A 72,089-nucleotide genomic window follows, 5' to 3' on the forward strand; every position below is an offset into this window, starting at 1 on the left:
CCGATTGCATAAGTCAACAAAGCGACCTGGAACGTACGATCACATGCTATTACCGCTTCGCTTCGGCCATCAAAGGGTTTACTATTACAATGTGGTTACCCTGATGTATCACTGTCACGTAACGCATAATTCCAGGACAGGACAATAGATTGATCATTGTTTAGGTTAAAAAGCCAAACTTCCCATACACCAGAGTGAACGTTACTGATGAAGTGTGACGTGATTACTCGTCTCTACATATAAAGGTGACATCAACACATGTAATGTTCGGGTTAGTGGATTAGTGAAGGGAAGATAAGTTGAAACAGATCGCCGATCACATAGATTGAATAACGGTTATTTGTTACAAATTACAAACCAAGTTTATACATTTATGGATATCTTCAATGATGTGATCATTGGTATTGTGTAGACAATGCAGAAATGTTTTATATCAATATATGAGTGTCACCTTAATCCAAATTACATCTTGTATTGTTCTGTAATCAGTGTCCGCCTTTGGTAGGCAAAACGCTGTTCAAATAAAATTGAAAGAATGAATGGAACTATGAAAGATGATGTTGGGGAACAGTATGCCATCTGTAATAATGTTTCGACATAATTCCCATCAAACATCATTTCGAGCCACTAAAACATGGTATATTCATATTTGTATTGAGGTAAACATATGTGAATAAAACAAAGAGAATTAAAGCCAAACTGAAATGTATCTAGGAACTTATCCATATAGTCATAGTCCTGAAATAATTGCAAATACCTCTAGCGAATGAATCAGTTAGACCTTTCGCGGATCCATATACAATACAATTTACATCATCTCCCTATTGAGATATAAATAATTTACTCCTTATATATCTATACATTTTATCGATTTATTTTTCTTTTTGAAATAGAAAGTAACTCCGCACATATGATGAAAAGATATGGAGATGAAGGATGGCATTGCCTACAAACCTCGACCTCCTAACTGGATGAAACTTAAAATATATCATGAATATATTATTGCGCTATCATTTTCTGTTTGGAATAATTGTATCCATTGTCGAAGAACGAGATCGAACTTCAATGCTCCTGAAGCTTTGTCTATGAATTGCCATTCTATGGAACAAACACCTTTTCAAAATCTACGGTTAGCAGAAGGCCAGGTAATTCATCATATCATGTATTAGTGTAATAATTTCAACGATGAGACGATTTGTTAAGAATGAGTTTCATTTATAATATCTGGTAATACACATTTAATTCTATCTGCAATCACCTTAGATGCTATTTTGTAAATAACATTTAGCAAAGGGGAGGGGACCAGATTGTTACAAATCCACCATCTTGTCCTTCCTTCGGGATACCTGTTATGATGCCTTGTCGTTGACATAATACCGGTTTCATATGCGCACGTAATTGTTAACATATTGCCTTACTCCTAGATATGATACCTTAAGTTGTTTCAGTTCTTATTGTGTCTTGTTCCTTCTTTTTTTGCATTCGAATTCGATTTTTCGTCATTATCTAAATTTTGGTAGACCAATTACATTTAATGTATTTCACATTCCAATGTCTGTTCTTTTTGTCTTGATTTTTCTTACGTTTGGTAGAAAAAGCTGTACTTTCACTTCAAATTTTTCATCTTCAATAATTCAAAAACTGAACTGATGATGTGTCTGTAGGTCACTAGATATATTAATGTCACTAGATATATAATATTGCTGACTGTGTTGTGTAAAGTGTTTTTAACGAATATAAATGTGTGTACTCACACATAGTAATATAAGGCGGAGTTAAATTTCCAGTTACTTTTGCATCGCTCTGTTGTGTGCAATGACAGTTCTAAGGATATGAATAAATGGTCAGATTTATAACTTATTCCTAAAGTGGTTGTTTTATCAGGAGATCGAAACCCTTCTGAAACGAGAAACTAACCCTGTCTACTTTGTATAAGGATTGCTTTGGTCTACACGTACTGTAAATGTCAGGATTTAATACTCGCCAAGGGTCGACACGTCGTATTTTTACTTTTAAGTCAGCTATTTTTATTATTTGATATTAGATTATTTCCGAGTTTATAACTTTTCGTAACTGCAATTTTGGAACAACATTCCCGTCTACTCCCCAAATAAAAAACCCAGTTAATCTATCAATATATATCAAAGGACAGAGTCAGTGGTTCGTAATGTGACATTTCTAGTTGTAAAAAACATGTATCGTACTGTGAAAACAAAGGATACACATTTGATGCAACGGAAAGTACAGGAAAGTAAATTCACCTTTTCCAAGCTACTTTTGGTTTGGATACAAAGGAATAAATAACAGTTTGCACATAACAGAACAAAACACTTCACTCTCAGCAATAATTAATCAATATCTCAAACATCAACATCAATGAAATGGAGGGAGTGGACCTTATTCATGTTCATGGTTGTATTGAGCTTACAAATGGGGCATAACATATAGAGAAATAACTTCTTTGGAGTACTAAGTAAGGATAAAAATTGTAATAAAGAAGTTGTTCATCCAAAAATTCTTATCCTTACATATAGAGAAATAGCAGTGTTTTTGCTAATAGTAAACATTCTCCACCCTGTAGGGTGAGTGATTTATCTGCACAGCCCAGCACAGTGACTATTTCCTGTTCCGGCAAATGAAATCTGTCCTACGTGGAAGACGCTTCAAGGATGACGAGGATATAAAGGCTGCCCAAGAGGCGTGGTTAGAGGGTCAAACTGCGGATTTCTATAAAAGTGGTATTAAAAGCTTGAAGAACAAATAGAATAAGTGTATTGATAAATAAAAGTGCAAAAAATATTCTGCGACTTGGTCTTATTTTGAAGTTGCAAAACTTATTGAGCGCCCCTCGTAACTGGTGATTTTAATTAGTGAGACTAGATATGAAGCACATACTCTGCATATAGGGATATCAGGAATTGAACCCGATCAATGTTATATGTGCCACCAGGCATCCCTTTCGTAACATGTTGTGCTTATCATACCCTTTGGTTAACATTAAGACAGATCCGATATGAAAAATAGATCGACTGATGTTTAAGATTCAGTGGCTGTTATACAATATATGTGTCTTTCTGTAAAAAGTATATAGGTAGCATCTCTAAAGGTAGCATCTACAATATTTGACAGTAAAATAGAAACCATATTGTTATACGGTTCGGAAATTTTGGGTTACACCTTTCGTGCAAATATTGAAAAAAATCAGAGTTTTTACTTTAAACGATATTTTTGTGTTTATCAAAAAGTATCAACTAATACTGTACTAGGCGAACCCTACTTATGGGTTGATTCTGTTAGTCGTTATATAAAGTATTGGCGCAGGCTGTTGTATATGGATAATTGTCCATACCCAAACGCATGTTATGACATGTTGAAATCACAGGATGAAAACGGCAGCCACAACTGGGTAACGCATGTTCGTTTGCTGCTGTTAGAAACCGGATTTACGTATGTTTGGATCGAACAGTAATGTGGCAGCATATCAAATTTTATACAATGTTTTAAGCAAAGATGTAAAGACATTGAGATTCAGAATTGACATCCTAAAATTTTTCTTCTTCATTTCTAAACATATTTATTCTACATATAAATCTCTACTCGAACCAGAGAACTATATTATACAGTTATATTATGTAAATTCCGATGTTTGAGCCATAAGCTGGGTAATCAACACTTATACTGATTTACCTCAGTGCAAGAAGTGTAATCATGATATAACTGAAGATGAATACCATTTCCTTTTAGTTTGTTCATTTATTATGGAAAACAGAAAACTCTACATCCCAATCTGCTATTACCAGTATCCATCACGAGACAAAATTTAGTCAACTAGTAGTTCTTCTTCCTATTCAATATGGTTGATTCACATAAAACATGCATGTATTGAAAAAAAATGTTTCTGTTTGTTGTTTGTTGGGGCAGTTCAAAACAGGAACTTCTATTTTCCGGTCTAGGGAATTCTCAATACCTTTTCTCTTACCTAATGTACTGAGGAAGTGGCATCGCTTGCTTTATCTTAACCACTCCTGGTCATTAGAAACATTTTAAGGACATCATACAACTATTGATGTTTCGTTTACATGTCCGAGTTTCTTATCCTTCTGTTGATTCTCGTATCTGATCATGAACTGTGAGCGGAAACACACGGTATGGTTTGTTTGGAGTATTTCAATAGTGTGAATGCTGAGCTGTTGTTTCACAGGGACATTATTTGGCACCATCGAGATCTGACTCAAAGATTTACTGATCATAACTTAAACAGCACAAGCCGCCTCTAATTCTTGTATGGAATAGGTCACGATCGTATCTGCTGTTACTCTTTGATATTTGTGTTTGTTTTATTTATTATCCATATCAGCAAGTATTCATACATGCACGCAGGAAGTACGTTAAATTATGTAAATCCAAAGATGTTTTAAAAAAACTAATACGAATCAGTTTCATACATGTATATTCTAATAAAACAAATATACCTCTATTCGGGGTTCTACGACAACTGTGCTCTAATGAGTTTAGTATGTACGAGGGTGCTGTGGATTTAGCTATTTTGGGGAATAAAACAAGTACAGAAACTAAATTGTTTTATATACAAGGCTTTATCGCGTAAAAGACACGTACTGTCAGCTATAGTATTCAGCTTAGCTCAGCTAAAATCTTGACATGTGGCAATTCTACCAGAAAACGATAAGTTTTGGTAAAGTGTAAGATCTTTCGTGCCATGATCGTCAGTATTATGAATACATAGGGATTGGTTATCCGTATAATCAACCAACAGACTAGTAGAGTCAAACCTGAAGTCAAATAACGTTTTTATGCAATCACATCCCATAGCCACCGAGACTAACAAACATATTAAAGTAACCAGCATTGCATGTGTATGGTATCAACACATTTAGAAATAACATCACCTACTTCAACATAACATCCATTAAACAAATCTATGTCCGGGATAGCATTTACATATAATCTTGCATCCTCGTAGCTTGCTTGATTTCTTGATGAGCCATGTTTTTTTGTTTTTCGTCATGTCTTCACGGTGTAAAAGGCATCTAACTGCTTCAAATGATCGCTATTATCATCACTGTCAAGACCTGCCATTGTTTCTTGTTTTTAACTGTTGCCACCCGTGAAAGAAGGTAACACAGCTTGTTACAACACGACTTGTTTATTCATGATCTAGACTCAAACTGTGTCACTACAATATCCATTACATCCTCACAACCTAACCAGATATCAAAGCAACATGTACCGAACCTTCGACCACTTACCAATACTAACCAGTTACTTAGCAACATAAGAATTTTCCAAATTCACTGACACTGTTTACATTCATTATCATTTCCGGTTTCTACAGTTATCTCCCTTTGACCATAAGTGCTTGAAGCTAACGCTAGGCTGTTCTCCAATTGCATGCTGATTAACCTGCCACTTGTCCCTTGCAACGCAATATATCAGCCTGGGTCTACCATTTAGATTTTGAAGTGTCAAGTGTCAACAATGGTCACAAGAAGTATTGAGCTATCAGTATCAGAAATTAACCAGAAATATGTATATAAGTGTTCCTGTATCATTATTACATATGCTACCAACGTATTCTAATTCCAGCCCGCTAAATGCATACATGCAATTTGTAAGAAAACAATGCATTGAAGTTCATACTCAAACGAAAATCTTTCTTCACTCATTAATTTGGTTGCTCGGGTAGCCCTGTGCAGCCAATCAATGTATCAAAGTGACAGACTGTGGCTACAACTCAACTGCAATGTGGACTTCTGACACCATACCTGTGTATTTCTTTTAAACTTTTTCATACATGTATATGTTTGTCATTATGTGAAAACACACAATGATGGGGGTAAATTGATACAACTTGTGCCCAGAGCTGATTAGTTCTATCCGACTCAGTCGTGATGGATGCGATCGCAAGGGAATCAAGTCATAGTTCAGCAAAATACAAACTCTTGGAACAGAGGTCTCACCCTTGAGTCTGTAGAGTCAGAAAGTGCCTCTCCGACCAATATACAAAGGACTGTCACTGAATGTTGAGGTGTTTTCACTGGTTACAAAATCGAGGTTGGATTGCACTTGTCTGTCGACCTGAAACAAGAGTCAAGATGATTTGGAGGATATGCAACTAGTTTACAATGACAAGGTGTCTGAAGCACGGAATACAGGTCTCAACATTCACTGACTGCAACGACCAATAGCTGAAGATAGCCACGAAGAGAGAGTGTGGAACCTGCTGGTAAATAACACTGAAATGTGTTGTGTGTGACTTAACAGCATCTGAAATGAAGTTGTACAAAGACATCAAGACAGGCAAACACGGAAAAAAGCCAGTAGACCTAACATTGGACATGCCTTGGGGTCTTCAAGACACATCTATTGGAAATACCTGAGCCAGGTTACTGATGGCAAATATGGTATACGACATGACATACGATCCCAATACAGGACCAACACTTCTTACAATGTGGCTAAGGTTCTTTAGTGAACTGAAAACACAGAATATGCCTGAAAAGGGAGAATTCGTGAAGCAAATTAATTGGAAGAAGGGTACTGAGGCATGTGAGATGAATATTGTCATGGGTGGCTGAGGTAACTCAATGACAATAGCAAGTAGAAAGAAGACTGGGCAAAGTGCATCACAAGCAATTGGCATCACCTGCAAAACAGTAACTGATACGAAGTTCAGCATCAGTGTGTCATTCCAGAATAACCTCTGTTGGACTGGTGCCTGACTGAAAAGGAAAAGGAATGGGTGTGAAATGTCCCGGGTGGCACCAAACATATTGGCCATCGCTCCATTCTTTGAGATCAATATGGGACAGCACATTGGAAATCAGCTTGCATTACAAAGTATGCTGAATATACTACTGCTGATGGTAAATTCTAAGTCTGCATATGGAATGGACAAGGCCCTAAACGTGTTAGACCCTATGAGGAAGGTGCAAAGGCCAGCTGATCCAACACACTTGACTGAAGGACAGATTCGGAAAAGCTACAGAGCTGATATCAACTCAGATATGTTCCCAATAACTACTCGTACACAGACAGTAGAGGAAATACAGGTGATTAGTCACGATGTAAAAGCATGGTGCAGCTTGATACTGAAAGAACTGATGAAGGATATTGCTGCCGACATTGACTTACTTCGTAGTATCTTACACTGATCATGAATTTTCGAAAAAACCTTTAGTTGTTACAGCGGCGACTGCTCCAGATATTGTGTGTGGTGGTGTAACCAACAGCTAGTGGCAGCAGTCCGTGTTCCTTGGCTGTAACAGAATTACTCGACATGTTATAACGGATGACAATGATACACACTTACTGAATTACATTCTAGAGTTGTAGCTGAGTGTGGACGTTTTCAAAGAAATGAAACTGTACACATGCACACAGAAATGACTTGCCTTAACCCGGTCACTGATTATGAGTATTTGTTTGCCAAAGAATGTGACCTTTTGAAGGAACTTGTTTGGTAGGGCTTATTCGTAAGTTCAACAAGTGCCCAAATTGTGTTGTTGAACTATCAAGTCACTTCAGCAAATCGACGTGGAAGTTGAAATTCACAATAGATACCAGAAAAAGCAGACTGATGTGAAACGAAAACATTTGTGGATAGTGACAGAAGAGGGACTACAAAAAGGGTCAACTTGACCCTTCACCATAGTTTAGCTGCGACCCCCAAACAAACTGAACATTAATATTGTCGTTACTGCGTTTTGACTGGGCCCTACCATGGTTACCTGAACGTGTTGGCGTTCCGCCCCGATATGGTCAAAAGTTGCCATGACTCGTCTGTTCGCCTGGTCAGCCAAGGGTCATTTAAATCACGGAGTAAATCCGATAGCATGTGTCTCTTGGTTCCCTTCGCATTTATAATGCGCCAGATTCCATTCACTAGTGGATGCTCATAGCGCTACACTATTATTACCCCGGCCAATGGATCAGTGAGTACTCAATTTTCATTCTCAGCTCCCTGGGGAGTAAACAACCCAAGCTGCCTGTGAGGAGCTAGAAGGTTACCATTTGCATTTGAACCTTATAACACTATTTTAAAAAAGTGAAAAGTGAAAATGTACATGAATCTACATTAATACATGGTACACATCCATCGGCCTTCAACTTAGGTCACATCATGGGAAGCTGGTGTCAAACCATGTACATATTGTTGATAAAAAGTCGGAATAAAATACAATGTCTAATCTTTCATTTAAGCTATCACAAGTCACTCAAAAGACTTTGGCACAGACTGAACAGCCTACTCACACAGGGCAATATATTCCTTCCGGGTATATTATTTTCCTTCCGGGTCATTACTAATGGGAGGTAACTACTGTTGGAAGTCGGAAGTCGGAAGTCGAGCAACTGTCGCATCTATCGCTAGATCGGGTTGAGATTTTGTCTGATGTGGGGCAGGTGTTTAGGTTTCAGTAAGTAACATGCATCTTTATCAATGCAACCTGTTAACGAAAGTGGACGATTTAAAGAGCTGGGTTAGTGTCGCTGTAAATAAAGCGTCATGGCGACATGCGTGTTGCATGCTGTTTGTGAGTTAGGTGATTCTGTGACCAACGAAACTTTGTGTTAACTATGAGGCCTGTAAGTACATGCGCATCTAAATATAAATATTTACTTCATGTAAACTAGCATGTGTATTTTATAGAATTATTATTGATAGTATGTAAATATATTGGTGAATCAGACCATTTCCACAATACAACTAACTGTTGATCATAAATGATGGTGAAATTACATTGGGGTGAACATGCATACACAAACTTATATCAATCTCATGAAAGACGAATGGCATTACGCGGTAAAATCGGTGATCATATTGAGAGATACAGCGTCGAATACAATGTCACTGCATTTAATATGATCAGTTCTAAGATTGAATTCTAAATTTGTTCCAAGTATGTGTATTATACATAGCATACTATATAAGTTCACAAAATAAATCTGCAATAAGAAAGGAAGGTGTTTCAAGGATATCCTGCAATTGATATTTTTCACCAGCCTACCACATATGATGCCACTATTATCAGTCATTTATAATAGTCATAATAATTCAATAATGTATTAACAGCTGTAGTTATGGATATATAACATTGATGCTACATACAAGTATTTGGGCTGAAGAGCGTTTAATAATTGGGCAGGACAGGAAAATGTATATTGTCTTGATGTAATCAAAACCAGAAACTGAACTAGAGCGAGGGATATGCATGCAGTCTCACACTGGCTTTGTAAACGCACATATAAATATATTATTATAGCAAGTGATAATTGTTGATATTCATGCATGTCCAGGTAAAATGGTCAGGAAAGAAGGACACATGAAAACAGAGCATGACCTACAACAGCCTCAAAATTCATTTAACAGAGCACAAGCAACAGGTAAAACTTGAACATGTATCCTCATGTAACTGAAGGAAACGTTTTCGATACTTGGCACTGTTACCATAGCTCTGTGTTGATTTACAGTAAACAAGCACAATGACTTAAAGTAAACCCCTTACAAAAACCTATACTCGGTTAAATCATAGGATCTGCAGCCCTGGTAGAACCTTGTTTAAGATTAATTTCTTGTGCAATAGCCGGCCCACAATGTAAATGCATATATCATCCATTCATACCATGATTAATAAAGGGTAAGTATCTGTGTTGGTGTTCAAATTATTTCTTGATATTCCGATTGGTTTTAGGCCACTATAAATTCATTATTTTGCTCTTAGATACAAAGGTTAGTAGCTCGCGGACGAGACAGTATGCCCCAGTTTATGGATGTATCTAATACTTACAATAGAAGGAACAGCTTTCTTTCCGTGAGCAGAAACAACATTGGATAAACGTTGTTGTGTGACCGCGAATTCTGTCCTGCCAAATATATTTCCTGATGAGGAGTACATGAGATGTATTAGAATTCGTTAGGTATGTTTGAACGTAAAATCCTAATTGGGAAGATATTATCTCTGTTTGGATATAACGTAAGTGTATGTGTGGGATAGGGTTGAGGGTTAGGGAAATAAACCTGTTTTGTCCAGTGTTGTTGGCATGTCGTATGTAGCATGGCAATACCCTTTGCTACAATTATATATAACCCTAGGAGGTAAATGCATGGGTAAAAATAATGATTGTCTCACGAAAACCGCCACTAAAGTATCTTTTCATGTCGCCATCTTTGTATCTTGTGACCCTGTCTGTATATTATCACTGTTGTAAGTGTATTTATTCTCTTTGTGCTATCGTCAGGACGTATATGGCAAATGTTAAACCCATTTTAACATAGGAGGGATACCCTAGTGGTTAAAGCGTTGTTTATCAGGCAGAAGACCCGATTCCAGTTCCATACATGGGTACACCGTGTGAAGTCAATATCCAACTAAGACATTGAAAAAGTGGCCTTAAACCACATTCCTTGTTCACGTAAACAAAATGATCATTACATCTGTATGTACATGGCTGTTACATATATTCATACAGATGAGGAAACAGGGATGGATGCAGCACAGGGCCCTGAAACAGTTGGTTTTGTGAGTGACAATTTGTTATTACATGTATGGCATTACTAAGTAAAAATTCATTTTGTGAAAGTTATAGAATTAAAGTGTGATTGTCGATTCGAATTCATATTTCTTTCAAAGTGTCTATGTCGATGAACACAGCCTTCGAATGGAGACATGTTAAAAGAATCATGTTATCAAAGCTGAGTGGTATACCTAATTGTTAACAGTAAAATACCATTCTCAGTGTCTCCGAGCACTGCATGTGCCCTTTTGTGACACCAATTAAATGCAATATCTTAAATGTAAATGTGAATATTCCACATTGAAATATATTATACACATGAACTATCATGAATGCTATATTGCCTTTCAAAAGAGTTTCTGTCAATGAACATGTTATTGTAAGTTGAATGGTATAATTGGCTATATATCTTATGTACATACCACGCTTTCTCAGTGTCCTCTAATTAGCACTGAGTGCTATAAACGAGTGTCAGCACGACCCCAGAGACGTATATTTTCATTCTGTTTTCACCTTCAGGTGGAAACTGATCAAGCTCAGAGTAGAGCAGGTAAACAAGCTTACAATGAAAACCATGTAACGTGAAGCAATAATTAAAACAAACTACATCATGGACTATTCATTATGCATATAAGTAACCTTTTATCGTCATTTGAATGGAACTTAGAATAGTTTCCCCGCTGTCAGCTATACTAAGATCTTCTCAATTCTTCCCAGATGACAGTGCACTTGGTTATTCCACCGACACCTCAGCAAGTTCTCAAGAGCCCAACATGGAACATGTGTACCAACCTACGACTGAGGACTACACTCGTTGCATGGCGCTGACTATAATTTCCATAGCTGCTTATATGTATATGTGTGTGAGGAGGAGGGTCGAAATACCCTGGCAATATCCGAATGGCAATAATGACAATGAGGTTGAAAACTTTCCAATTAACTACGATATTGCATCACAAGAAGAGACCGGTTATTGGTCCCTTGACGAAGATTTCAATCCCTTCGAAGAAGAGTAGTCGAAATATACAAACTGCACACTTGATGGAGCAATACACGTGGGCATACATGTATGTCTCTCATCCTTTGAGTTTGCAGATTTGAATATTGCAAGTCAACTACCTCCTAATGTATCTACCTCCGATAATCTATTTTGTTTAGATTTCTATAGCATTGAAATGAGTAATTCAATAAATAAATCTAAACGTTCTCTGATTGGAATTCCTCATGTAAAGTTGATGTGAAAATTCTGTCAAACGTCTGATGTGTTAGTTTTCCTTTCCATTGTGAGGGGAGGTGAAATTGGTTTAACGTCGCGTCCAAGATTATTGCACTTATATAGCGACGTGCATGCACGTGTGTGTTAGCGACGTGCATGCACGTGTGTGTTAGCGACGTGCATGCGCGTGTGTGTGTGTGGCTGCTTGTACTAGTCCGGACTGATGCAGATTTATAGTGCCAGCTCACTGAGATACCATGCCGCAGTTTAACATGAATACCCCACTCAGACACAGTATACTGACTCCGAGCCGATCAGTCCTTGCTTTAGCCCCTTGATGCCGAGCGCAAGACAGGATAACATCAAGTACCATTTTTTAACGTCTTTTGGCATGACGCGGCCGGAGATCGAACCCCGGACCTTCCGCTCTCCGGGCGGAAGCTCTACCCCACGGGGGCGGCCCTTTCCATTGTCATTGATATGTATACAATAATAACTATATAACAAAACAAATACTGAGGCATCATCATAACGTATATTCATGAATATTAAAATGTTATATATCGATGAAATGTAAGAAGCATTTTTTCTAACTCAGATATCTATATCAAAGAGATGGGAAATTCATTCACGTCTTATTGCCTCGGAGATATTAGTATCTTATAGTCACAGGGGAAGGGGCGAAATCACAACAAAAAACATTTCACAGGGCTGGACTGCAACACTTTTTAGTGACTTCGAATTACACGTGTAATACGCCCTTGAGGGGAATGAACTATCAGGACAGTGTGCCTGAGAGTACTAAATAGTATATCAGCGTGATGTCAGCATTTATTAACTGTTACATAGTTTTTGGTGATGGAAATGATATATGATCATTTAGCAAAATAAGAAGTGATACGATTAATTACTTATTTACTATTTAAAGGCAACTGACAAATTCATGAAATTACAGCAATATGTGACAGTTGTATAGTTTCTAGAATCTTCCCTGTTCTTAGTTCCTTGATAACTCGAATTCGATTATCTCGATATAGCCCCTAATATGATTTATCACGTAATACTCTATGTATCTGCGGAGCGGACACTAGCGTCCTTTTCGAACAGGATAATGGAACTAGCCCAAGGCCCGGTCAGTAAGAGGTAATACAAATATTACGACCCTCGGTCTTGGGATGACACCGGGCATGATATGAGAATAACAAGGTGATATGGGTGTCACGGAGTTGTGCTCCAGACACCAGGGTGTCATTAAACATCAATAAAGTAATACTGAAAACAGCTAATGTTATCAATAGACGACAATATAAATTTACACAAACCAATTTACACTGGCAATGAACACTGATTACACAAGCTGATTAGCTAAGCACCAGTATAGCAGTAATAAAATGAGTGTAGATGAACCAACTACTGGGTCTTTTCTCTTATCCTGTCCGATTGTCTCAAACTACGGATAACTCGACAAATATTCAATGGTCCCCGTATTGATAAAACGCGCTGTTTATGATAGTCGCAAACTGGCATGTGTATGATATGTTTGTATGTTTAACGCCACAGCCACGACGATGGCCCAGCCTTACGGTAGACGCGCATGTGCTTGTCCCTCCGCATGTTCTGTATATCCCGACCCGATTTGTCTGTGTGCGTGGTATCATGTATCTTACAACGAGCTGAACTCGACTGAAGCACGAGTAACTTATCAATGAATTACAATCAGGAACGTAGTCCGTCATTATTTGACCTAGGTCATCACCATGGAATAGCCAATCACGCACCTGGAATTCGATCTCACACATATGTTTAATACAAGTCACTGAAATGGGTTTCTCTCCCACAGGTGTATTAGAAACAATATTACAGTCCCCAGGGGTACGGACTAACGAGGTTTCACTTGTGTACAGATTCGGTCACTTCTTTCTCAGTTAAAATAAGGGATGAATAAAATACAGAATACATTAAGTAGCGTGAAATGCAGCAAATACTTAAACATGTATACAAATCATATGCATTTAACATTCACTAACATATAGAACAGTGTATCATGAGCATGGGTTTATATTGGATATATACCGACCTGTTCCGACCATCTCACTCTGCTACGTATCACCAGTAACCCAGTGTCTTAAAACCATCATGGCGGTAACATCCTCAATTGACGCAACAACCCACGCAAATGAATATGCTTTCCAGGCCGATAAATATGCAGGTCGATCTATTTCCGTGACGCTGGTCCCATATGCCTCGGGTCATATTATATATGTTATCAGGAAACCTTAATGCACGCGGCGTTATCTGATTGGTTTTCTGACATAACTTCCCTGTAAACGGGAAAACACGGTTGGAAAAATGCTACAGTTAGAAATGAAAAACGAAGACATGAAAATTGAACCGAGGTGAGCGGGAAAATACAGGCGAGCGCGCCTGCACGTTTGCTGTTTCATTCATCTTCGGCCTTCGGTTTCAAAGGTTTGTTTGGACAATGGATATGCATGAAAGTCGCTAAATGGCACGTGCATGACGATACACATGAGCGGAAAGGGAATTCCCTCGTCTGTAATATTGGGATTCCCTGACATTCCACAGTAATAAAAGTAGTGCGCCTCGGTTACTTACTTACTTACGTTTGGAGATTTAACGTGCGCTTTCCGACTGGAGCGTATTTCGCACACGGGCCCGGTCGGGCCATTTAGCGTGGTTTTGAAGGGAAAATAAAGGTGTTGCAACCAGAGGGGGGTTTTAGTGGTTGCTTATATAAGTTTTGGAGATTTTGAAATTTGGAATGCATGCCTAGGGGTGTGGTAGTGTACTAAGGGAGTGTGTTGGTGTGTGTTTGTTTGTTTATGTGGTGTGGTTGAGTGTTTTTAGATGCGGATCATTAGATTGGTTTTAGTTAAGTATACGCCTAGTGCTTTAAATTTTTCTATATTGTTATGTGGATTTAGGATTGATTCTAGGGTTATGGCTTTATCTACTTTTAGATTTGTTTGGAGTGTTGCTCGGTGGGTTTGGTAGTGCGTGCAGTGTAAGAGTGCATGTTCTATTGTTTCCAGGTGTGGGCAGTGTGGGCATTTTCCGGTTGCGTGTTTTTTGATTTTTAGGAGTTGACTGTTTAGTTTAGTGTGACCTGTTTGGAGTTTGGTGATTATTCTATCAATTTTCTTGGATGGATGGAGGATTTTAGGTTTGGTTAGAGGTTTTTTGAGGATTTTGATTATCTGTGTGTTTGTTTTTAGGTATGTCTTATGCCATTTTTGGGTGATTTTACGTTTGTTAATGCTTTTGATCTCTGCTTTAGATATTGGTAGATTAAGGCTTATTTCAGGAATTTTGAGGGATTTTTTGGCGGCTTGATCGGCGTTTTCGTTTCCATATATTCCTACGTGGGCTGGGATCCAGATAAATGCTATTTGTTTGCCTGCCTCTGTTAAGTTATTTGCGCTTTTGAGTATTTGGTTAATGAGTTTAGGGCGGTTTTTGGTGTTTTTATTTTGGAGGGCCTGTAGTCCACTTAGTGAGTCTGTGAGTATTAGGATTTTTTTATGTTTTTTAGCATGTTGGTTATGGAGGGCGGATGCTATGCCCATTAACTCTGCAGTGAAGATGGATTGGTTGTTTGGGAGTCGATAAGATTGAGTGTTCCTATTTGGTTGTGCTATGTGGACTCCGAAACCAGTGCGATTTGTGATCGGATCGGAAGATCCGTCTGTGTAGATGTGGCACCAATTTGGCCAGTTTTCGTGTATGTAAGCTAGTGTGGTGGATTTAGCTATGTTTGGATCGGTTTGTTTGTTTATTGAGTTTGCCAGAGATGTGTCTATTTTGGGGATTTTTAGTTTTGGGGTAAATATATTTGATGGTTTGCAGTTTTGTTGGAGGTTATCTATTTGGTTTTCGTTTAGGTAGTTGAAAATTCGTTGAGATATTGGAGTAAGTAAAGGGTGCTTCCTAGTTAGAGCCTGGTTACGAGGGCGGATATTTTCGTTTATGAGGTTTTGGATGAGAGGGTTTGATTGGGACGAGGCCCAGAAATTAAGGGTTAAGTGTTGCCTACGTAGGTTTAGTGGCATTTCTCCTGTTAAGGCCTGAAGTGAAGTGAGAGAGGTGCCATGTTGGGAACGTGTGACTATTTTAAGAGCTTGGTATTGGATTGAGTCTAGTTTTTTGGTTAGGTTATTGCTAAGCGTATCATAGATCGCACATCCGTAATCTAATTTTGACCTAATTAGTGATGTGTAGAGAGAGAGTAGAGTATCTTTGGAGGCCCCCCAGTTGGAGCCGGTGAGGCATCTTAGTGCGTTTAGATCTTTGCTGCATTTAGTTGTTAAGTTTTTAACGTGGGCCTCCCATGTTAGGTGTTGATCGAAGATTAGCCCTAGGAATTTGGTTTGTTTTTGGAACTTAATTGGTTTATTGTTTAATTTAAGATTTGGGGTGGTGTGTTTCATTTTTCGGTGTTTGAAGACTATTCCTGTAGTTTTTTCGGAGTTTAGGGAGAAGCCCCACTTGTCTGCCCATTGCTGTATTTTATTTAGGGATTTTTGGAGTAGATTTTGGGAAGTTGACATACTTTTTGTGCGGATCCAGAGGGCTCCGTCATCTGCGAATTTGGATGTTTTAATTTTAGGGGATAGGCCCTCGAAGAGGTCATTGATCATTATGTTAAAGAGTGTTGGGCTAAGAATGCTGCCCTGGGGAGTGCCGTTTTCTAGGGGACACTGGTCCGATAGAACCTGGTCTATACCCACTGTGATTTTTCGGTTATTTAGGAAGTCCTGGATGTAGTTAACGATTTGTCCTTTTAGTCCTATTTTTTTAAGTTTTTGAATTAGCCCGTTGTGCCAAACCATGTCGAATGCTTTTGAGAAGTCCAAGAAGATGCCTGTAGTATATTGTTTGTTGAGTTGTCCTGTTTTGATCTCCTGTTCTAACCGGGCGAGATTGTCTAGAGTTGAGCGGCCAGGAGTGAACCCGCTTTGGTCTGTATTTATGGTGTTGTTTAGAGTTAGGTAGTGTTGTAATCTATTTTTGGTCATAGATTCCATTACTTTACATAAGTTTGAGGTCAGAGATATTGGCCTGTAAGAGTTAGCTTGGTTTGTAGGTTTGTCGGGTTTAGGGATAGGGATAACTAGAGCCTGTTTCCAAGAGGTTGGTACCTGGCCGTTTAGGTAGATTAGATTATAGAGTTTGAGTAGTGACTGTAGTAGCTTGGGAGGGAGTTTTTTGATTATTTGGTAGGATGTTAGGTCTAGTCCTGGGGCTGTTCCCTTTTTCCTGTTTTGGAGTACATAGTTTAGTTCTTCTATTGTGAAGGGTTGGTTTATTTCTAGGTTATCGTTTAATTCTTTGGTAGGTTTGGATTCTGTTTTGAGTTTTGTTTGGAATTTATCACTGAAGTTTTTGTTACTGCTGATGGTCGAAAAGTGTTTAGCTAGGTTATTTGCTTTTTCGCTGGGGTTGGTTGAGTTATTTATATTAGGAGTTTTTTTGTGTCTTTTTAGGCCTCTAATGGCATGAATTTTGCGCCAGACCGTCCTGGCATCTGTGCGGTTATTTAATCCCTCGCAAAAATTTTTCCAGTCCCTGGTTTTGGCTATTTTGACTAGGTTTTGGACCTCATGGTTTAGTTTGTGGGCTATAGGTATGTAGTTATGGTCGCGTTTGGCTTTATTGAAGGCTTTTTTACGTTTTTGTCTGGTTTGTTCTATTTCCTCGTTCCACCAGGGTACTGAGGGTTTGCCTGATTTGTTTGCTTTTCTAAAGGGTATTGAATTTTTAGCTGAGGTGATTATGTATTCTGTTAGGTTTTTGCAGAAGGTTTCTGGGTCATTATGTTCTATCTCGTTTAGATTGGCTTGTTTGCAGATATTTTGGAATTTATTTAGTGCGCCTCGGTGGGCTTGGCTTATCTTTATACATTCATTGGGAAATGAATGCAATAACACGTGACCAATTCAACTAATCAGAATGTTGGAATTTCAATGAATTTAATTTCAATGAATTTAATTCAATTTAATTATATGAATATGAATATGAACACATCAGCAATGTTAGTAGTTATAATTCAACACTTTATTACTGATAACTTAAAGATCTAGTTAAGTAAAAAGTTATTACGACAGTCACTTACATGTGTTTGCTTCTAATATGATCATTGACTAAGTGTGTGAGCGCGGTTTGACGCCGCTTTTTGCAAGATTACAGATGTATAACGGCGGGGCACAAACATTACATTCTACGGCCACGTGCAGCAGCGTGTGCAGCGTGCGTACATTACCAGCACGGAAAGAAAGACGTAACATCTAAAGTGCCATTCACCATATTCACTCCTAAATACACCTGCTCGAAGTTACCTGACTCGATTCTTACCCGGATTGTAACCACGTGATCAAAACACAATGATTATGTTTATCGCACGGCAAATGGACATTTCTTGAAAATTCTTGCATTTTTTGTCATTTTGCCATTTACCGGCGGAATGGCTTGTTTTCACTATTTAAGAATTAGCACACATGCAGCTATCTTCATTAATTAATCATCGCGATATTTCGTGATTCTGTTTCAAGTGGCGAGGGCTATAGGACCGATTCACTCGAAGGATGATGTTTTATTCATGACGGGTTAATAACCTCATTCGAATACCCTGTAATCAGAGTAAGCTGGACTATTTATATTTGTCGTGTGAATTTTTATACGCAGCAATTTCTACTTTTTTCAGTGTGTTATTATTTTGACATTAGCTTTTAGTATCAGTTCAAAGATATAATATACAATAACCCTGATACTAAACGTACCAATTGAACCATCATTCCATCAGTGACCAAACTATAAAAAAACCAACAGCAAATGTCTGAACAGCATACGTTTGAAGAGCAAATGTGTTTGACTGTGGAACCTCCATGATTGTTTCAAAAAGTTTCTTTTTTGGTTAACGAATCACTCAGCAACATTCCAGCTATTTGACGGCGGTCTGTAAATAATCAAGTATGGACCAGACAATCCAGCGATTGACATCATGAGTATCGATCTACGCAATTGGGATACGATTACATGGATCAACCTAGTCAATGAGCCTGACCACCTGATCCCGTTAGTCGCCTCTTACGACAAGCATAGGTTGCTGAAGACCAATTCTAACCCGGATCTTGGCGGGTGATTTTGTCAAGGAGTATGTAAAGTTGTAATCATGATGTTTTATATACTTTCCCAAAGTTGCAATGGTATTATACACAATCGCATATTGCCATTAATCTACAAGAGAGTTGGTGGCAAGAAACGTCGCTCCGAACAGTATTTTAGTTATATGACGGTGTGTCAACTTAATGTTGGGGGACAGACTGTATCCGTGCTCATTGGTTACGCCAACGTAGTTAACGTCTGAGACCTGCATCACTTTGGGCTTTCCTCCGATATCAGGGTGAAATACCTTGATATAACTGGCATACTGTTCAACGCAGCGTTAAACCATACTCATTTTCTCGCTATAATTACAGGCAACTTATATACCATTGTTACATTTACCAGCGAAATGACATTGCAAATGTCGGTTAAAGGGGCACTGATCTAACGCAATTCCCCGGACTGGTTGTTGCCTTTGTTATTGTTTTTTCCCCCGTGAGTACCCGGATGATACGTAACGCAACTGAGAGTGACCAGAGACTGGGCTACCGTCTGCAAGGACAGCTAAATAAACTTGGAGGCTGGAGGCAATATTTGTTTTACGCATAAACACTGATTGGTTAACTGTGATCTATAAAGATTTCGACAAAGGGTGCATGTTAATTAATTTCTTCAGCCTAAACAAACAGACAAAAAGAACGGCGGAGCTCATCGGATGTCGTCATTTGGAAATACCCCAGATGGTTAAAGTTTAATACTAAAAAAAGTATCCATGCAGTCAAAGCCTTTTCGGATTTCTGATTGCGTCTATAATATCATGACTACTCCCTTGTTGTCATCCACGTTTTCTCGTATAACCCTACACTTGTGTATTTGTCGTCATTCACTTGATGCTCAGTTAATGAATTTATTACAGGTACAATTAGATTACCTGACAAAGGTTCCCATTTGGCATTTATTGTGTCTGGGGTAATTATTCAATCTAAATCCAGGTTTGAAGTGAGGTGAAATGTGTGTTATGTAATATGCACGTGGCAGACCAGCAAGAGGTGAATGATCAGTTGATTTACTTTTTTTGTAAATCAACGGATCGTTCCTAGTCATCAAAGGATTAACAGAAAATACGTTGATTGATTAATCACTGTTATCTTGCACAGTTGATATGTCAAAAGTGAGTGTTTACATGTCTAGGTTTACTAAAACAAAGGGAATACACTCATACCATGCCGTGAAGTGCCGATGTAAAAACAACATACTTTGTTCAAAGGGTTAACTGATAATACGTTGATTGATTGATCATTGTTATCTATCACTCAATGGATTTTTTAGGAACCGTGGACGTTATGAAAATAGTTGTCACGTGGGCTTTCTCAGCCGACACTTGAGACTTGACACCTATGAGAAACACCTGAAACAATCCATGTGATCAGTTGAGAAACGAACACGGGTTATAAGATCCCGAAACGATATATATCTTTTAAAATATTTGATTGTTACAGAGACACGTGACATCGAATAAGTTTCTTTGTACAGCTGCAGACGAGTGGGATATTGTTCCTTGGTGTGGATATTTACGGATACATTTCTCGAACAAGGAAGCTGCCTAAAATTTATACACATAAATTTGGTAGGTTGAAATTATAGTATTTGCATTTTGTTTTCCTTCTTTTGAACCGATTCGTTCTTGTTTCTCTACGTCTTGGTTGGGAAATTCTTCAATGCGCGATAGACGTTGTTTTCACAGGTCTTTTCCTTTGTAAGCGTGTATATATTACCGTCAATTTGTAAAATGTGATTCTCTCAGGCAATTTATAAAATGTGTTTTTGACTAAACAAATCTGTCCAGATTGATTAAGACGATCAAAAGGGCCTACAAACATCACAACAGATTATTATGTAGGATTAGAAGCCAAACAACATAGAAATGTACTTTTCAACGTAACATTTTCAGTCTCTTGGTGATGATATTAAACATCAAAATGTTTGGAGTTTGTTATCATAATAATACAGATGGAAATGTTTTTCAGTCACTTTGTAAAATAACTGAATATTTAGACGTTCAATAAATTTGAAAATGTTACACATTTTGACAGTAAAAAAATATACACACTATCAAAAAGGAATGCTCAGGTGAAATATTTACTTTGCGTTACAAGTCAAAATAGTGTAAATGAAAATCGCAAAATTGCCAAGCAAGTGACTTATCAAAACTTCGTCACCATTACCGATGCTACCCACAAAGATACCTACATTTCCTTATTATCTCGAAAACTGTATTTCATTTTGTTGATCAATGTGACCATACGCCCTTATTACTACCCATTAAAGTGACTAATGCGCTTACGAATGGCGCAGCAGAGGTCGCGAACTAGTCTAGATTTCTGCTATACATCCGGGTACTCACAGGGAAAAAAAACAATAACAAAGGCAACAACCAGTTAGTTAAAGTTAGATGTACACACGTTATCTGCTTGATAACAGAACAGATGAATCTAATCGTAACATTCACGGAAGAGTTGTCTCCCCTTAAAGAACGGTTTCAACTTGGAGGGTAAAGTTAAAGTTGCAAAATTAGACTTGAATATTTTTAATAATACTGGTAACTGACTGCTGCAGGCTGTGATAGAGAAATGGTTTGTCTAATCATTCAATTATGTAATAGATTGTAATCGCCACCCCGCAACGTGTCGATGATGCTTGTGTGTAGGGCTATCGATGCAGTATGGTGGAGGCTTCAGCATACATCAGACTTTTCTGTTTTTTTAAACAAAAATTTGACTTTTCTTCCGACCTTCGACTTTAACTACTTAGTGATACCACATACATGACCCATTCGAACGTTTTTGCGACTTTAGAACTTGCAAACAAGATGTGTAACTTGGCGGACATCTCCTCTTTATAGTAAAGCCTCTCTGTGCGTGAGTGATCCACCAATGATGTTTTGAGTTGTTTGTGGAATTTATGTCCCTAGTGATGAAGTCGATTGCCAGATCCTACCGTACTCGGTAACAGAGGATGAAAGGATTTGTGGTTGAATGAATGAATATATGTGGAAATGTTTTGTAAATCTGCCGATGGAATTATATCTTAATGCTCCGTTGATGGTTAAAACCAATTTCGGCATTGAATTTGAGTGTCCGGCCCTATCAACCTTTTGCAGCTAGCAATATTGGAACGACTTTTTGTGGTACTATTTGTGGATTTCAGCATGAAATTACAGTAATTTCACGCATCGGTTTTGAGGCGTAATAGTTTGATATTGACTTAGTCTTTGCTAACTTCCGCGCCGTCTGTAATTAACAATTATAATTAAGCCTGTAAATTATGCATGCTAAACCCATTTATTTGTGTTATTTCGTCAGTATAGAAAACTATATAATTTACATAAGCCTAACATAATGTGGAGATGAACAGGGCCAATGTTCAGCTGATGGTAAATGTTTATAAAAATCACTTGGAGTTATCTCCCTTGGGCCACAGAGAGTTTCGTTAAATGTTATCAATGACTGCTTGAACAAGTCAACTAGGTCTTACAACAGATTAGCGAGCTACATTTTCACTTATCCTTTTGATATAATATACGATCAAATTTTGCAATGGATATTTCGAAAATAGACCAAGCGGTACTGTAAATTTGATCATTTTAACACCCCATTCGGTGTTTGTTTCGGTTGTCTTAGATTCTCTAAACCTTTTAGATAAGTTTCAGTTACTTTTATAAAGTTTTGCACAGGTAGAAATTGTAGTTTTGAAGGTTCATGTTCACCTTCGGAGGCTCCAGAAAGCTCGAGGGTAGCTTCTATAAAAAATGTGCTTGACGCCTTTGAGCCGGCCAATGTTTCCAGACCGAATTCTTCCTCATGAAATCGGAATTCATGCCGAAACCTTTCCCAATGTGTTCTTAATGAAAATCGCTGTAGGGTCGCAAGCAGACGGCAGACACCGTAAACGGGCAAATATTTTAATTTGTGAAAAAAGCATTTTGTTCTGCGTGTAAGGTATAGCTCAAACGATCGAGTGATTATGTATCGAATGATTACGTAAAAGAGAGAATTTAAAAGAATATAATTGAGGCTTACGTTCATCAATTTTATTTGAACTGGAGGCTACGAGTCTCACGCATTTACCTGAGCGTAGTCTGCCTTATCCAGGGGCCCCCTACTTTCTCCTACTCAAGCATGGTGGGCAGACGACACACATTGATTCGCTACTTCAATTCTGTGCGAGATTACGAAGGCCCGAGAAGTCGGATGATGCCTCGTGATGAAAGACGAGTGTGAGAAACTTGAAGTCGATCTCCTGATCAGCACAGAGGGCCGAGCTAGATCAGTGGGGTGCATCCGTCCATTTAACCATTACTGGTATGCCATGGTATTTCAGGGGATAAAATACAGTTGCTCGGTGGACAAGAAATTGACTTTCGGAGCAAACAAGAGCCCTAGGATATTTTAAACATTGAGTGCAGCAGTCTGCAGTCAAGCAACTCTGATTTCGTGTGATCGTCATTGGATACATAGACAACGTTTGCACAAAGCATCAATGTCGGCCAGGATATGACAGCATCACATTGTACTTTTGTGGAAGTTAGGTTTCCGCATCAGCTAGCATACGGTAGAAGGTCAAGCACAACAACGAACCTTCCTAGGGGTAAAATTAGACACCTGAAGTCTTACGCCATCACTGCCGTTAGACAAACTAATTGATTTTAGACTATTAGTTGCAGCCTTTATCGATAGGAAAAAGCATCTCATAAGCAGCCTGCTTCTCTGGTCCTACCAAGTCGTTCCTTGTGTAAGGAGAAAAAATCATCAAGAATCTCAAGAGTTCTACCAAGCTGGGACATCAGGGTGTCACGGTACACAAATAGTTTAGGTGCAATATGACATGGCGGAGAGATCTTCTACAGGTGTAAATTTGAACACACAGACTCATAGAGAAAGCGACAGGCATTATTCATATTGGAACTAGGGTTTACACCCACCAAATCATGTACAAGGACATATCAAAAGTTAACGAACTTGTAGCTGTGGCATTGGCTATGCACATATCACATACCTCTCTTGTGAAATGATTGTGCAGTGAACAAGAGTACTTTTCAGAGTAGGTTTGCATAAACGCAGGGATTTGTTCTTGCTGCTAGCTATATGCTACGCAAAGTTTGCTTATGATAAAGATATGATATTATAAAAAAATCCAACAAATAAAGAATGAGATTTGCTAACCCCTACAGGATCTTGATGAATGGGCAGAGGCACGCAGTACTGGGCACGCGGTAGACGAGGTGCTTGAACACTTGTGTATGGATGTATCTTGACAGAATCGTTTCATATCATTATCAGAGAGCACAACAACATTTGCTACTAAGGATTGCAAGAACGGAATGCACTTATCCCCCCCTCAATGTCAAAGACGAACGAGGAATCAGGCAGATGCATAGGCATGCTTGAAACTTGGTCAACACAACGTCACGTTTCAAATGTCTTTGGTGTCAGCCAAAGTGTGATCAGCAGAGCATGGATCGATACCAGAGGTTTGGATTAGCTTCCCACCGACATGCAGGTGGTCGACATCGTTCCCCCACACAGCGGGAGGTCAGATTACAGAAAGACGTCACTTCACTTCGTGACTGCCATCACACTGAGAAAGGACCTGAGGTACGACAGTTAACGTTTCTAATTTGTGTTTTGAAGCTGACAAGACACGCCTACAAGGGTTTGGTTGAGATAAAGGTAAAATCCTCGGGCCTACGGAGTGTTTTCAACCTCAACCAAACCCTTGTAGGCGTGTTTTGTCAGCTTCAAAACACCGATTGACAAGATCTAAATACACAGAGAGTGTTAATAAACTACCGAGGTCTAAGCTGCCACGATGCCACAGTTTTAGCAGACATCGGAACACACCGCCTGTTGCGTAACTAGGTGTCTAGACTGGTCTTTGAAGGTGTGCACCAACACATCAACGCACCAACACTGCCTTACCAATCGGTGCGATTAAGTGTGTTTCCCAACAACCTTTGAAAAAATATTGTTGCACATGTTGTAACAGACGTTTTCAGACAACATAACATTGCTGTTTCTCGAGACCTCTCCACCATGTCTAGGATGTGATGCGCCTACGACAGGACCAGAACCAGACGGAAATGTTTTATGATAAGACTTTCATCAGACATGTATGACCAAATATTATGTTGCTATTTTCATAACATGCACATCACTATGACGCACAGTTACACAAGTTTTGATTGAATGATTGAATAAGTAATATCATGATAACTAAAGGTTATATGGAACTTAATGTTTTCAAGATGTAACTTGTTTTGCCTATTATGGTGTTGAAAGTCGCGATGCATATATTTATAACATCCAGAAGTATTTTCAAACATTGTGATATAAAGTTTATGTGTTATGAGTCATTCGCGTGAAGAAACTATGTGATGTTTTTTTCATGTTTCATGACATACATGAGCGATCTGTCGTTTAGCGCCAAAGTCAAAACTTTTCCAGATATATGACGGCGACCTGTAAATAATCGAGTCTGGACTAGACAAACAAGTGCATCCATGAAAGCCGATGCCTGAAGTGTGCAATGTCTCAGCCTGGGAAATGTAAATCGACGATGCTGATCATCCTTTTATTATTGTCGTGTATGACACTAAGATTCTGATCTTCTCTGGTTACTTTTTGTTATTCATATATTTGCTCTGGCAGAATATGAATAATACATTCCAGTTTTGATCAGAAAAAAACCAAACTTGCTCATTTGCCCAAATCTAGTTCGGAATCTCTTTTATTAAAATTGACAGAGTGACAAGTCTGTAAATAGGAGACACGGTATTTGTCCAAATAGTGTCAGGTACCGCTTCCAGATGTCATCGCCACCGATTTGGGACAACCACTGTCTGTATGAATATTTAATTCCAAAGACTAATTACCCTGTAGCCATGATATGTATATGCCTTGAAACACTTAATTGTCGTTATTAATAAGATGCTAACCCTAATTGTTAATCCCCATTGCGTTGTACATAGTCCCGCCAGTCGGGACCAGATGTGCAGCAGGAGGCCTCACGTGGATGCGTTGCCACGGGGTCACAGATGCACGTTTCAGGTTTCAAGAGGCAAGTATATGATCATGATGGGACTAAATATCTACTTAAAGTGTTAGTCTACACTTCAATCTGTAATGTCACTAGCCACGACCAGCCCGCACCGTGCACTCAAGTATTCATGACCCAGACACAGGACGTTTTTAAAAATTGCTCTCTGGGTTTGTTCTGCAGGAACGCCGCTTTGGGATGAGTCTTAATGGTATGTACATTGTATTGGAAATTTTGACATTCTAACTGTCGACGTTATTACAATTGCACCGACATTGTATTGGTATACATGTATATTGTCATCAGGTACATATCTTACTTCTAAATGCTCCCAATGTCCTAAAGTTTTATACTTTTTTAATTAAAGTTATTTTTGCAGCTATTTTGTTTCTAAAATATAGTGTTATGTGTTATGTTATGGTCTGCAACTCCTGTTTTTATATGGCGATCGTTAGTTGGTGTGATAATGTGGATGTAGTACTAATATTTTTTGGCCCACAATAAACAAAAGTGTGGCTGACAAACATTGCAGTTACAATTAATTGACATGTGTTGCATGAACTGGAACCTTTACCAAGGATAAAGGAAATTAAACAAGCGGCATATGTAGATTGTTTACAGCTGAAGTATCATTGCCATGTGCGATGTATACTGTGAATGTGCTGTGTCTTCAGGCAGAAGTGGAAGGCTTGTCTATGTCTTAATAAGATGTGACTAAGGGTGTGTTCGGTCATTGACTATGTCTGGCTACACATGGAAATGACTGGTTGCTGGCATCATATCTGTACGACTAATGATGATCACTGAAAACATGATTTTTTAGATGAATGTGTAGTCATATCTGGAAACTCAGATACCACAATGAAACAGATATCGCTTTCGCCTTTAAAGTTCATCGTTATGAAGCAAACGTCTTTCTGGTTATCACTGTCAATATCCAAATGTATCAACAAAGATAAAACCAACAATGGAAATAATCATAAACAATCTCTGCTATAGTGCAGAGTCCGCTGTACGATTCCGACTATATCATGCGCATGTGTACATGAATCAGTATCAAATAGTATGGCGATGATACCAAGTGTTCGCGAAAGTTACTAATATGAACAAGTTTCTCATTACTTTGGGATTATTTGACACGGTTTTATTCATACATATATGATCAAGAGTATTGTATATTGATATTAATGCATTTGTACTCACCGTAACTTAAGAAATAAGTTAAATATGACTGTCACTGACAAAGCATACAAACATAGCATAGGCACTTTCGACAAAAGCCTGATTCCCCACATACAATTCGCAGTGGAGTGGAGAGTCCTGGGTGCTTAACGATCTACTTCCGACAGGAATAGTAACAAAGTGCAGAATCCGGTTTTCCCTAAAGTTCGACTTTATTCCGGATAAAGATCAACTATAAACAAGGCTACATGTAAACTCCCTTGTTTCCAATATTGGTGAGGGTGTACTGTGAGTTACACATGTAAGTGGTAAGATGTATACCAGACGAGCTTCGATGCAATTCTGACACAGGTAAGGAATTTTATCATTGCGAATTTACAGGTAATATAGATTATTCCTTTATTGGTTTTCACGCATATTTACGCATTATTTCAATTAAGTAACACATTTGTTGTCAAGGGTAAGGTTGTGAGAGACTAAAGGTCATATATTAAACGCAGAAAAAAGACTAATGTTCGCTTTCTTACAAATAGAAGAAGAACAACAACATCTAGGTGCGAAAATTAAATAAATCGGAAAATGAATTACCTAATCAAATTCTTGATAAAGATCGAGGTATGACACTGGTAAGCTAGATGCAGTTGTTGCCTTGATGTCCAGATGTGGTGGATAAATCATGAATAAATATTATTTTGTTGAGATAAGAACGTAGACTCACACAGGTGCGGTAGAAATTGTTATTCATATATATGAAGGTCTTGAACCCACTCCCAATAATGGATGCTCAGTATCATGGTACTGAAATTGTGAAGACACATGTGAATCCTTGTCCCAGTGCCCACGAACACTGGGAGATTTGTTCATGAGAGCAAAACAAAAAGACAAGGCACATTTACAAATGTAATTCTGGTGAGATGAAAGGACTCTTAAATCATCAAGTGAGAAAAGTGCCTGTTACAGGGGTTTTATATGTTACTATGATTCCCCTGGCTGCATAGGTCTGTCAGTTTGATGTGAGAGGACAGTACGACACGAATGTAATGTAACTTTATTAATCTTTAGAACGTGTATTGAGTACGGATTTCTGGGACTCATATGTAATAAAGTAAATAACTTCTTGAATGTGACTTTTCTGATTTCTAATCAGATCCTTCGACCATTGTGGCCTTGTGTGTGCTTTTGCTGTGGTGCTCCCACTCCTGTGTCTCAGCACTTGGTGAGATTTAATTCGGTTATGTTAATATACGATTCATCCACTGTAATGTTTAAATTATTAAAATCTTGAAATATTCAATGGTGACGAGGAACTATAAGTTGAACGGACAGGCACCCATCCACCCATCCACGCAAGAAAACGCGCGCACCTACCTACGCATGCGCACACCGACATTCACGGGCACACACCCATACATCTTTGGTATATATCTATCATCCGTGTTAAAGTCTATCATCTGTTATACAGATCTCACATTTTTTTCTTGCAGCTGGAGAATGCCATTGCAATACCTCCACTGCCTGTTCCGTGTTTCCCTCCTCCCCCTGTAGCCTGCCCGGGGGTGAGGACAGATGTCAGGAGGGATGGTTTGGTCAATACTGTCAGAAACGTAACTATCAATTATCCTATAGTGTTGTGTATACATATGTATACGCGACGTTTAAAACTTTAAGTTATTTCACTCACATCACAACTATCGCAGTGTCTTAAGCTGAAGTGAGTGAGTTGCCGTTTAAAGCCGATTTAAAAACTATTCCACTTATATCACGGCGTGTCAGCTTAAAGTGTGAGGAAAGCCCGAAGTGATGCAGGAATTAGACGTTTATCACTCCGGTAAAACGCACGAGCGCAGGTCTGGTGGTGACAAACTGCGGGGCCGCCACCCGTGCCACCTTTAAGCTGAAGTACAACTCCATGCTATTGAAGGACGAATTCGATCTTACATAGGGAGAGGGGGTGGGGACCCTTCCCAGAAACACAGAATTAGATTCCTGTGTCAGACTGCTCACATGTAAGCTATGCATGTCGAAAGCGAGTACGGAAATGTATGGGGAGGTCAGATCAGGTCTGTGAATTATCGTGGTCAGTTTGTGTACATGTGGATTGTCGCTTATGCCGCCAGGTCACTGGATTGGATGGTCCAAACTCAGGTGTCTATTGCGTCATTATTATTATATCCTGGTACCTATTCACCCCTGAATCCCCAGAAATGCAATGGAGTCACTTTGTTTAAGGATAGTCAAATCCTAAACTAACAAGTCTTGTAAATTCTTTAGAAAATGTGGCGCTGAGGAAGCCTGCCAGTCAGAGCTCTGTGTGGTACGAACAAGAGGAAACTGCTCAGCCCCTGAATCTCACAGCGTCCTATGCAGTTGATGGAAAAGCTTCAACCCTTTTCATCGACAGTCCATGTTCTCACACCGACAGGGGAGACTTCCGACCGTACTGGAAAGTATTTCTGGGTGCCAGGACTAACCGGACTCTCCTGCACATGCGATTATATCTCCGTGAGATTTGTGAGTACACCTAAAGGGGGTTGCATTTTTAATGTAGTTTTGATGACATATACGTCGTGTACTTGCCACAAGCGTAACCGTGCTTCATATAAGTGAGTGAGTGAAAATAAGTTTTCGCCGCTTTTATCACTATTCCAGCAATATCACAGTGCGAGGAACACCGGAATGGGTTTCACACATTGTAACCATGTGGGGATTCGAACCCTGAACTACAAGGCTACCTCACCGGTGGTATGCCTATTAGGAATCAAAGTATTAAAATGGGGAAGATATTGAGTAAATACAAAATTATCAACAGCCAGACAACCCAAAAAAAGATTTTGACAAGTTCTAAATTTGATTCTGTTGTCATCACTCCACAGGTTTCTAAGTGCGGTGACAAACGCTGCCTTACTTGCAGCAATAAAATTGAAGGCTGTTCAGTCCAAAGGACACTAAATTTACTGTAAAACAAAATATACTGAGTCAAATTAAAAACTTCACATTTTTAAAAGTAATCCCATATATGATATACAACGGACAAATGTATCAGAGAAGGTAATTTTTAATCATTAATGTCCAAAGAAGGATATTAATTAACGGTGGTAACCATAATTTGTTCCAAGCACCTACGGTATTCGGTAATAACATCAACAGTTTAAATCATAAGTCCCAAGCACGAGAATCTGATGGCACACAAGTTCAGTAGCGTGTATGGCCACACAACGCCTCGGCATGGACCTTGTGATGCTTGTGAACACATTGTTGGGAAGACGACGCCATTGTTGCTGCAAATTCTGTGGTTGGTTCTGCAGAGTGCGCAGACTTCTGCCAAGAGCATCCCAGACGTGTTCGATGGGATTGAGGTCGGGATACCTTGACGGCCAGTCCATGACGTTGACTCCCGCATTCTAAAGGAAATTCCTTGTCAAAATTGCTGTGTGGGGTCTGGCATTGTCGTGTTGGAAGATCAAACCGGGTCCATGTGCTGCCATAAAAGGCAGAAGTTCTGGTACCAGTACCTGATCGCGGTAAGCAGCAGCGTTGAGGTTGCCACGGATGACAAGAAGCCTGGAACGTGCATTGAAAGCACCACAGAAAGCACCCCACACCATGACACTTCCACCTCGAAATCTGTCAACTTCCTGTACACAACACTGAGCGTAACGTTCATGACGGCGCCTCCACACCCTCGTCTATGTAATTGAGTCAGAATCGGCCCGCAGTATGGCCGTCGTGCTTGAAGGTGAGCAGTTCTCAGACGGTTTGCGCACTCTGTCTACCCCTAAACAGTTCATTTCTGGTTGATAGCCGTCGAAAATCGGTTACGGAGGTGACGTAAGACAATCTGACGATCCTCTGCATGTGACGTCACACGTGGTCGACCTGGCCGAGGGCGATCAGCGGAGCTGTAGACGTGTCTGTAAATCATAAACAGTCCGTCGACTACAACCCATGCGACTTCAGCTACGGACGTTCCCGTCTGCAACATGCCGATGGCACGTTCATGTTGCACATTTGAAAGGCGTGGCATGACAAATGGCCGTAAAGACTTTTGTTTTCTTGTGTTTTTCTTTTTTTGTTAATTACTGCTAACAAGTATGGCTGAAAACACGTGCTGTATTATGGCCACGTAACCAGTTGCACGTGAAAAAACACTTTTGCCACTATAGTGCTGTGCACATGATTTTGATCGATTCACCTGCACAAAAACGGGTGTTATCTGAAGACAATACGTGGCCACTACTGTTTAAATACACAATAAGGGCCCACAATGATAACTGGTCAAAATGTTAAAATGTTAGGATTGTGAAGTTTTTAATTTGGTTCAGTATATACTTGTGATACAAGTAATGTTATTTACTTGAATGTTTGTAGTGGATGCAATGAAACGTATATCGGAAAGACAGAACTCAAATTTAAAAGAAAAATGAATCTTCAGCGTTCACAAATAAAGCAGTCACACAACCGCATCGATTCCACATTTGGATACATGTGGAAGCGGCAACTTTTTCGTTTCCCGCTATATAAGCTTAATTTTGATCATGAACCTACATTTCATTCATAAATACGCGCCTAAGATATATTTAAAGGAGTAAGTTATTTGTCCATTGTCAACCTGGTATTGTGACGTCATAGTTCTCCTAAATGTTATGACGTCACGTAACTATATGAGACTCATACGTGGTACGAGTTGAAAGCGCTAGCCAATTAAAACTGTGTTCAGTCCTACTCCACTTATTTAATTAATAATATTAATACATGCATATATATATAGTGAGCGAGTGAGTGAGTGAGTGAGTATGTTTTTACGCCGCTTTTAGCAATATTCCAGCGATATCACGGCGGGGGACATAATATTTGGTGTAATATAAATGTGTTTTTGTCATAGCAAATTCGTTGACAAAACCCAGGAGACTACCTTGAAAAGAGGGATGGTGTAACTACTCAATAAACAATGTCAATATCTTGGGTGACCACCATTTGTCTTGATACATGCGAGGCAGCGGCGGCGCACTGAAGACACCAGGTGATTGCAAACATCATGGGAGATGTTGTTTTAAATGTCAACCAAAGATTGGTTCAACTGAGCTAGCGTTACTGGTTGGTTCTGGTCCTGTTGTATGTGTCGTTCCATCTCATACCGGACATGTACTAAGGGGTAGGGGTCTGGAGAAACAGTCGGCAAGGACAGTTATCCTCCCTCACAAAGTCTGTTACAACACGTGCATCATGTGAAAGGGCGTCATCCTGCTGTAAACATTATGTCACGCTCCTGCATTTGCATAAAGGGTACAGTATGACTTCGAACGATTTCGTCGCGGTAGCGTGCTCAATTCAGATTGAAATCAACAATGATGACTGGATGGGGCTGGATGTTGTGCTCCATCAACCAGTTGCGTGCGGTGCTGCCATTAATTAGTCTCAACTCAGGAATTGTCCGAAGTATTAATATGACAGTTTGGTATCGATTCCGTGGATGCACCAACTCATATGGTTGTCTTGTAGACGTGATGTCACACATGGACGACGGGCCCGTGGCATGTCATGGGTGTCGCCCTGCTTGCAGGTAACGTCCGCAAAGAGATGATAATGTGTTTCGATGAACATTATATGTCTGGCAGCATCAGTGTAAACAGCATACCGACGGCATGGTTTTCAGCACGCCGTGACACTGCATAAGTGTTATTAAGTGTTTCGGAAAAGTATTTTTATGAGCCGCTGAATGCCAAACAATCATTTGTGTGCTGGTTATATTTAAAAACACGTGTGCTCCTAACAAACACGCAATCGTCAAAATTGTGCGCCGCGTATACACATGCACGTGCAAATTGTGATCACGACCTTGAGGTCGAGGTTATGTCTTCATGAATCTGTATTGAAAGATGCATGATTTAATTTCAGAATAAATTTATATTTATTGAACTTTATATTATTAAACAGAAATACTTGTTTTCGTTAGTACACATGTTCACTACGAAGTAGAGTGTTCGTAGTACACAATTCCAATAGTGATTAAGCAATAACAGTTATGTAGGTAAAAGTGAATAATAAATTTCATAGCAAGCGCAGGTTCTCTTACAAGAGCTACTGACTGGCTTAAGTCTCCTCATTCATTGAATTCTTAATCATGTGACGATTTCGCGTTGAAGTGGAATCATACCAGTGAATGCCTTGTCATTATCCACACGTTTAACATACATTTTACTTTTTTTATGGAATGTCTATAACGTTCTGCCCAGACATCTTCAAATGCCGGATAGAGTACCGTGTAAGGTCAATGAACGACCATAAATGTATTATTATTCGTATGACCCTAACACGGAATTAAACTGTTATCCTATACTACAGGATGAATACAGAAAAACACGTAAAACGATATCTAGACGTGCCACAACACTGGAGTTCTTGGATCCCATCTATATGCATTATGCACGCTATAGAGTAATTGTTGAAACAATTTCAGATGTATACAACCGGTCGTCTAAAGCAAATGCTTCAATGTGTCACCCAAAGGTAGCTATCAAATGGCAATATGTATGTATTACTAGTGTGTGTGTATACTTAAAGTGAAAGGTACCACAGTTTTGACTCACCAGAACATCCACAAGAGCACTGTGTAATCTATAATAAGTGGGAGTACACAAATGTCTGATGATATGGACCTATTGTAGGGAAAGGCCGCAATAACGGGATGAAGATACTGGTCGACAACCAGATGTGCTACAGCTGGCCAGCAACTAAAGAACCCCCCCCAGTAGCTGATGTCACCTGTCGACAGCCGCTGGCTGGAAACACGGTCACCATACGTACACCACGGGAATATCTCACTCTATGTGAAGTGGAGATATTTGGTATGTGTAAGAAAAGCCTTATACATGAAACTGAATACCAATCCCATGACATCCTTATAGACAGTACTTTTGAAAGAAGCTCTGTGGCTCGGTATATCAAAGCTGAAATTGATTGACTGACACGTCAGTGACATATGACATTGCTTGAGATCTTCATGTTGGAATAATAATAACCTTGTATTTTTATGCAGTACTTCAGTACATTGTTGGGTTACATAATAGTATATTTCTTTAATGTAAAGAAGCAACTCAGAATACATACGTGTTTGATACATTGGAATGAGCCTCCTAACTAACGTAACAGTATTGTTTCCTGCGAAGGGATCACTCACGACGTCAGTGTGTAGAGTTGGCCATGTTCAGTTTGCAGTGACGGCTGGTTTGGGGAGGATTGTGACAAAGAGTGTCATTGTCTAGACGTGTGTGACAAGATCACAGGTTGCTGCCAGAGTGGATGTGATTCCGGATTCCTTGGAACAACCTGCCAAACACGTAAGTGTTGGGTTAGTTTTACTGTATGTGTTCAATGACGGGAACCCAATGTTTGTTTGTTGTTTTACGCTGCCGTCAGCTCTGTCACGGCGGCCATTTCATAATCATTTCAACAAATCATTGTTATCATTATAAGAAACGTCTTCAATGAACCCTGTTAATGTCAGCTATGCATATGCCTGGTTATGTACCGCATACGACAAGGAACTATCTACTTGTAAAATTCACATGACCAGGATTTGCTCACAATTCATCTGATCAGCGTTTTAAGGCGTTGTTAACTGCAGACTTTCTTTAATACAATTCTTACAATATGTTTATATAGCAGTGTGCAGATGTAAGTTTGATATTAACTTGATAACTGTTTCACATTGTTTTACATTGTATAGCATGCGACGACGGTCGCTATGGCAACCAATGTCAGCTTGAGTGTGGTCAGTGCACGTCAAGCCTTCCCTGCAACAAAGCCAGTGGGATGTGTGAAGACGGTTGCAATCCTGGATTTCAGGAGCCATTTTGTGTTGGTGAGGACAATGTGAGAATGTAACTTGTGGAGGTCACTATTACACAGATCCTTTATTTAGTGCAAAACTGTTTTGACCAGGAACACACAGATGTACACTGTGTGAATACAATGACGATATGTTTTATGAAATCGCAGTTGGTCGTCCTACACACCCTGTGGTATTTATGGAGGATCCACATTATTATCGCCAGTATACATTCAGGATAAACTAGTGTGTTTTTCTGTCTGCCCTTTGTATTGTAAAACTAATGCGAGTGTACATGCATGTCGCATTCATTTGTGTATATATGTTTTTCTCAGTTCTAGGTGGCGACATGTAAACACAGTCGTCATATATTGTTTATACCAGGAATAACTTGAGTGTCTGTCACGGACCGATGACCCATAGAATGAGAATGTAAACTTTGCGTTAACCTTGGGTAATCTTTGGATAATTATCATGTGTTTTCAGATTGCAGATACTTAGAACTAACGTCGTTACAATTTTCGTGTATCGAATCGAATTTCTGGGGATCGAATACGCAACAACACCTGCAAATCTGAACACATTGTGTTTGTCCCTCAAATATGACAAGTAACAAAATATATTTTATTGTTTAGTAAAACAAGTGTCTACAATACAATACAATACGAAGCAGACAATGGATTATTGTGTAGACAGTGATGACCAAAACGAGTGAATGAGTATTCCATTGCCATAGGACTTGTTATACCAAACATATCAATACTTCAGATCAGTGTGTGGATGGGCTGTATGGATCTAACTGCACTTCACAATGCGGACACTGCAAAGATTCCCAGTTCTGTAACAAAATTGACGGATTTTGCCCAGGGGGATGTGCCAATAATTACCAGGCACCACTGTGCCAAGGTAAGAGCATGAATTTTAATGCTTATATATATTCATGTTTCAATCAGTGTTTTGTAGGCCATCGGCCCATGTACATATCGATCCAAATAAACATGGCATATGGCAGAGACAACTGTATGATATGAACAATGCAGACTAGCGTTTATGTCAGGTTACATATTTCTATAATTAAGAGATTCCTGAACATAGAACAATTTACGAGGGTATTTTTATGGTTACAGTTTAACAATTTGGGTTTTTACCAATATGGGCTAACATATGCAGTGTAATATATTTTAGATATTTGCACAGTGTTCAATTGGTGATTCTCGAAGCTGATTGGTCAGTTAATCAAAGATCAATTTTCATTGCACAACGGGACTATTTTTTCTCTCATTCCATTTATTCACAAATCCACGGTATTCATTCATATGTTTTACGTGCTACAATCTCACTGATTCGAGATCTTTAAAACAAAAAATATAGTTTCATATCAACAGCTCGGAACTTAAAACATTAATTTCACTCGTGACATATTAACTGTACTCTCTCGTACCTCGGGGGTTATTCTATAAATATTTCATAATATTTGACGTATTTGTATAACTTGGTATATAGTTATTCCTTTACAGTGTATACACAGTACATTCAAACAGAACATGTACCATGTGAAGTAACAACGCCTTTTAGTGTGTATAAAGTCACATTTGTTATTAATCGGTCATCGTTTAATTTGAAGAACAAACACACGTACCAATAGTGTTTAAGCTGCACTGAAAGAGTTGTTTTGATTTGAATAGAGTCGTGGATATTATGAGCAAATAGGTCCCCACTGTCCGCTTACGAGGAAACGTAGCAGACGCTTGTTTCTGGTCTGCGGCGAAGACAAAGGCTGTCAAGTTTCCCCGATGTCCAAACATTCACCAATATCGGTGTCACATCAAACACATGTGTTCCGAGGGCCAGGTTAATCAAAATACATTATGTGTAACGTTTTAATCTTTCAATATAAGAGTATGTCCGACTTGTCACTCAACCGCTTCAATTAGGTTTTTCGGTTCTAGGTGACCGACCATTCCATTTGATGAGCTTAAAGATCTACCTCTAAATTACACATTGCAAGAATGTTATTTTTGTGGCAGACATTTTTTTCAACATTCCGAAACATAGTTATTTTTTTCACGATCAATATAATTTTTTGGTACAATCCACGCTTCTCTCTCTCTCTCTCTCTCTCTCTCTCTCTCTCTCTCTCTCTCTCTCTCTCTCTCTCTCTCTCTCTCTCTCTCTCTCCACCCCAATCCTCCAGTATCAAATGGCTGGCTGGTTCCTCACTTTCAACAATTAAGTTCATTCGAGTTTCAGTACCTGTTCAAAGTTGTGATGACGCAAGACAGCTGGCCTCTCATCTGACAGCAGCAGCAGCAGCCTTAGGAGTTGTTATATTGATCATTGTTCTGGTGGGATCTCTGTACATCATACGGTGAGCAGACTCGAACACGTTTTACAAGGATGTGAAGTATATATATGTTAGCTTGAAGTTGGAGGAAAGCCCGAGGGATGCAGGTCTTAGACGTTTACCACTTTATGAAATCCACGGTATGGTACTGACAAACCTAAAAAACGTAATCGGGGCGAACACTGGCTTCAAACCTGTGATCAAAAGCTTTCCGGCATAGGGGACGTATTATTTATGCGGTGCTGTAGACGAAATAAGCCGGACGTGCTTCCTCTGTAAAGCAAGGATGAACGACAGGAAGAAAGTGAAACGATATTCATAAATCGAAGTGCATAGAGAGATTAAGGCGGATTAATATATGCGCGTTAGAATTTGTCTTTGAATTCTTACAAAAATATCAATAAAAATCCCTAAAAACTAGTTATTGAAGGCTATAGGATTTTCTTATTTTTGTTTCGTGGTTTAGAAAACAAGTGCAACATAAATCGCTAACGAAATATGCCACCCGTGCTTCCTGTGTAAAGTAAGGATGACCCGACAGTAAGAAAGTGTGGCGAAATCCATAAATCTAATTAAATTAATACTTGTGAAATGTTTGTAATACAGTCGTTTTATCGTCATTTTACCTACACTCATTTTTACAGCTTGAAGATGGACAAAAAAGCTTTAGAAATGGAACGTGACAACATCTCGTGTGCACCTTTGTGGATCAAGGAAGAGTAGGACAACATGATATATCTACAATACTCATTGTCATCCTCCAACTTAGATTTACGTTATCATTTGAGACACTTGACAACACTGATGTAACCTCTCATTGCGTTGTTCAAAACTGACTGGTTAGTGACAAGGTGACTGTCATGGACGAAACTGTACAATTAATGCTGCAAGCGTGCTGGTGTACATGACCTTCCCGATCTATTCTCAGTGTTATACGACTTTATACTACTTGATTCTTCTTGCGCATGTGCACACCCAATTGACTGCTTTCCGTTATATACTCACACTATACATAAAACATGAGTGATTTGAAGTTTATAAGCGATCGTTTTGTCATTCAAGCTCATCGGATAAATCACCTTTTACAAACCTGACGCCAAGTGCATTGAGCGATGAAAGCGTTTCAATATATGCTCGTTAGAATTTGACTGCCTTTGAATTCTTACAAAAACATCAATTAAATACAAATAAACTAGTTATTCACACCTACTTGATAATCTTAATTTTACTGTTTGGTTTAGGAAAGAAGTGTAACATAAATCGGAAACATGATTATAAAGTACATAGACATTAAATCGAAAGAGGATTACTATTATTATTATGTTTGTCAAAGCTTCCTAGTCAACCAGATTACACACTTCACCCTTTTAAATAACATACATTTGCCCTCGAACACCGCACAATATTTAATAATAACAGTCCATTGACATTTGTGAGTTTTTATTTTCATAAAGTATTATTCTTTTTAACTTAACTATACTGATAGACCAGATGTATTCTTTCATTATAGCAATATGCGCTGTTTTGAATGTACTTCGTAACAACCAACAACAAATGTAGAGTAAAGAGAATATTTTAACGATATAAACATCTCAACATTGACACAAGACCAACCAAGGCCGTCTGGAGGCGGATCTAAACAGTCAGGACATTGTCAAAAGGCTGTAAATGCGATACACAACAACACAACAAGTGTCTCATAGGCCCGGCTTTACCACCGGCGCACTGGAACGCTACATTAGAGTGAGTGAATATGGTTTTACGCCGCTTTTAGCAATATTCCAGCAATATCACGGCGGGGAACACCAGAAATGGGCTTCACACATTGTACCCATGTCTGGAATTTAACATGGGTCTTCGGCGTGACGAGCAAACGCTTTAACCGCTAGGCTACCCGACCGCCCCTCGCTACATTAGACTCCAGCACATGTCCAGGTTTTTGTAAACATTACTAACTTGTGCAAACCGTGACATTCTGGAGAAGATTTGGGCATCTTGAACTCCTGGTTGGTAGTTTACAATACAATGTTTGTAATACAAAGTGGGGAATTAAGTAACATACAAAGTATCTTTGTTTACAAGGAGGAGGTGAGGTGAGATAAGGTTTAACGAGGCGTTCAGGATTATTGCACTTATATCAAGTCGCGCATGTGGGTGCGTGTGGGTGTGAGTGTGTGTGTGTGTTAGTGTGTGTTGTAGCTTGTACTAGTTCGGACTTTATAGTGTTTGTTCACTAGGATACCATGCCACAGTATATCATGGATGCCACACTCGAATACGGAAAAATGACTCCGAACCAAACAGTACCTTAATGCCGAGCTCTGGGTAGGGAAAGTACAAGTACAAGCTTTTCACGTCGCTGTATACCATAATTAAACGTTATTCTGTAAGATTTAAGGACTTCAAAGATTGAGAAACATCTCTAATTTGAACGTATCACTGTGTAAACTGTATTGCAATGTGTACACAAGTAGCACGAAAACATCTCAATATCCCCTTTTAATTAATACCTCAGCAATGTCAGCTTACTGAAACAACAGCTGATTGAAACCATGCTTTCTTTGTGGTACTAGATATTGATTGAAGTAAATGTTTTAAACATGATCAAACAACTTTTGAGTAAGAGTGGTATGACGCTCTTTGGATCTGAATCGAAAGAGCTCTGTCGATTTAACTTAAAAGTGTAATTGTAGACTCGAGGCTGGAATTGATGGACTTATAGCTCCATATAGAGGGAAAGTTGACCACTGGAAAGTTGAAATCCTCCATCTTCAGTCTTGTAGATCGTTTATTGTCAGTCTGGATCTTTATGCATAGACCTAAATATGAAATAGATGAAACGGTTGCACTGGTCTCTTTTATTTCTAGTTCACGTGGGTAAATCAGTGGAAGGGAATTGGCTAGTTGACGATTACTGGACGATATATCATCACTGATATAACCAAAGCTTGGGTTTAACTTCTCAGCAATATGCCATGGTCTTGAATACGCCATTTCGAGCAGTAATTCCGATTCTGATGCATAAAGAAACAGACCAGCAATGAGGGGAGTACAATTTGTTCTTCTTGCCTAAATGCCATGTCCCCATCGTTGATGTATTATAAACGAGGAAGTCCAGTATTTCACATAGTGTTTTCTCAGTCAACCTCAGATGACATTTGCTTTCATTTGTGACAAATTGTCCCGAACCTTTGACGATAGAGATGAAGATCGTGTACAACGTCAGCATCAACCATTTTCGCACATCTTTTGGCATCTGTACCAAAATATTACCAAAAATATTTATAATAATATAAAAATAATAAATAAAATTATGGTTAGAGATGTCAAAAACATGGCAAAATAGAAGATACGTAATGACCACTGCAATGAAATACTGATGATAGTATAACAGCGTGTTGATTCACAGACGCAGCAAAGTCTCCTTTGATATCCATATAAATTGTTTGAGACAATGTTACATAACAGTCCGACAGAATCATGATTTGCAGTGGTCTAAAAAGGCTCTCGGCGTCCAAAGGACCATTTTTCACTGTATGTGAAATGTGTGACTGTGTATGTGATCATGAAATGTAAAAGTGTTGTCCACGTCCCACGACATATTGTTTACCTAATACAATCGACACTCGTCAAGTTGGAAAACAATGGGCTGATCTGAAATATCTTCTTATCTGCTTTGCCAACAAGGGTTTCCAATTGTTTCAACACTTACTCTAGCTAACACCATTTGCAAGGAAATTTTCTGACTTCCCGGTAAAAAAAGATAAGTACAGACGTCAAATAACAATCATTGAAAGTGAGAAGTTTTTTAATAAGCTTACAATCAAAACCAGAGTGTTATTTGATTAATTTGTCTATGACTCAGGAGTACCAATGGCTTTTTACTGGTTCCTCTACTCTATTTAACCGGTTTCAAAAGTTGATAAATAATAAAGTGTGTTTTCAAAAGCCAACACATGTAAAGTAGGAGGGGAAAAAACCAAAACTTAAAAACGTAACATCATTGAAACCCAGACTGGTGTCCGAAAATGGTTTTATAATTTATCTCCCATGTGCCCATGACATATGGTTCAGAAAATCATGCCTTTGATCAGTCACTGTGTAATCTGTATAAATGAATTGAATGAAATTGAAACGAAAATGAATTTAATCACGAAATTGTGCTTCACCTGCAGTACGACGGAAACTGACATAAGGGTAACAAACATCGTGACATTTGCTCAAACGGTGCTCATTTGCACCACCAGTTGCAGTAGATCACAACGATAATGCCACGATTAACTCGTGAGCCCTCGGTAGGTTGCAGATTAGGGCTATACATTACCATGCTGTTAGGATTGTCGGCGTTATATCTAGATTGATGGCCCCTTCAGGCAGACAGGGCGTCAGTGGACACCAGACCCTACATGATCAGTATTTATGACTTCGTCATCGCAGAAACAGATTCACGATAGTGCCATCATCAACAGCAACTGGCTTCGGACATCAGTGACTCGCAGAATGGTGTCGTGAAGAATTCGTCGTTACGATATAAGGTTTGTAAACCTTACCGGGTCGTAACGTTGACATGTCAACACAGACAGGAGTATTGTCGGCAGTACAGTACAACAATGGCACTTGCAGCAAGCACTATTTACAGAGGAGAGCAGATTCCAGTTCTTCAGCCCTGATGGTAGAGTTTGTGTCCAACGACGAAGAGGAGAACGGCACATTGTTGCGTCTAGGACATCGATCAATTTGACGACGGCAGTGTCATGGTTTGGGGTGGGATGTGCGGTCAAATGTAGACGAATCTGGTTGTGTTTGACACCAGACTCAAGTGTGACTTCATTGTCCTAAAGTGACCTCTTTTGAGTCCTCCCATCCAATGTTGTGTGATGCAATTCAGAACAACTAACCCACGTCACCTAATTACGTATCTAGATTCCATATTCTGATTTTGAGTCGAGACAATGGATTGTTTTGGTGTTATGTGATGCCATAAATAGATGAACTGTCATGGAATTGTGTCTTCATTCGGTGAATAAGACTTCTTTCTTGGTGAAGTTTCTTTTGCACCTCAATTTATCGTCAGATCCGTGTTTCTACTTAACAAGTGTCGTCAAGTGTTATCAAGAGTATATAATTCAATCAACAAATAATTCATTATATGTACAAGATATTTATTAAGAAACAACGATCTACTTTACATACTTTGTAGCTAGTTTCACAGCAATATGTAACCTGTCTGAACCAGTAAAAGAAGTGATTCATTCTATGCGGAACGTCCAACACCGCCGGAGGACGATGACACGCAATCAATCAAGTCTGAACAACCGATACATGTTATTGGCTCTTACGGCATTGAAATACATTTTCATGTACACCTGTACTGTGTCAATGCCAACGATATTGAATAAGTGTAAAAAGATGATTAAAAACACGATATGTTGTTTAACAAACAACAGTCATCCAATACTTTAACCAAAGTGAAGCAGTTATGGCCTATGAAAACCTCGTATAAGGTAAATGACAGATTCAAATTTAACTCATTGTACTACATTTGTATCACTAAAAATTATACATAATGCACATCAAACACTTGACATGGCCGTTTGATGTTATATGATCATAATTTGACAAATAGAGTAAGATATTATAATATATATCTAATACATGCGAGACATGACATGTACGATGAAAACAACTGAACCATGTGAATCAAATTGAAATCTTATATAATGAACATTGTTACAAGACATTAAAATTTATCCGCTTAAATGACTTTAGCAAAGCAAGGGAAAGTTTTGAAGTATTCCCTATCTGCATGATCTGGCTTGATGATTGGTTGCTGGACTTTGTTATATCTCTGGAGAGCAGTCTCAACACGTTTGACTACGTGTCTGTGCAACTGTTTGATTGTAGCATGTGTTTGCCCAGGTTCCAGCTCCTTCTTAACGTCATCATTATTGACAACATCAATTATGGCTTTAGTGAAGAAGCTTGACTCATGATCAAGATTATATGACTCTTCGTCGGGACTGGAAGACGACCACTGGACAACCTTCTCGGGATTATCTCCCTTTCCCCTGATCGCATCTTTTGCTTGAATACCCTTTCCGCTCATCATTAGTTCCCACAGCCGAGGAACTATATCTGAACTTTCCTTCTCTTCAACCTTCTCTTTTCCTGGAAATCCATCCGCATGCTTCGCCCCGACATCGGCTCTGCCACTGTAGCACATGTCCAGGATCAGCAGCATATGTTTGGCAGGAATTGTTTTCAGCTCATCTGCCAGATCTTTATCCCCATAGTAGTCTAGAGATGGATCATTCCTTTCGTCTACAACCAACTGGTGTTCTTTGGTAAAGTGGCCTGAATAGTAGAAAATCAAGTTGCCATCCGTTGAGCCTTTCAGTTCCTCTTGGAAATCCTCAATAGCCCTTTTTATTTGCTTCTTGGTTGTTAGTTTAGTGTCTGGTTTACGACATACTGACGACAGTTTGTGCTCGCTGCAAATATAGAATGATTGTTGAGTTTATTTACACTTCAAACCATTTCGTGTGTTATTTTACGTTCACTGTGGTTGTATTTTGACAGTTCGTGTTGATAGGGTAGCCTGTTCAATCAGACAGACAACATGACATATGAATTGATAGTGGTTGCAATCTTATCGGTGTTGCATTGACGTATAAGTGACGTCTCATGACCGGGCTAGAAAACTACTCAAATCTGTTATCCGCAGGCCAATATTAATAACTCCATAGAATATTTTTGTTGTTGACATTTTGATTTATTATTTTGAATGCGGATGAGAGTTTATTATCATGCATACAGATACATATTGAATACTAAATGAGCCCCCGCGTAATACCAATTTTATGAAACGACTGACTAGTTGTGGTATCTGACGAGCGAAAGCGAGTTAGATACCACAACTATTCACGAGTTTCATAAAATTGTTTTTACACGGGAGCGAGTTTAGTATTTTATTTAGTACTTGCCATTTATAACGTTTTTAGAATTATACTGTTGAGTATGAATAGGCTGACACCTACACGATCCACGGCATAGTCCAATTGAGTTCAACAAAATAATACTTCAAACACGTCAAAAGTTGAAACGTATGAATTAATGATACAACGGTCCACCTTTAGAATTCAGGCGTCCGTTCCACAAAATTATCGTTGGGCTAAGACTATCGCAACTCACAGACTTAACTTAGACTAACGACTGTCGTTGCGCTACAACACGGTCGCCTTGTGGAACGGGCCTTGCACCTCAAAGTTTACAATCACGTCACAATACCCGATGACGTAAATTGTGGAATTTTGTTGCAAGATCCATCGGCGAAACAATGCCATGTGACGTCAGTGGGTGAGTGAGTATGGTTTTACGCCGCAATATTTAGCAATATTCCAGCAATATCACGGCGGGGGACACCAGAAATGGGCTTCACACATTGTACCCATGTCGGGAATCGAACCCGGGTCTTCGGCGTGACGAGGGAACGCTTTAACAACTAGGCTACCCGACCGCCCCTTGTGACGTCAGCCTAGTAACGAGGTTGCTGGGGTCATCGCGTGTGCATAAGCTCCTCTCAGTGATCTATCAACTCCATACGCAATGTCGTTGAATAAGCTACGGGATGTTGAGAGCTTTCAATATTTGTTCGTGAAACGTGTTCCGAGAGTACATAAGCACGCGTTTTGGTATTACACAATGTGTAATACAGCTGTATGTTTATTAAACGGGTGATCTCCTCACGGGCAAGTAATATAGTTAATTCCTTTTTGTTTCTTAATTCTCGTAAAACAAAAATATTAACGAATCACTGTACTGAATGTTTCAAGAGCAACAAGATGTACCTCAGTCCAATCTTCTCACTTGTCAATAATTTTGTCATCAGGTCCACATCGTTCCTAAATATGTCTGAGTGCGTCCCTGACCCAGATAAAAGCAGGGCTACTGTTTTTCCATTGCCTGTCAACAGTTTACAAATGAATGGTCATGTACATGTATAGACGTTCACACACATTAGGTAAATTTCAACAATTTAATATAATTTGAACAAATGAGATAAATTTATTCAAGAACAAAGATTAAAAGTTTATTTACACAGTGCCCGGTCATCAAAAGCAAAAGATCTAAATTGAAGTTTCAAGTTAATAACATCCCTGTTCAGAAACAGTTAAGCAGTCCAAGTGTTGAAAACGTTTACTGTCCAACAGTTTACCCCACATCATCCTCTTGACTTGCTTCCGTTCACCATAAAACCACCCACCCATCTCAACCATTCTTTTAAGTCATGTTAGTTCTTAATTTGAATTTTTTCCTAAAAGATTCTGAAGAAGGGAACGTGTAAGCATATCTTTGAATCTAAGGAAAGAAGGCAAGTTCATAAATATAATTATATAACAAGTTATCATTGAGTAATGGAACATGGAAATTTTCCTTGAGTTTGTATAATACAGCTCGTACGTGCCTCTTCTTTATTCAGTAAGATTGGCAGATAGATAAATTACAATTCGGTATACCCTATAACAAGTTTTACTTCTTTCTTAATCCGGGGTAGAATAGGTCTTCGGCTACCAATGCTTGCCGTAACAGGAGACTATGCTTGTCGTAAAAGGCGACTAACGGCATCGGGTGGTCAGGCTCGCTGACCTGGTTGATGCAAGTCATCGATCCCAATTGTGTGGATCGATGTTCATGATGTCAATCACTGGTTTGTCTAGTCCAGACTCGATTATTTACAGATCGCCGTCATATAGCTGGAATATTGCTGAGTGCGGCGTAAAACAACAAACCAAACAACCAACTTCTTTCTTAAATAAAAAAATTATATATTATTTTTAATATGCTCTATGACTTTATTTTGAATATGCAACTTGGTCAGGTTATTTTTAAATCAGATTACATTTTCATATATCATAGATTTGCGAAAAACATATTTCATCATACCAGATGTTGAGTATCAATAACTAACCATGGTTGGCAAATGGATATAAACTCTGAAGCTATACTGGTAACATGAAATAAATTATTTTGATAAAAAAAACACTGGTCAAGATCTAAGTAGATGTATTACATTAATCATACAGACAATCCTGCCATGCCTGGCATATATCTCTCAATTAAGCCCAACCGTCCCATGATGAGATTCGAACCCCAGACCTACTGATCTGAGATCGGATGCCTTGTCCACATAACCAGTCATCAATATTCCCCGCCATTCCCGCGTGGATGCCTGAATTGAATCCACTCACCTACCCTCTCTCTCACTCAAGTTAAAAACTGAAAATGTTACCATCATCCCCCGCCACACACCACTGAAGTTTAAGATCCTAGATCTGCTTTTCAGGATGTTGTATATATTTATTATATGGAGACTCGTACAGAAAGTCGTGATCTGGAATTTGACATAAAAGCCTTTCCCTTAACGCGCACCTATTGGAGAGATGCTGTCAGTTAAAATCTCTCTCTCATCAGCTAAAATGCCTGCTTGAGAGTACTAGTCTGCAGTAAATGGCTGTGCAGCATTGCAGTTTGCATAATAAAATAAACCCAAATATTTATCATTTAATAGAAATGATTTCCGGTTGTCATTAAAAATGAAACACTGGAGATTGTTCAGTTGTTTCTTCCAACTGCAGTCGGGTTACTGTTACCCAGGTAGGAGGTCGGATGTCAATGACGATGTTATCGCTTTGAGGAACGGTGCCCTGGTCGGGCCGATGTAGTGTTGCTATCTGAATAATTGTATATGTGTTTATAGGTTTTCGATAGTTGATGTATTGTCTCTAGTGTCTGTAGTTTTTGTCCACTTACCAAAGGTGAGTTGATCAACGTTACGCTCTAAACCTAATGGAATAAAACAATGTCAATAGAAATGGATAATAATGTATCTGAATCCACATATTTTACTGAGATGCTAGCAAAACGTAAATCATAATACTTGAGTTGAAGTACACGTAATGGTCGATTTTGTTGCCCCATACTAGTTCTGTAGGCATTCAACCGCATGCTAGTTACATCTACATATGCGTGACATACCCACAAGGAAGAAACTCACACACATTAATACTAGATGAATAATATGTTTGTCAAATATATAATTGTTATCAAAACATAATCAACCATATATGTGTCTTTTCTCCTATGTGAATTGGATGTAAACACTGGAACATCTCGTTTGCGAATGATCATGATCGAATATATCTTTTAAATAGTTATCAGTCACACAACCCGCAATCCCCTACGCACCGACCAGACCAGATTTTTCCAATTCAACAGAAACACCCTTAATCACCTTTTGATGCATCACCTTTTGATGCATCTCCTCGTTTAGCTGATGCAGCGGGTAACGTCACTGAAATACAATAATTAAAAGTAAGCAAACTCCACGTATGTTTTTTTGCAGATGACAGTGTCATAAAGCGGCGCTTGGAACCGATATTTCAAGTCTTGGTTTCGCAATGTTAATAGTTTCCTTTGTTTTATCGAGACGCTGTCTCCATTATTGAATTAGCATTACAAGTTATTCAGTCATTAAACTTAATAATGAGTAAAATATTTGGGATGATTGCCCTTTGTACATCACACAATGTATATTTGTTGTTCCTGGTTGTTTAAACTTAATATCTTAGTTTAATAATTCTTTAGAAAATGTATTAAAAATATATTTTTCAACTATCCTTTATTAGATGGTGTTGAACTGATTCATGTTGTCACAGATTTCTATGCCACGCCCAGTCCTTTGAACCCAACTGCATAAGGTTTTATGGCTCTGATTATTTGCGACTGCATGTCATGACTGACCTAGTTTGTGGTCAATTTCTGCAGCAACTGTTCCATCATAGCTCTTCCCTCCAGTTTGTGCAGCTTCAATGTATGTAGTACCTACAAGAAAGATGAGGTGGTACTGAAGCAATCATGTTACTGCGTGTTAGTGTCATGTATAAAGCATGGCACGTTGTACGCATTGATCTTAAAGAACCACAATTCGCTATGAACAGCTGCCAGTATCCGACAGAACCAAAATCTCGCCATAAAAATAAACAACTACGAACTGCATTACTTCCTCCCTCATTGACCTGTCATATCAATCTAGTGAGTTACTATCTCATTGTTGTAATGAAGTTTACGACGGGTAGAAGAGGAATAAGCATGCAGCAGCCAAACAAAATTCTTTGTGATTTCGCATGAGAGTTTGCCAAGGCATGGAAGTCATCAAAGTTGTATACTACACACAGATATTATATACTGCTCTTGTACCACTCGACACATCCACACAAAGTATCTTGTGTGGGCGCTTACCTTCCGCTAACGTAGTTTCTCCTCCTATTGCAGCTGCGACTTTGCTGCCTCTATTTACCCCACCTGTTTGGCCAGTCCTCACAATGGTAGTCTGAGGCTGAGCTGGATTGGGAACGAGGCACTTAGAATATATCTACTATATATTATAAGACCAAAAACTAATTTATACATGGAATATCAATGTATGAAATGTAAAAGATTATTCATCATGTGAGAAGTGTCTCCGACGACTCATGCTCCAAATCATTGAAAGATTCAACTAGTGTAAAGAAGTCTTTAAATGAATTATATAATGTTGTGCAACACAAACCTTTCTTACTGCTGCCCATGACTGCGGCCACGATGCTGCCGATTGCAGTCCCACCCGACTGACCACATTCTGTGACAACTGACCTACCTGTGTCACATCCATCAAAACATATTAGGCAGTGAAATAACAGATCCTGAATATGATTCCGACAAAGACTGAGAAAGAAGATTGTATATATTCCTTGGTGATACGGACGTCAAATCGGCTGTTTCAATCAGTGGTGGTTATTGTGATTTGATACTTCTGATTGACCAATCAGAATCGAGCATTTCCCAAAATCATGGAAGAAACATTGGCGAAACTGCATCATCAGTGGTTCGAGTGTCGAAGGGAGCTAACCATAAATACACGTTGGAGCTGTGTTGTTTAGTTACGTATCCGAGAAAAACATGGCACTGAGAAAGCGGTAATCTGTCACTCGATTCATCGAACAACAGTAGTATTCTTTACGATTGTAAATTGTAAGTAAGATTGTAAGTGTTTGTCAACATTACTGCATTGTGGATCACTTTCTTGTGGTTTTTTTATGTCTTTATAGAGTTTTTCTGAGTGGCCCCACATTTCAAAATCTCAACCAGTGGCGTCATAGATCGTGTGGGAACTGTTCGATAACAGAAATATCCTCATGACTATTGATGATTCCACGGCCTAGTTTGGCGGGGCAAGTGTTCGTGTCGTTTGCTTTTGTTTTACTTTATTTGTACTATTTCCTGTATTTTGAGTGAATATAGACTTTGAGATTGAGTTTATAAGTACATATTTCGGCAGATATCTTTGATCTCGAGTCGATTGAGGTCGTTCGTTTCGTATGTGGGTCCACTTTGCCCATACGATGGAATGCAATAGAGTGACTTCCCTTTCAACCACTGATAATGCGGTTTCGCTGAAACATTAATTGTGCAAAACTTATATTCATAATGTATATGAAAATATGACCATCTAAAGATGGCATAACAGATTACCACACTAACACACTCAACCCAATATTGACTTATGTTAATAAACTGAAACCATATGTTGTTTACATCAGGTCCAGAAATTATCCAGGACATCACCCAAGCATGACCAAGTGTTTACTGATGCTATCACCTGGACTAAAATACATATGGAAATGAAATAAGAGATCCTGAATGTGCATGAGATGTATTAGACAATGAGATTTGCTGTCTAGAGTTGCGTCCCTTAGCGAGCCGTGATCATAGGATCGTGGGTCGGTTAACACCCGTGTTTACCAGTTTTATCAACGTGGTAAGGTCTTTGGTATGTTAGGGAAGTTAGGATCTTTCCTCCGAATTATAACGACCCGCTGTGTCATAGCTGTAATATTATTCAAAGCGACGTAAAACACAACTCACTCACTTCATCAGTGTACCAGATATTATGATTTATAAGCGACATTTCATTTACTCGCGTTATGGTAAAAGCCATCATAACAAAGCAGCTGGATCAGCTGACTGCAACACCCATACCAAGTGTTGATGGCCATCTCTGTTCAAGAAGCATTTTGCAAAATAATTTACAAACGTTGTTAAAAGAACTTTATTTCATTATTCAAATAACATGTTAATGATTATCTATGTAATCAGATACATTATGGTGTCCATCTCTGTTCAAGAAGCATTTTGCAAAATAATTTACAAACGTCGTTAAAAGAACTTTATTTCATTCTTCAAATAACATGTTAATGATTATCTATGTAATCAGATACATTATGGTGGCCATCTCTGTTCAAGAAGCATTTTGCAAAATAATTTACAAACGTCGTTAAAAGAACTTTATTTCATTCTTCAAATAACATGTTAATGTTTATCTATGTAATCAGATGTACTATGGTAATCAACCACCGAGCAACAGATTTAAAAAAGAGAGCCAATATAACCTCGATTCAAATGTTCTATATGTATTTATACATGTACGATACCTCTTGACTCTGATCCTGAATCTGAATCTGAATCTGAATCTGAATCTGTGTCTGTCATTTTCTTCTGTCTTTTTCTTTTGCTTGCCATTATGTACCAAGCGTAACACGGGTGGCCTTCAAACTAAAACGCAAATGACATAGACATTAAAACTCGTGAAAATATCGGGTATTATTCAAAACGAAACAGAATAGCGACGAGCAATCGATGAAATTCATGCCCTTTGTTAAATATGAATCTTTTATGTCAATATTGAGAAAATAGTTTCAAGATTCATTCTATTGACTAGAATCGCCCGTCACTTTTGTCAATATTCTAGACACCAAGAATGGATTTCACACATGTGGGAAAACAAACCCTTGCTGTTCGGCGTGACAACCACGTCTCTTTAACCACTTGGCTCCATTGTAGACGTCACGAAATACATCACATCTGCCATTCAGTATGCTCTTTGTCAGATATAGATTTTATGACACATTTTAGTGAAAACATACTTAGCAGTTGAAACCATAGGTTCACATTAAAACAAACGTGAGAGGACATATACCCGCGGGCGTACAACTGTTATGACAACACCTATTCCTCCTTATAACATGCCTTCCCATAACACTGGATTGTTTGAACCTTCCATGATTTCGAAAAATCGCCACAGATGAGACACCCGACATAGATGATGTGAAAACAATTATAGTTTATTAGAATGTACATTATTTCTTCAGTCACTGTTATATTGTTAAACATTGAGCCACGTCCACAAACATGAGCACAGTTCTGGTTTATTATTGACACTGCGTTAGTATTGCCTTATTTAAGTCACCTAGTATACCCGGAATGACTCATTACATTTGGGTTTCAGAATGATGAATAACATTTCATACTGACAATATGATCTGCTAACGTTAGTCATGTTATATACATATGTGTCCACACTTTGACATCCTGTATCAGGATCTTCCTATTATACTCTATATATCTGCGCCCATGAAGATCCACCGACCTGACCCTGCTGTCGTACTCTACATCTGAGTGCTTGGAAATCCAGTGACAGTGACCAGTGACCGAGCTCTACGTCTGCGAGAGGATTCGACGACCGGACTCTCCCTTTCTCCCCTACATCTGCATGCAAGCGACCGGACGCTACATCTGCGTGGAGGTTGAACGACGTAAACATCCAACACTACTCTACATCTGCGTGGAGGTTGAACGACGCAAAGATCCAATACTACTCTACATCTGCGTGGAGATCCAACCCGGACCCTGCTATCCTGGTCTAAAACTGCGCGGCGATCCGGCAATCGGACACTCTTATCCTGCTCTACACCTGACGGCATGTGGATCCAGCGATCGACCCCTGCTGTCCTATTTTACATCTGATTGGAGACCCGGCGATCGGGCCCTGTCATCCCAACTCTACATCAGCAAGCATGGAGATCCAGCAATCGAACCCTGCTATCTTACATTACGTTTTGTGTGTAGACCCAATGATAACTCACTGCAATCCTACTCTACATATGTGTGTAGAACCAGTGACCAACCTCTGCCATCCTACTTTACATATGTGTAGAAATACAGTGACCAGCCCCTGCCACCTTACTCTGAATCTGTATGTCGGACCAATGACTGGCCCCTACCATCCTACACAACATCTGTCTTTGGACCCAGTGACTTGTCACTGTTATTCTCCAAAACATATATGTGTAGACACAGTGACCAATCCCTGTCACCCTACATTACATAACTGTTCGATAACTGTTAAAAATGTCGAAAACGTTGTATTGCAATAGTTGGACCCGATAGTTGGATATATTTCATATATACAGTAATTTTTGCTTTTTAAGAGATTGCTGAAGGTATTAACACATGGATTGTTATGTTTTATGATTATTCTGTCCACATGAATTACAAAAAGTGGTTTACTTAATGTCGAAATTGTGTCGGCGGTAGCGATTGCACAACATGGCGGAACAGGACATAAAATTGCTTATCCAGGTCACATGCTTTACATTAACCACACAAGTCGCCACACCATGTCCCTTGTAACTAATACAATGTCTATAAGACATTACCTATGTACATGTACATCATAAACTACTAACTTGATGTGAATCCTGGTAGTACAGATGGTACAGCCTGGAAGCCAGTCACGCGCTCGGTACTATGAAAGCGAGGCTCACCTGTGTCTAGTCGCGGAAAGAAGTCACAGTAATGGGAAAACTCACGTGATCTATGACAAAAACAAATACTGTACATGAAGTGAAATATTCAGATAGTAACGAGAGGAAGTTCAACACCTGTGCTTTATCATGTATTGCGTTAACTTCAAAATTAACTCTTACTTTGTATGAGTTCATTGGAGTACGAACCTACATAAAGTGAAAGACATTTTTTATACCACCAATTTTGTGATATAAACACCAACTGAATTCCCAGAAATCCATGAACCTCACAACGATGAAGGTATGCATGTTCAAAGCAGCCTACAATACTGTATGGTTCTTTGATAATAACTGATATGTTCATGCAATAGTTTCATTAGATAAACCTGTCATGAAAGTACAAAGTGAGATGATTATTAGCTGAATCACCAGTAAGTTAAAGTTGATTATATTTATAGATGATTTTGGAATAGATGCGTTACTCCTTCAGCGGACCATAACTTGACTGATTTGATGGTGGTGAGTGCTAATGTCCACATAGAATAGATCGATACTTACGTCATGCATATCTTCGTTTCGTCTAAGTAACAACGTTGAGTTTTTGTGAAAATATTCTATAAGAGAACATGTGCACACTGTTGTCAAGACTAGAGTGTATAAGGACTATTCACAATGTTTTCTTTAGTAGAGACTGCCATGGTATAATGACGAATGTGGATATTAAAGATGAAAGCGTGAAACGTTGCTTGGAGTGTTTAGATTGTGTAAATGTGATAGCAATTTTTGAGATTATATAAACGCAGGGAATTGTTTTTCATCTCTAGTTAGTAATAAAATGTGTATATATGTGGATAAGATTGGAAATAATCTAGATCTAACCTAACAAATAGACCTTTTGGTTTATCATTAAGAGTTTCTCGGGTGCTCCCCTTTCTGCTCGACTTAGTATATCCCAACAGGAACGGTAATTTTATTTCAAACATAATTGACGACATTGATATTTTTGTTAAGACAGACATCCCGTTTAGATACCATCCCAGATAGTGTTGTATCTACTGTAGATAATTTGGATTCACCATTTACACAAGAGGAGGAGAAAAATCACCAGGGTGTGATTGGATAATAGCTGAATTGTTTAAATATTCTCGTGATATTTTATTGCCTTGTCTTATTGCCTTACTAAATGGACTGTGTAGTGAACATTTTTCAATCATTCTAGATCAAATGATTGATAAAACCACTACACAAAATGGGGGATTTAAACTATAAAACTAAATACAGAGGTATTAATGTCCTGAGCATTTTCAGTCGAATATATATTTAATTTTTGAAAAATAGATTACAGATTTGGGGTGATGTGTATGAAAATGAAATCAGAATCGTACTCGTACTGTAGTTATCTTGCAGTCTGTAGTTGGTCGCCTTAAGGAAAAAAAGAAGGGTAAAGTGTTGGCTTTATTTGTTGATTTTCCAAAGGCTTTTGATTTGCTGTACCGATCTACATTTAAATAATGCGCAGTTTTAGAACATGATGCAGTGTCACCTAAAATAGTAGGTTGTATTAAATCAATTGATTGATAGAGTTAAATCATGTATTAAATACAATCATTTAGATTTTGAAATGTATAACTGTAATGTTGGAGTACGACCGGGGTGTGAGTCCATAATTAATAATGATTTAGCTGATAAGAAAGAACGTTCTTGTTAACTGGGTATTCTGTTACATCCAGACTAAACTCATCTACTGTTGCTACTGCCTATGATTTGATTCGTATCTCTGATTCTGTTGCATATATACAGAGGCGTATAAATGCATTACAACAATACTGTAAAAAGTACCTATTATGTGTAAATTTGGAGAAAACAAAAGCTGTTGCCTTTAAAGCTGGAGGAATCCTTTCAAGTAGTGGAAGTGGTACTGTGGAGATAATCTAATTGAATGAGTCACTTTTCATCAAGGTGTATTCTCAAGAAATGTATCAGGGAATTAACACTAGAGTCGTAGAAGGCTCTCTATATATTTTGTGTCTTAAATGTTTGTCGAAATTACGCTCGTGGTGATGTGAGAGATATCCATTATTTATTTATGGTAAGAAGCGTTGCCTAACATATAGGTATACATAGGTATACATTGTTATCCACACGTCTACCGAAGAAAATATCCTAATATGTTAATGTTGGATATGATACATGGTAAAATTAATTGGGCTTACAAATCAAAAGTATTAAATTTAGATTGGGATTTGGCTATGTTTAGGAGAATCAATGTATATACAGTATAAATGCTTTCTTATCAGAAATTGTCGATAGAGCCAAATGTGGTTATCATTACGATTGACTTGCTTCTCTGTCTCTTATTCCAAAGTCTATTGGTTATTCTTTGTATAAAGAAACTGTATGCCAAGAGCATTATGTCAAACAAATTTCTAAAAAATATATTAAGTGTAGCCTCAGCTAGGTTCCGATGTAGCGCGTACCGAAAGAACTTGTCATTGGTAGCTTCACAAATCTGCTTATAAAATATGCGATAAGAAATCTTGCAATGTATATCTTTGTAGCATTCTCATGAAAGTCCGGTCGTCCAAAGTAAACACCGTCTATCATGTGGACATTAACTGTCTTCTAGACATTGAATTTGTTTTGATCTTTATTTCATATGCGCAAAACAATCTTAAACTATCGCGTTTTAAACAGCATATTGAGCGATGGTTTCAGCACACGATGTCACACAGCCTTACGATTTCCCTAAGGTTGACACATCGAATTAAGATCGAGTTACGGCTGCTTTGTGAAATGGGCGTAACTTCAGACTAATTTTACCTAAATAATACCATGAGTGATGATTAGCAAAGGACGTTTTGTGTAATGGGGCCTTGACTGTCTACAAACAGCTCCTGTGCAAACAGTCCAAGATATACGAACAAAACAGTTTCCAAGGGCCTGACCTGAACATGAAACAATTCACATCGCACTACCACTGACGCTATGAGTTAGAAAACCATCACACTGACCCAAACGGTCTGACCTGGGCTCGGATTCTCAATGGCCATCACACGCAACAGCGCCTTTCACTCCAACTTAAAGTCACTGATATAATCTCCACACATTTAGACATTGCAGCGTACATACCGTCCAACCCTACTTTTACGTCTGCAGTCAAAGCAAATGAATAAGGTTGACATGACTTGAATCAAGTGACGCTCCAGCGGGTAGAGATGTTACGTCGACTCGCGACGACAAAAACCACTGTGCAATGAGCTTTAACATTCATTCTTTGTAATGAGAAAGAAAACACGCTATAAGACGTACACGAGTTGCCGCTCTTATCTGTAGTTATTCGGCCCCACCCGGCTCCTTCTGTTACCTGCACACTACCAGAATTCAAAGATACACACGACCACCGATGACGCCCAGCATGTTGTGTAATATTTGATAGACGGATGAAGCTAGTGGATCCATTACCAGTAGGGAGTTCTCCCAAGGCTGGACGAAGTGACATGTGGAACAATCTGTCGACTCGGCCTGCGAGTTATGAACTCTCCAAATGTTAACATAAAGATGATAAACACGTCTATTTGACAAACGTATCAGTATCCCACTAATTGTACAAATACATAGTGCCAGATAAATCTTACCATTGGTACACGTTCCACGTTCACTTTTACTTCACTTATCATCGCTAAAGATCACACACGGAATTACGTGATCAATTTGACAATAATCTTACTTTGCATTAAAATGCTCGTTTCTGATTGTTACTGCATGGGCAAATCATTCTGAAGTTCAAATTTCATGTATCCCGCTGAACTTTCTACCAATGCAAATACAGTTATATGATTATAATTATTATCCAATGCAGTTGAGATAATATGGATGTGATTACGTCTTCTGCCAGCAATATGTCCGTCTGAGGCGACGCGATTCGCTGTGCAGAATTACGTCTCTTGGGCACGCCAAAAACCTTTGATTATGGGTTCGATTCTAAGTTTGTTAGCACCATGCCCATGTTCGTGGGTTTCACCGAGGTGGTAAACGTCTGAGATCTTCATCACTTCGTGTTTTTCTCCCACATTAAGCTCACACGCCGTGATATGACTGGAATACTGTTAAAAGCGGCGTAAAACCCAACTCACTTACCCACTCAATTGAATTGTCGGACGTGTTTCGGATTAACCCAGGTCCTCAACATACCTCGTGGACAAGTGAACAGTTCTCTAAAATCTCAAATGTAAAATGTAAATTTCACACGCCACAGTGCTTTGTCATAACAAATACCCAGCCATAAAAATACGATACAGACGCCGTACTGAAACTGTAATGTGTATACTTTAGCAACGGCGACACCTACGACACATTATCAAAAACGTAACTGTTACATGTTTTGAAACACTGAAAGTACATTATCCCGTCATCTAACCACTTTTGTATCACATGTACTTCTAAAAGTCTTTATTGCAATCCTTGGTTAAGATAGATGCTTACCATTTTGAGTAAAGGAGGCCAAGCCCAATCCCCGGCTCAAATAATCCCCTTTGACTTATTTTGCAACAAGAACTAGGGGATATTTTGTTTTGAGGTGACACAACAGGAAACGCCAACGATTATCTGGAAACGAAAGTAAGTGATTTATGTGGAAAGAACATTTCCGAAGAAATCAAGCTCCCAAACACAACATTGTGAAGCACGTGCAAGGTGAGGCATGACAAATTTACCATTGTCTCTCCTGGCACCAAACGCTCAATGATACTTCATAAAACACATTTAATCAATACGGACGCAACAACACTGATCACAAGACGTTTGCAACGTGCTGAACGTTTACTTGCGATAGGCATGTTGCACGTGGTCATACGTAAGAATATTGTAGCCCAAACGCTGCAAACAGCAGATTGTGTGCCCAATACCAACAAACACATAGCGTCAATAATCGACGCCGCGTTGGACGCCCAATGGCAGGTTAGGACGATGGTATTAAGAGATCAGTTTCAAACTGCCACTCAAATTAGGCACCGTTTGCAACAAACAACTGGCGTAAGAATACATGTCTAGGCGGTCTGAAATCATCTGCACAGATGGCATTTACGTGCATGTCGTCATCCCACAATTTACTTAGCATAATTTTAATCAGAGACGTAAGTAGTGTATGGAACGTCAGCACTGGGATAAGAGTGACGGAAACGATATTGGAGACGTCCAAATGAGCGTTTTATGTACGTTAACTTCGTACAGCATGATCGTTTTGTGGATGGAGCCATAATGGTGTGGGATGGTATCACAATAACTGGCCATTTTGTCCATAGCAGAGTCACAGGTCAATGCTATCTGGACATCATCACTGAATCACTCATGGCTGTATATGCACAACGTGTTGGTAAACGTTTAATCTTTTTAGGTGATAATGCACGTGAAAGTATTGTGACCCAATTCCTCCTGCCCCTAAACATCAATGTCATGCCATGGCCAACACTCAGTCCTCACCTTTCCCAAATTGAACTCGCATGGGTCGTCATTGGCAAACGTACACGCCTACGTCAAATCCACCAACACCTATGAACCCGGTATTGCTCTCACTAATGATACAAGCTGTTATTGGTCGACTCGTCGTTTCAGACGTGAACTTAACAGACATCTGTACGCGGTGGTGAATAATGAGTGACCAAGCAAAACGTAGGTCTACAGAAATGTGAGGGTAGATGTAGTTCATTTACGTTTGGTCTCATTATACTGTTGGTATAACTGTTTGTATTTTTCCTTAGTGAAACATAACACAGCAGCACAATACCCTGTATAACTGCTGTAACTTAGCCGATCTTAGCATTTGTATGAAATGGTTCACAATGTTTGAAACAAATACAATTTGAAGACACATAGATCTATACACCACGTCAAAAGTATCACACCACCAAATTTGAAGTGGAATTGCGAGTTCTTTTTAAATGTTGAGCTTTTCAAATGGTACACTGTGTGTTGACACATCACCTGCCTGTAGAATGGTAGCCACCTTAACTGCTGAACCTTATAGGTGCGTTTAAGCGAGCTGTTTGCACACTTAAGGGGTCTCTATAGAGAAATTCATGTTTGATGACAGAAAGTTCTAAAACAGAAAGTACTGCTATTAATTTTGAATGGCATCTCTACTAATATGAAAGTCTGCCTTTGGAACGATTGTAACTAAAAATGCATAAGCGTACCTAGAAAATTAAAGATGGCAAATCATTTGCATGCACTAAACTGGCATGTCATGTCGGGATATACATATATAAAAGTTGAAAAACATCACTCAAATAATTATTTCTTAATGATACTTGGGTACCAATAAATTTGCAAAGATCTGCATCAATTCTTGCTATCTCCCCTATAACGGAAAGGCTGTCGAAATTGGCATAACACGAATCACTCACTTTTACTTCTGATTAATCCGTCATGGATGTATGAGTGTTTTTATTGTAACCGCCCATAAACCTATCACCTACAACATAACATTATGTGGAAATGCGTGGTTTCTGGTTCCCCCAAGTCAAATACACTGACAGTCATTCGTGTTCTGTTGACTGTATGCGTTTGATTGTTTGCATGGTTGACAACAAGTGAATTGAATACACAGAATCAATTGCAACAACATCTTTTAGGTCTTTGTTTTCATTTTCATTTTTCATTTACTTTTTTCAACCCCATGTCAACTTTCTTTTGATCTTCAGTTTAGTATGAACATCAATTCACGCTTCCTCTGCACATTTCAGCCAGGTCGAGTTGTTTTCAAATAAGAGGTCGAAATCCCTGAGCACCACTCTGTAGCAGTAAACGCAACGGTTCGCTTTCAAGCATGGTACTCAAAATAGAGGTATTCAATGTTAACAATATTACCCCGTTTCCCTACCACACTGTGTAGCCGAGCTTTAGACAATAGGCATATGGACATCGGTTTATTCATGGATATGCTAGTGAGACGACGTAGAAGGACACGTATGTCGTTGGCACTAACGCTTTCTCCAGCCTTTGTCACCCTCTTGAAGAAACTGCGTGGTAAGACGCCACTTTGAAACACAGCCTTGTCAAGCATTTCTCACAGTCGCTGCACGATTTTTGTATGCAGCAAGACGTTGCTTATGGTTATATGTGTTGATTTCCAAATTGACTAAAATAAAGTAAATAACCACACAAAATCAATGAACAAGCAACAATTATATTGAAATACACAGGACATGGTTTATGTTTTGACAGCAGCAAGTAAATGTTTTAAATGAGGCACCATTTTAGAATCAAGGAATCAGTGTTGGAAACGAATAGACGGTGTTTTCCGATAGTCTTCCCGTCCGCACTGAGCAAGTAGATAGATGCAAGTCAGCGACTTCGGTATATGACCAAGGTCACTAGATGACAAAGTTGAACAGTATTTAATTACATCCACAATCATATGTAAGTGAGTATTAGGTCACTTAAAAGGTTTACACATTCAGAGAGTAAGTGTGGTGTTGAGCACGTGAAGTGTAAACATTCACGAGATTTTTTGAAAAACTGTTGGACACATGATCTCAAGGGTTGGTTTCAAGTTTGCACTGCATTGGGAATGTGTTTTCCTAAACTGAACGTGATGTCATTCAATTGGATGTACATGTATGGGTGGTTAGAAGCAAGTAACTTTTATATTGTTATATATTAGTAAGGTTATCTATAGGTCACATACTTGCTTCTGGATTGGAAAAAAGTTGAGACATTCGGAGAAAACGTGAGTAAGCATCTGCTTTCGTTTAAGCGTGGTATGGTAACCCCTTTCTGTCTGTGTATAAGTTTCATTATTGTCATCATAATTGTCCATAAGCGATATTCTGACAGACAAGAGACATAGTCTTAGACCTTGATTGTTTTAATCTGTTGTTTAAGGTTACCTTTGCGGGCTCCACCATAAGATGAGGAGGACATAGTCGAGTTTATCAAGTGATTTCTACAAGTGCAGGAGGATTGACTGATCACCTCCCCATGTGCAATTAGAAACAACTTTTAATTAACCCAGTGCCTACAGACAATTTGCTTTAAGGTATTATACGAGAAAGTAAGATGTGATGAAAATGTTCCCCCCAAATTTGGCTTCCTTTACACCATTACTCGGAGTGTTCGCTAGATGTTAATGAAAATATGCCCGGTTATTGATACGATGCAAACTTTATGGGACTTGTGTCTTTGTTTGTAATTTGTGTTGCTATTCCTATTTAAAGCGTAATTTCTGTTGCTATTTCTAATTAAAGCGTGGACATATTCCATGGTTTGGTAGCTCTCTGCTGGTTTTCTTTGGTAGTCTTGAGAGTGTTAAGTTTAATTTAAAGAAGGTACATGCATGTACGGGTGGTGCATTTACTAATCCACATGCCAGGTTTATGCAATTTAGGCGAAACAATGTAAGTTTGGTAGTCGTGAGTATTCTTCGATTCACGTAAGATGCGCTACTACTACTCGGCTGACACCCGAGATGTTGTGTAGAGAACGGAATAAGCCGGGTGGACCCGAATAACTTCCGAAATGGAGGCAACTCGTGTACGCCTTAGGACATGCAGCTTAGTCTCTCACTGCAAGGTTCGAATGTTACAGCTCAATACCCCACCTACTGCTCAGTGATATCTGTCGCCGTGTGAGTCTTGTTAACTACCCAGTGCAGCGTCACTTGGTTGACCTAGTTTCATGTAAGCAGGTCATGTTGTTGTCAATATCGCACTGCATAACCAATCTGATTTGACTTGACTGGAGACCGTAGACATTAGAATGGGATTGGACTGTAGGTAACTAGCAAAGTCTGAATATGTGGAGATTATGTGACTAGAGTGATTTGGTATGAAAGCTTGACAACGTTGTTATCCATAAATGCGTTGTCTACTTTGTTGTACGTGTTGGGCGTTTTGATGGGGTCGTCATTGAAAATCTAACGTCGGTTAGACAGTTTGGGTTGGTGGGACATGTTTTCCAATCCCTTGGCCATGGTGTGAGTTATAATTATTTGCGAATATTTTCATGGATATGTTATTGTATACATGACACTTTGTATGCACACTTCTTTCATTTTCTTGACAAATGTGTCAGAGATAAGAATGTAATCATCTGTAAACAGGAGCACAACTAGATAAGACAGGAATTTACTGAATACCCGGGTAACAAGGACTTTCTATCTTATGAAAACAACATTAGACTCACATGCAATTTAACATTATGACATTTTTTTGGGATGATTAAACACAATCAAAAACTGATTTAATACAACCTACAGTTTTAGGTGAAAGTCCGTTATGTCCTAAAATTGCCCATACTTTAGATCGATTTACGAAATCAAAAGCCTTTGAAAAATCATCAAATAGAGCAGACACGTTCTTTTGACACCAAAAGCGACCTACAAGTGACTAAAGGATAATTACATTATTCAGCGAAGAATATACCAGGTGGAAGCCATAGTGCGATGTGTTAATACACATAACACCAAAACTATTAGTCAAGTCTGAAATTTATACTTTTCTAAAAATGCTGAGGACTGTAATACCTCTATAATTATTATGTACAGTTTATATAAGTCCCTTTTGTGAAGTGATACTTTCAAACATTAAAATCTTCATTAAGTAAGGGAGTAAGAAAACAGAAATAAAATATTATAAGAAAATTTTAAACCATCAGCTATAATCCTATGATGCCCGGCTTATTTTCCTCTATCTCTCGTGTAATTTGTAATTGAGTGTGTAAAAGTACACACACACATACATGGGATGGCTTCTAACGGGATATCTATGTCATCAGTAATGTCAATATCATCAATTATTTTGGAAGTATGAATACCTTTACGGTAACTATAATGAGATACTGGGTTTAGCCGAAAGGGGAACAACCGAGAAACTCGTAAACGAAAATATCTTACTGCTTATTTATATTATGCAACAGTGTATTTCTAATCTTGTCCATATGCATACGCTTCTTACTGTGTACAAGAGATGAAAAAATTCCGTTCATTTGCATATCTCTCAAATATCACATTTACCCAATCCACACAATCTAAGCAACGTGTCAAGTTTTTCATATCTATAGTACTCGCATGCCTTATCAACTGAAACATCGTTTATGGTCCCTCTACACTTTATCCTCAACAACAGTGCAGCCATTTAATAGAGTATTTTCACAAACAAACAGCATTGTTACCAAGCGAAAGAAGAAATGCACTAATTAGGTATGGATCTCTTCTAGGTTGACTATTTCACGCTTTACAGTCTTTTGCACTTCAACATGTATGCAGTGAGTGAAGATAATTATAACCTCGGAAATAAAACAAACACACTCTTGAAACAAGTTAAAACTATTAAGGTATCTCATGAAACACTGTTTTTTAACAGTAGTACCCAAATTGTGGATTAAGTCCACTTTTTAATTAACACAGATCCACAGATTTTAACACAACGTTTCTATTCTAAATTCCCGTATTTGGACGAAACGTTGACTCCGTTTATAACACTTGTTGCCTACATATTTTCATTGAGGTCTTGTCTTTTTTCTACAACAACAGTTTGACCTCAGCATCGGTCAGGCTTGTTATCACCTTTGAACAACCTGTAGAATCTATGGCTAGACAGTGAACAAGTACTTGAACCACTATCCAAGTACTCCTACGCTATGTCTATCACTTCAGAAGTTTCACCTTCAAGTTTTGATATTTCAGCATCAACTTTGTTCATATTCTCTATAACATGAACATCTGTGTAAGCCTGTGTCAGTTTTACCATAATATCCATGACTTTCACCTGAGGTGAACTCATTTCATCAATGCCATATCTTGTTCAACTAGAGTATTCAGCTTATTTTTCCCTTTGTTAACGCAAATTTAGCTTTAGCTTTCTGTCGTTAAGGTTACGGGTAAACTGTTCTAATTCTTCATCTCCTTAATTTGAAGGTCCCCTTTTATTACTTCTTTTCTGTGAAGTGATTCTATCTTATCGGTTCCACATTACTTGAGTAACAACAACTACTACAATAATAAATTTCAACTAAAGTTCATGTTGATACTCAAATCATCTATTTCCAAGTCTAATGTAGTTGATAAGCAATTGAATCTATTTTGCATTAAACAACCACGCTCTGCTATCATTAATCAATGGATGAAATGCATACACATCGGCCCCATACGCCTCATGTGATGCGTCCATAAATGCATCAATGCATGTTCTGGGCTGGAAATATCACTCGCTATTATCAAATTCGTTCACATTTGGATCTGGAAGGAGTAACGCATCTATTCAAAGACCATGTATAATTAACTTTAACTTACTGCTGATTCAGCTAATCATCTAACCGTACATTACATTATGCGGGGTATATATCAAGACATGTTTATCTAATAAAACTATTACATGAGCATGTCAAATAATGTCATATTCAAACAACCATACACTATTGTAGACTGCTTTAAACATGTACACTATGACAGGTCCTGTCCTTTTGAGGATAATATATTTCTGGTGTTTATATATCTGAAAAAGAACATTTTAAGGTCTCGCGTAAATAACCGATTTCTGTTAAAATCACAAAATTGGTGGTATAAAAATGTCAATCGCTTTTTGTTTGTTTGCTTGGGTGTTGTTTAACTCGTGTTGACGGCGGCCTGTAAATAATCGAATCTGGATCAAACAAGGATAGTCGCCTTTCACGGCTTGCTGAAGACCTATATCCTACCCGAGATCTTCACGGTTATTCTAGGTTCGTTCTTCTATGAATTCACATAAAGTGAAATTCAAGTTTAATGTTAAAGCAATACATGTAAAACACAGGTGTTGAACCTCCTTACCTTATTATCTGAATATTTCACTTCATGTACAGTATTAATATTTGTCATAGATCACGTGGGTTTTCCTACTACTGTGACGACTTCACTACTCACAGATGATATCATTGAACTGAGCGACTTCCAGACTGTTCTACCAGGATTCACATCAAGTTAGTAGTTTATGATGTACATGTACATAGGTAGTGTCTTACAGACTTTGTATTAGTTACAAGGGACATAGTGTGGCGACTTGTGTGGTAAATGTAAAGTATGTGACCTGTATAATTAATTTTACTTCCTGTTCCGCCATTTTATTCAATCGCTACCACGCACTTGATCTTACCATTTTCAACTTTCAAATGTCGAAGAAAGACCTTGGCCCACGAACGAGAATATACAATTCGAAGTATGTACACTCGAAATGTAGTAGTAATTCTAAAACGATACCAAGACACAAATGGAGAATATACTCATAAATATATATATTTATATTGTACATTTTTGCAATACACGTACTTCGGGTGAGGACACAGTCGACCATTTTTAGTGCATTCTGTCTTTCAAATACCCCGTCGCAAATAGCCTTGGTACGATATTGCCTTACTGCTCCTGTATTCTACCACATACTTGATGTGCAGGATTGCAGGGAATGGTCACTACGTCCAGATACAAATGTACAACATGATTGCATGGATCATTCACGGGATCTGACACATATGTACATATGTTGTGTGGGATAATAGTGAATAGGCTCTGGGTCTAAACACAGACAAGCAGAAGGATAACAGGAACTAGTCATTAGGTCAACACACAGGTGTAGAGTAGGAAAAGATGGACTAGTCAGTAGGGTGGTGGAAACGTGTCACTGGGTACACACACACAGATGTATAGAAGAATTATAGGAACTGGTTATAGGATTCTTCACGCATATGTAGAGTGAGAAAACAGGGACTAGCCTGTGAGTATTATCACATATATGAAGTAGGGCTACAGAGAGCAGTCACTGGGTACTACCCACAGATTGAGAAATGTATTGTAGGCACCTTTCACTGGGTCTACACACAGATGTAGAGTAGGATAGAAGGGACTGCTTTAGGTATACACACCGATGTAGATTAGGAAAATAGGAACCACCTTAATATAGTTTTCTTGATAACCAGTTACGTTTATTCTTCATATTAATTTGTCTTTTCCGTGCGTCAGTGGATTTAAGGTGATACACTAGCTGTGTTTCAGAGGTATGTTACCTGAAGTGTTGACACAAAATCTAGAATCTTGAATTGCACACTTAGAATCCACTTACTGAATTGGATAAAACGGCTATTTAGGAGGCTTTACGGCTTTGATGGAAAGCGATAACTTCTAACACTATGTCAAACGCAATCAGACTGATGTGAAGCAAAACTCTTATTTTCTGCCGGGAGTATGACAGATTAAACGCAACGATGGTTCAAATCTCTATCGTCCCCTAGAAAAACGATTAACGAGTTATATTTGATAGTCTCATCAACATACAGTTGTATGTTATCAGGGGGCACGGATGGCCCAGTCGTCTAGGGCGCCGCGATTCGCTGTGCAGAGTTGGGCACGCCAGAAACATATGATTGTGGGTTCGAATCCCGGTTCGCCCCGATTATGTTTCCATATTTGTCAGCACCATACCCGTGCTCGTGGGTTTCACCGAAGTGGTAAACGTCCGAGACCTGCATCGCTTCGGGATTTCCTGTCACATTAAGCTTACACGCTGTGATATAACTGGAATAATGTTAAAAGCGACGTTAAAGACAAATCACTCACTGCATGTTGTCAGTTATCGTGCCGATGACTGCTCAAGCGAAACCAGGTAGAACGACAGGGTAAATAAAAGACCTTTCCCGGGAAAACCACCACACCAAGAAATGTAACAATAGCGCACATTTGTGGGACGAATGAAGTAGGCAGCATAGCGGTTTTGTTCTCGGTAACAACTTCCTTATAATATTACACGTACATGTTGCACTGAGCCATATATGGCGGGGACATGTGCGTAGCTATAGGTTTCCGTCGTAAAAAATAAGATCAGTTATGAATTGGAGAAGACATAATAACACCAACACAAATACATGAATACATGTACATTATTAATTACAATAACGAATATTTTAACTCTGTACAGGATGACCTTGCAAGAATGGGTGTTCATTGGAGCTAAAACCAGAACGCTACTCATGCAAACATTTAGCATGAAACCCAGATGTGGATGGTTTATTCAAAATATCCCTCTACCTTAAAGAACAAATGAAATATTGACGTCAGTATAAACATGTGCTGTGCAAATGAGTCATCACGTGTAAACCGAATATAGAGGGTAATGTCCACAATTTAGTCATGTGACTTAACTTGAAAGACACCATTGTGCATATAAACGCCTTTCGGGGTATCGGGGTTATAACCATGGATATATCGTATAATTAACGTTAATATATTAATCTTTAGCTAGGTATTAAATGCTAGTGTGTACATTATGCATCAATCCGAACAATTGTGCGCATTGTATATACTCAGTATTCTGTAGTTCAACACAACAAACTGAGTATTATATATGACCTAAATACTAATTCGATAATCAAGAAATCAGAACTGTTATCAAAGGTTGTAATGTCGAGTAGAATAACAGGGACCAATTAGGTTTACACACATATGCATAGTATCGGTACAGGGACGGGTTAACGGGATCAGACACATGGTGTGTAGGATGACAGGGACCAGTTACTATGTCCACGCCCAGATGGCTAGTAGAATGACAGTGCCAGTTACAAGGTCTACATACATGTGTAGATTAGGATTGCTGGGTCTGATCACTGGGTCTACACATATTTACAGAGGGAAAGTATAGACCAAAGGCTGCACAGCACATGTAAAGTAGAAAGGCAAGGGCTGTTCTATGGGGCAGATGTAGTACAGCAGGGATCAATCATTTTGTCTACAAACAGACGTAGAGAAAAGTTATTGGTACCGGTAACTCAGTCTTCACACAAATGTGCAGTAGGATCGCAGGGGCCAGTCACTGGGTGGACACACAGATGTAGAGTAGTAGCAGGGTCTGTTTACAGGGTGGACACACAGGTGTAGAGTAGTAGCAGGGTCTGTTTACAGGGTGGACACACAGATGTAGAGTAGTAGCAGGTCTGTTTACAGGGTGGACACACAGATGTAGAGTAGTAGCAGGTCTGTTTACAGGATCGACACACAGATGTAGAGTAGTAGCAGGGTCTGTTTACAGGGTGGACACACAGATGTAGAGTAGTAGCAGGGTCTGTTTACAGGGTCGACACACAGATGTAGAGTAGTAGCAGGGTCTGTTTACAGGGTCGACACACAGATGTAGAGTAGTAGCAGGGTCTGTTTACAGGGTCGACACACAGATGTAGAGTAGTAGCAGGGTCTGTTTACAGGGTGGACACACAGATGTAGAGTAGTAGCAGGGTCTGTTTACAGGGTCGACACACAGATGTGCGACAGAAGGTGTTACTGTTCAACACACAGATAAAGCTTGGGAACGAGTCACTGGATCTATGCACAAATGTACAATGTATCTATACGGACTGGTCAAAGGGTCTACATAGAGATATTTAGTAGGATAAGAGGAATGAATCAATCACAGAGTACACACACAGGTATAGATAGAGTAGGATGGCAGGGACTAGTCACTGGATCTTCACAGAGACGTACTGTAGGACTGTTTGAACTGGTCTCTGAGTCCAAACATAAATGTAAGTTAGCAGGGCCTGGTCACTGAGTTCACGTGAGGGATAAAAGGTCTGGAGTTGCCGGATTTTAATGAGATTGTAAACCTGCATCTAAGAGTTGCCTGACGTGCCTATTGTGTACCATTTTGTGATACTGTTATGCATTGTCTCGCCATGATGCTTTGGTTATCACAAAAAATGTCAACTAATTCTGTCAACTAATTGAGCAATACATACGTTTTGGTGCATTCTACCATCGCCGTGATACATCTTTGACTGCGGCAACACTGTGAACTGGTCTTGAACACTCTTCTCAGAGTCTCTCATTTTCTTCTCACATTTTTTTCCAGACAAGGATCTATTTGCGTTTCCTTTTTTTATATAGTGTTGTTGTTTCCTCCACTACCAAGAGACAGCAGCCTTTTATCTTTGGTTAGGTAAAATGTATTTGTAACACATTACATAACAGGTCAGTGTGAGTCAAGGTATTTTTCGTGTATGATGTCTTGGTCTGTCGTTTCAGACGTGAACTTTACAATCACCTGTACGCTGTGGTAAATAATAATGAGTGACCAGGAAAAAAAGAAGTCTACAGAAAAGTCAGAGAGCGGATCTAAAGGTAGTTCATTTATATACTCTCCAAAATAACCGATTGCCTTACAATGGATATTATATCTTTCACAAATGGCTTCAAAATTGTTACTTATGACATGGATCATCTACATATATAGATGTGAGTATTTTGATATAGGAAATTGTGCCATTTGGTTTTGAAATTTTCACTTGCGTGCGTTGTTCACAAATTATTCTAACACATGTCGCCCAAACGCCATCTTGAACGCTTCACACCTGCAAATCACGGCAAACGTGCAGGCCCTACTTGGCTATAAAAAGAAAACATGTCAACAAATTTGTTATATGGTTTTGCACTTTTGCAACTTAACTAAGACACGACTTGACTCTGCAACACGCTATATCGACATAGTCAGACATCAGAGTCTCAGATAACAGTTGCCCATCGTCTTAATGCCAACCAGAGTACAATTTCACGTCTCGTTGTACCACGTGAACAATCTGGGTCAACCAATGGCCTAACACGAGTCGGTACTTCCATGTGATCGGAGTGACACTGCTGAACACAAAACTACCAACGTGCCAGGACTACGAAGGATATCCGCACAGATTCATATTCGCCAGGTTCAATTGGGAGCCAGGTGACCTTACTTTGGCTACGTCTTACTTCATTGGTTCTAACATTGAAGATGACCTTGGATGGCCTGTAAACATTGTTTAAAGATAGTCACCTGCAACCAGAGTTGTGGTATTTTCTTCGGACGTTGTGCTGGATGGATAACAGCAACGGGTGTTCGAATCCATACAGTCCATACTGTGATGGATAACGACAGTCATATCTGTGATAGCTTCCAATTAGAAGTAACAGGTGGTGTTATCAGCTGCTACTGGTGATGCCTCATGTCTGCTTCTGTGGACATATGTAATGACAATGTTATTCGACACCATTCGAAGCTGGTGGTGAAACCAAGTTGCCTTACATAGTTGGTCATTGGTACTTTCGACTCAAAATTATGCCATAGGCCACCTATATAAACCAAGCTCAAACTTGCCTTGTCATTTGCAGTTATGTAATGCCTCACTGTTTGAAATATGACAAGCCGAGGGATTGCTAAGAAGGTCTTAGAATGGACACACATGTCATGTTTTTTTCATAAGTCATGTTTGATCATCAGTTAAATGTGTAGACCTAAAATGTGTTCAAATGCCCGGTATAAGAGTGAGGCTCGATCTTGAACGTTTATTACGATGTCCCTACGATCAAGTCAGTTTTGGCCGGACGTGTCTGTTGTTGCGAGGCTTGTGACAAAATATTTTGCAAGGCTCAAGATCATCCCTAAACAAGAAAGCTTCATTATAACTGGTATCAAGGTCCAGGTTCTTGGGATATATTGTTTGTTTGTGCGTGTGTTGTTTAACACCGCACATGGCTGTATAGAGGATGTATTGCGGCCATCTGTAAATAATCGAGTCTGGACCAGACGGTGCAGTAATTGAAGTCTTGCATGTGAGCATCGATCCATGCAATTTTGATGCATTGAACATGCAGTCAACCCAGTCACTCAGCCTGATCATCCGATTTTTTAAGTCGACAAGCAGAGGTTGCTGGGAACCTGACTGTGTTCTCACCCGTAATCACCACGGGTTGTGCATATGTTGTGAATAGTGAATAGGACACTCCTGCCAAGATTGGTTCCCAAATCCTCATTGTTTTGTAGCAAAGGTACCACCATTTACACAGGTCCTCTATGCTGTACCAAAAACGACATGAAAAAAAGCGGAACCATTGGCAACCTTATCTGCGGCATGAGTCAATACTGCAACAAAGGTATAGTTAAAAGCACTGATTGAAGGTGATGAAGAAAATAACGACGAATCAACGTAAAGATGTTATTGTTATTGACTTGAGTGCACACGATGTAGAAGACTTCTGATCGTTGCCTGAAAAGAATGGACATGATGCATTATTCCCTCTACTAGTGCATTTTGAATCCATTTGCCTTGCTGCTGATGCTATTGTTGTCCAGCACCCCAATCAATCTGTCGCGCATTCGGCATGTCGAATCCAGTCACGTCACGTGGCACCATCATATACTGGTCTGGCATTTTTCTGCAAGATGTCGGCCCTTGTAAAATAAGCCAAAATGATAGTGTTTAAAGTTAGCATGCAATTTATGATTTAATGTGATCCCCGTATTTAATCCTACCAATCACACCGTGTGTGTTCAGGTAACTCAACATAATAAAATGTTATTCATGACTATAAATTACCACAGAAGCAATTGCTCAGAATCTTGTTCGTAATGACCCCTTGTTCGAGAAAGGTGTACGTAGTTGAACATGGTTTGCTTGGATGGTTTGCTTGAATGTTTGATATCTCACAAAATAACCAAGGTCATTTAGGTCAAAACATTTGATTTGTCAACTTTGTACACTATTATCCTACACGGAAACCTTAAGGAAAATCCTCATTCCTTGATACATGAGGCATTTGTCACAAAACGTGGTGACCATAGATATAGTTACATATATATCTTCAAAGGTTCAGGACAGTTTGTCATAAATGAAAATGACACATGAGGGATGGGGGTTAGACTTGATCTTCAACAACCAATGCTTGTCGTAAGAGGTCATCGCGTTTGCGTAGATCGATGCTCATGATGTCCATCACTGGATTGTCTGGTCCAGGCTCGATTATTCTAGACCCCGTCATAAAGCGGGTATATTGGTGAGTGCAACGTTATACAACAACATGGATGTCATCTCATGAATTGTTTTTAAAAAACTATAAGTAAAATGCTGGTCCTTCTCATACATCCTATCCATGAGAAATGTGGGGATAGGACATTCAGGCAAGGAGTAGGCATCCCCGTGGGCACTAACTGTGCTCCACTCCTTGCTGATCTGTTTTTTATGCATATGTTTTGGAATGTTTCGGATTGGAAAAATCAAATAAATTAAGAATCTTTCACTTGAAAATCTTATGATTGTCAAATTGTGTCG

At 38.9% G+C, this 72,089-nt stretch overlaps 4 protein-coding genes across 9 annotated transcripts in view; 3 read left to right on the plus strand and 1 right to left on the minus strand.

The window, feature by feature from the left end:
- The first annotated feature begins 8,356 nt into the window (after positions 1-8,356).
- LOC139475811 (uncharacterized) lies at positions 8,357-11,669 on the plus strand. Of its 2 annotated transcripts, XM_071259011.1 has the most exons (5): positions 8,357-8,435; positions 9,316-9,402; positions 10,489-10,538; positions 11,053-11,083; positions 11,251-11,669. In XM_071259011.1, exons 1-5 carry the CDS (start codon positions 8,411-8,413, stop codon positions 11,547-11,549), a joined length of 492 nt encoding a protein of 163 aa, XP_071115112.1. In that variant the 5' UTR covers positions 8,357-8,410; the 3' UTR covers positions 11,550-11,669. The 2 variants fall into 2 exon arrangements, with proteins under 2 accessions (XP_071115112.1, XP_071115113.1); XM_071259012.1 differs by lacking the exon at positions 9,316-9,402 and having other exon boundaries at positions 8,396-8,435.
- A 14,423-nt stretch (positions 11,670-26,092) lies between these two features.
- LOC139474707 (multiple epidermal growth factor-like domains protein 11) lies at positions 26,093-38,407 on the plus strand. Of its 3 annotated transcripts, none has more exons than XR_011653991.1 (10): positions 26,093-26,177; positions 28,296-28,364; positions 28,633-28,752; positions 29,420-29,659; positions 33,814-33,993; positions 34,357-34,485; positions 34,875-35,020; positions 35,745-35,882; positions 37,227-37,344; positions 37,965-38,049. XR_011653991.1 is itself a non-coding variant. In XM_071257806.1 (10 exons), the coding sequence occupies exons 1-10, from the start codon at positions 26,165-26,167 to the stop codon at positions 38,041-38,043; spliced, it is 1,221 nt and encodes a 406-aa protein (XP_071113907.1). In that variant the 5' UTR covers positions 26,093-26,164; the 3' UTR covers positions 38,044-38,407. The 3 variants fall into 3 exon arrangements, 2 of the variants coding, with proteins under 2 accessions (XP_071113907.1, XP_071113908.1); XM_071257806.1 differs by having other exon boundaries at positions 34,875-35,009; positions 37,965-38,407; XM_071257807.1 differs by lacking the exon at positions 28,296-28,364 and having other exon boundaries at positions 26,107-26,177; positions 34,875-35,009; positions 37,965-38,407.
- A 4,071-nt stretch (positions 38,408-42,478) lies between these two features.
- On the minus strand, positions 42,479-53,053 carry LOC139474853 (uncharacterized). The gene is made up of 9 exons (XM_071258005.1): positions 52,944-53,053; positions 50,850-50,970; positions 48,914-49,015; positions 48,619-48,729; positions 48,121-48,201; positions 47,612-47,671; positions 47,131-47,163; positions 45,168-45,282; positions 42,479-43,811 (listed from the first exon to the last, which is right to left on the minus strand). The coding sequence occupies exons 2-9, from the start codon at positions 50,935-50,937 to the stop codon at positions 43,076-43,078; spliced, it is 1,326 nt and encodes a 441-aa protein (XP_071114106.1). The 5' UTR covers positions 50,938-50,970; positions 52,944-53,053; the 3' UTR covers positions 42,479-43,075.
- An 11,585-nt stretch (positions 53,054-64,638) lies between these two features.
- The window catches only part of LOC139474888 (uncharacterized), a 24,554-nt gene continuing 17,103 nt past the window's right edge, over positions 64,639-72,089 (plus strand). For all 3 annotated transcript variants that reach the window (XM_071258081.1, XM_071258082.1, XM_071258083.1), the window contains exons 1-3: positions 64,639-64,718; positions 64,857-64,955; positions 69,037-69,132. In XM_071258081.1, coding sequence (XP_071114182.1) covers positions 69,078-69,132 — 55 coding nt within the window. In that variant the 5' untranslated portion in view covers positions 64,639-64,718; positions 64,857-64,955; positions 69,037-69,077. The remainder of the gene's footprint in view (positions 64,719-64,856; positions 64,956-69,036; positions 69,133-72,089) is intronic.

This window comes from Haliotis cracherodii, unplaced genomic scaffold, assembly GCF_022045235.1.
Source record: "Haliotis cracherodii isolate W230 unplaced genomic scaffold, xgHalCrac1.p SCAF_3, whole genome shotgun sequence".
NCBI classification, from domain to species: domain Eukaryota; kingdom Metazoa; phylum Mollusca; class Gastropoda; order Lepetellida; family Haliotidae; genus Haliotis; species Haliotis cracherodii.

What these genes read in the sequence shown, in the direction of transcription:
- LOC139475811 (XM_071259011.1), top strand. Translation starts at nt 8,411, where the DNA reads ATGTGGGGCAGGTGTTTAGGTTTCA. An exon ending in GGGCAGGTGTTTAGGTTTCA is followed by an intron (nt 8,436 to 9,315) that starts GTAAGTAACATG and finishes ATGCATGTCCAG; the next exon opens with GTAAAATGGTCAGGAAAGAA. An exon ending in TCAAGCTCAGAGTAGAGCAG is followed by an intron (nt 11,084 to 11,250) that starts GTAAACAAGCTT and finishes AATTCTTCCCAG; the next exon opens with ATGACAGTGCACTTGGTTAT.
- LOC139474707 (XM_071257806.1), top strand. An exon ending in CTCCTGTGTCTCAGCACTTG is followed by an intron (nt 28,365 to 28,632) that starts GTGAGATTTAAT and finishes TTTTTCTTGCAG; the next exon opens with CTGGAGAATGCCATTGCAAT. An exon ending in ATGTGAAGTGGAGATATTTG is followed by an intron (nt 33,994 to 34,356) that starts GTATGTGTAAGA and finishes GGCCATGTTCAG; the next exon opens with TTTGCAGTGACGGCTGGTTT.
- LOC139474853 (XM_071258005.1), bottom strand. Translation starts at nt 50,937, where the DNA reads ATGGCAAGCAAAAGAAAAAGACAGAAGAAAATGACAGACACAGATTCA. An exon ending in AGAAACTACGTTAGCGGAAG is followed by an intron (nt 48,202 to 48,618) that starts GTAAGCGCCCAC and finishes TCTTTCTTGTAG; the next exon opens with GTACTACATACATTGAAGCT. An exon ending in AGTGAGAAGATTGGACTGAG is followed by an intron (nt 43,812 to 45,167) that starts GTACATCTTGTT and finishes CTATATTTGCAG; the next exon opens with CGAGCACAAACTGTCGTCAG.